This window comes from Leucoraja erinacea, unplaced genomic scaffold, assembly GCF_028641065.1.
Source record: "Leucoraja erinacea ecotype New England unplaced genomic scaffold, Leri_hhj_1 Leri_918S, whole genome shotgun sequence".
NCBI classification, from domain to species: domain Eukaryota; kingdom Metazoa; phylum Chordata; class Chondrichthyes; order Rajiformes; family Rajidae; genus Leucoraja; species Leucoraja erinaceus.
Window position 1 is genome coordinate 1 of NW_026576859.1, and position 64,263 is coordinate 64,263.

General features: G+C 46.4%; 1 protein-coding gene and 1 pseudogene across 1 annotated transcript; one reads left to right on the forward strand and one right to left on the reverse strand.

Moving 5' to 3' along the window:
- Positions 1 to 16,984: 16,984 nt before the first annotated feature.
- LOC129695034 (uncharacterized) lies at positions 16,985 to 21,977 on the reverse strand. Its single transcript, XM_055631795.1, has 2 exons — positions 21,644 to 21,977; positions 16,985 to 19,038 (listed from the first exon to the last, which is right to left on the reverse strand). The coding sequence occupies exon 2, from the start codon at positions 18,500 to 18,502 to the stop codon at positions 17,681 to 17,683; it is 822 nt and encodes a 273-aa protein (XP_055487770.1). The 5' UTR covers positions 18,503 to 19,038; positions 21,644 to 21,977; the 3' UTR covers positions 16,985 to 17,680.
- A 16,491-nt stretch (positions 21,978 to 38,468) lies between these two features.
- Positions 38,469 to 58,940, forward strand: LOC129695033 (NXPE family member 3-like; annotated as a pseudogene).
- The last annotated feature ends 5,323 nt before the right edge of the window (positions 58,941 to 64,263 follow it).

Below are 64,263 nucleotides of genomic sequence, written 5' to 3' on the forward strand. Positions count from 1 at the left end.
CTAATAAATATATTTTGTGTGAGTGATCATTTCAACAGACAGTCATTGTGTCAAGGGTTGAGACCAGCTGGAATTTGTTAAATGTGTTCAATAAAGTTTGCTCAGACATATCGAGACCCCTTTTCAGTCGAGGGCAAAGCTTCATTTAACTGTTATAGACACAGCCAGGCAGAGAGGACTTTGCTGAAATTCATTGGTGCAGGTTGTTTGTAGGCAGAAGATCGTCTGGAAAGTGGATGCTTTTAAAAGTGTGATGACAAGAGTTGAAGACATGCATGTTCCTGTCAGAGTGAAGGGCAACGCAGGTGAGAGGAAGGAAAAAGAGGGGATGGGGCATGTGTTGGCAGCAGGGATCAAGTGTATCCCTGGAGGAGTTTCGGGAACTGTGGAACATACTTAACATGGTAACCAGGGGAGCAAGAAGGGGCAAGAGAAGGGGGCACCTTGATCCTCATGGGCAGGTCAGGTGGAAGGGCCTGTTTCCATGGTGAATGACATGGTCTCAGCCACATTCAAACTGACTCTGATCTCATTGTTGATGTTGGCCTGTTGTATTCAGATGGAGAAGGCCAGTGGATTGACATACAGGTGAATGTGGAGGGGGACGTGAGCGATGATGAAGTGATGAAAGCTCTCCGTGAAAAGGTGAGAAAACAGTAAGAGGTAGAGGGAGGGGCTGATCCCCCCCCCTCACTGTCTACCTTCACTGAAGGGGAGCAGCTCCCTTCCCCTCCATATTCCCTTCCTCTCTCCCCTTGCCTCCTTCACTCTCCCCTCATCACCCCCTCTTCCCTCATCCCCCCTCCCCCCCTCCCCCCCTCTCTCACCCTCTCTCTCCCTCTCTCTCCTCCCTCCCCCTCTCTCTCCCCCCTCTCTCTCCCCCTCTCTCCCCCTCCTCCTCTCTCTCCCCCCCCCCTCCCCCCCCCTCTCTCCCTCCCCTCCCCCCCCCCCCCCCCCCTCTCTCTCCCCCCTCCTCTCCCCCCCTCTCCCCCTCCCTCTCTCCCCTCTCCCCCCCTCCCCCCTCTCCCCCCTCTCCCTCCCCCCCCCCTCTCTCTCTCTCCCCCCCCCCGCTCCCCCTCTCCTCCACTCGCCTCCCCCCCCCTCTCTCCCTCCATCCCCACTGTTGCAGTAACTCACCATTACTCTTCTCTGGGCTTCAGCTGAAGGAGATGTTTGATGACCCGGACCCTGTGATTCAGCGGGTGCCGTGAGGGAGGGAGAACGTGCGTTGGACTGATGGGGACCCAGCTGTCAACGCCCCGTCCTTCACAGCCTCGCCTCTCGCTCGCTCGCTCGCCTTGTCCACAGCGATTGCAGTTTTGCTGCATTGTTGTGGCATTGTTGCTGCACCACTGCTGCATTGTAGCCGCATTGTTGCTGCACCGCTGCTGCATTGTTGCTGCATTGTCGCGGCACTGTTGCTGCACCACTGCTGCATTGTTGCTGTATTGTAGCTGCATTGTTGCTGCACCACTGCTGCATTGTTGCTGCATTGTCCACAGCGATTGCGGTTTTGCTGCATTGTTGTGGCATTGTTGCTGCACCACTGCTGCATTGTAGCCGCATTGTTGCTTCACCACTGCTGCATTGTTGCTGCATTGTAGCTGCATTGTTTCTGCATTGTTGCTGCACCACTGCTGCGTCTGCCTCTGCAGCAGGGAGTGGGGACATTCGCTACTGCTGGGATTGGGTTTATTATTATCATGTGTACTAAGGTACAGTGAAAAGCTTTGTTTTGCATGTTATATATAAATATTATAATACTATATATAAATTTAATCAGTTCACCCTCAAGTACAACAAATAGTGCAAAGGGAAGATACCGAGTGCAGAGTATACTTCATAGGTTCCAGGAGCAGAATTAGGCCATTCAGCCCATCAAGTCTACTCCACCATTCAATCATGGCCGATTTATCTTTCTCTCAGCCCCATTCTCCTGCCATCTCCCCATAACCCCCGACACACTTACTAATCAAGAACCTGACAATCTCTGCCTCAATATGGCCTCCACAGCCAACTGCAGCAATGAATTCCAGATTCACCACCGTTTCATTAGAAGAATCTCTACCCATCTCCTTCCTAAAGGCAAGTTATTTTATTCTGAGGCTATGGCCTCTGGTCCTAGACTCTCCCACTAGTGGAAACATCCTCTCCAGTATTGTAGCAAGTTATTTTATTCTGAGGCTATGGCCTCTGGTCCTAGACTCTCCCACTAGTGGAAACATCCTCTCCAGTATTGTAGCACATGTTCCATAGACAGACAAAGTCCAATGTCCACAATGGGGTAGAGGTGAATCCAACAGTACCCTAGCTTATGGAAGGACCATTCAGAAGCCTGATACCGGTGGGGAAGATGCTGGTCCTGAGTGTGGTGGTGCGCTCTTCTGTTTAATCTGCTGGGTCGGGGAAGGGAGAAGGAATGACCCGGTGGGCCAGGTCTTTGTTCATGTTGGCTGCTTTTCCGAGGCAGCGTGAAGTGTAGATGGAGTCAATGCTGGGTAGGAAGTCTGGTCTGTGTGATGGACTGGGCAACATCCACAACTCTGCCATTTCTAGCAGTCTTGGGCCGAGCAGTTCCCAAACCAAGCTGTTATCCAACCCAACAGTTTGCTTTCCATGATACATCTGGAGATGTTTACAAGGGACACTGAAGAAGAAATAAGCAAAGTCTCCTGGGGTCAACTGGTTATGGGAAAGGAGTTTGGCTCTCGTTGGTTAGTGGGGAAAGGTATTTGGGGTAGTGAGGAAGGTGCCCTGGGCAAGGACAGGGAGCAGTGGAGGGGAGGGGTTATGGTGAGTGGGACAGGAGGGGTTGGTTACAGAGGGTGGGAGAGGAGCAGCAGAGTCTGTGGTGAGGATCAGGTTCTCTCACGGAACAACCCACCGAGAGATTACTCCAGACCACAAGCCTCACTCCCCTTTAACCTCACACACACTCTCTCCATCACACTCCATCCATTTCACACTCCCCATCTCACACTCCCTCGCACACCCTCCATCACTCACTCCCTATCTGACACATATCCTTCTCTCTGGGCTCTCCTCCTCAAACACCCTCCATCTCAGTGTCCCCATCACTCACACTCACTCTCTATCTCACACTCTCCATCTCACAACCATTCACACTCCAACTGATACTCACTCCATGTAACACAATCTCCATCTCATTCACTCTTATTTACGAATAAAGGGTAGGTCTTAAGAATAAAGGATCGGCCACTTAAAACGGAAGTGAGGAAAAACTTTTTCTCACAGAAAGTTGTGAGTCTGTGGAATTCTCTGCCTCAGAGGGCGGTGGAGGCTGGTTCTCCAGATACTTTCCAGAGAGAGCTAGATAGGGCTTTTAAAGATAGAGGAGTCAGGGGATATGGGGAGAAAGCAGGAACGGGGTACAGATTGGGGATGATCAGCCATGATCACATTGAATGGTGGTGCTGGCTCGAAGGGCCGAATGGCCTACTCCTGCACCTCACACACATCCTCCATCACACACACACACACACACACCCTCCATCCATACACACACACACACACACACACACACACACACACACACACACACACACACACACACACACACACACACACACACACACACACACACACACACACACACACACACACACACACACACACACACACACAGATGTCAGGAACTGTAATTCTACCCAATGATCATCCTCCATCTATACCCCTCTTCCCTCAGTCTCCATCATCTGTAACATCTCCCATCTCACCCACTCCTTCTCTTCCACACTTCTTCCCACAGACCCCTTTCCCAATGCCCTGCATTCTCTCACTCTCTCCTCCATCACAAACTCCAGACATTCTCCTCCTCTCTACTGCACTGCTTGTCTCCAGCCCTGCATTGGATCTCCTCACTCCCCCCTGTCACCTATCAGCTCATCACTCTCTTCCCTCCCTAACTCTCTCTCCCCAATCCACCCTCTCCTTTGATGTCGCACCATGTCGATAAATGTGGCATGGATGGGGTAGACAGGGTCATGGATGGGGTAGACAGGGCCATGGATGGGGTAGACAGGGCCATGGATGGGGTAGACAGGGCCATGGATGGGGTAGACACGGCCATGGATGGGGTAGACAGGGCCATGGATGGGGTAGACAGGGTCATGGATGGGGTAGACAGGGCCATGGATGGGGTAGACAGGGCCATGGATGGGGTAGACAGGGCCATGGATGGGGTAGACAGGGCCATGGATGGGGCAGACAGGGACATGGATGGGGTAGACAGGGCCATGGGGGGTAGACACGGCCATGGATGGGGGGTAGGACATGGATGGGTCATGGGGGGTACAGGGATGGGTAGACATGGATGGGGTAGACAGGGACTGGATGGGGTAGACAGGGCCATGGATGGGGTAGACAGGGTCATGGATGGGGTAGACAGAGACTGGATGGGGGTAGACAGGGTCATGGATGGGGTAGACAGGGCCATGGATGGGGTAGACAGGGCCATGGATGGGGTAGACAGGGCATGGATGGGGTAGACAGGGCCATGGATGGGGTAGACAGTGACTGGATGGGGTAGACAGTGACTGGATGGGGTAGACAGTCAGAACCATTATCCAGGGTGCAAATGACAGATACTAGATGGCATTGCTTTAATGATGGAGGGGCAACGTTTAAAGGAGATGCGTGGACACATTTTTGACACTGAGGTTGGGTGCCTGGAACCTGTTGCCAGGGCTGGGGATGGAGCCGGATATGGTGGTGACATTTAAGGGACTTCAGGTGGACATATGCTTATGCAGGGAATTGAGGGATGTGGAATATGTGCAGGAATATGTGGTATGGTGCTGGCCTCAGTGGAGAGTGTTGTGGAATCATCGTCAGTGTGGTGACACACAGTGACGCGGTGACACATAGCGCGGTGACACACAGTGACGTGGAGCCGTGCCGTGAGGAAGGAGAGATCATCTGATGAGCTTCGAGCGACGGACAGGGGCGGAGGAAAGCAGAGTCCGGAGCGGCAGTGAAGTGACAGCAGGAGTGGCAGCTCAGACTACAGGGGTTTAAAGGCTGGAATACTCAGACTATCTGCAACACGTTTTTGTACTTGAATATTATTTACTGTAAAAGCCGATGATTTGTATTGCTTGTGTTTAATGTGTGTGCTCAATAAACCTGCAACCGCTTGACTGCAATTTTCTGAGAGCGTGGACTTCCTTCATCATCTGAATAATACATGGGTGTTGGGTGCCAGAGGAGGGAGGTGAGGCGGCTACAATAACAACGTGCATAGATAGAACAATACGGCACTGGAACGAACAACTAGGGAATACATAGGGTGAATGCAGAAAATCTACCCGGATAAGGTCATCAGGAACTAGGGACAGAGGTTGATGGTGAGACGGGAAAGATCCAGAACGGGCAAGGCCACAGTGTGAGAGTTGCGGGCTCTGGGGCCAGGACCCGCCTTAGGAGGTGCGGGGCCCAATTGGGAACAATGTTGGTGAGCCCCAGGTTCCCAGCCAAGGTCTGTAGAATCATAGAAATACAAATAAACTCTATTATAGACTTTATATCTTTATGGTAGAATGGAAAGTAATCAAAATGTGCGCTTAAAATGTGCCTGCGAGTCAATGGACCAAACAGATCTAAGCTACATCTGTCTGTCTGTCTGTCTGTCTAGTGTGTTTATTTGTGGGTGTCAGATTTGGCCTTTGATTCCTTCGTCCGCCAAAGCCACACGCAAAACCTCCGAGATTTTTTCCATTTCGCTAGCGAATTTGCTTTTATATTCACTCATCCACTCCTCAAAACATTAGGACATTTTTATGTACACATTTTTTAATAAAGTTCCCCCCACCACGTGTTAAAATCTAAACGGGACTCACGAGCTGCTGACGTCACAATCCCACCTGCCTGCAAGTCCGCTCATGCCCCGGCTCCCGCTGCTGGACTCCAGCGCCGCCCCACTCACTCCAACCCCCCACTTCACCTCTCTCCCCCATCCTCTCCCCCTCCTCTCATCCCCCCATTCACTCCAACTCCGCCCTCTCCCCGTACTCGGGGTCTGAAGCGCCGAGGATGCGAGCCCATGGAGCCCAGAAATATTGAGAAACTTCTGCAGAACAAAGCTTCTCTAGCTCCATTCCGCTGTAGCTTCTTTGTTCTACAGATCCTCGTGCACTTAATGTACTCCTCATACTTTCCGCTGAACTCAGAGTGTAGCTCGCAAAACCCCTCACAGAGCGGTGACACACAGAGCGGTGACACACAGAGCGGTGACACACAGCGCGGTGAAACACAGTGACGCGGTGACACACAGAGCGGTGACACGGTGACACACAGAGCGGTGACACACAGAGCGGTGACACACAGTGACGCGGTGACACACAGTGACGCGGTGGCACAGAGCGGTGACACACAGAGCGGTGACACACAGTGACACGGTGACACTCAGTGACGCAGTGACACACAGAGCGGTGACACCCAGAGCGGTGACACACAGTGCGGTGACACACAGTGACGCGGTGACACACAGTGACGCGGTGGCACACAGAGCGGTGACACACAGAGCGGTGACACACAGAGAGCGGTGACACACAGTGACGCGGTGACACACAGTGATGCGGTGACACACAGAGCGGTGACACACAGTGACTCAGTGACACACAGTGCGGTGACACACAGAGCGGTGACACCCAGAGCGGTGACACACAGTGCGGTGACACACAGTGACGCGGTGACACACAGTGATGCGGTGGCACAGAGCGGTGACACACAGAGCGGTGACACACAGAGCGGTGACACACAGTGACGCGGTGACACACAGTGACGCGGTGACACACAGTGACGCGGTGACACACAGTGACGCGGTGACACACAGAGCGGTGACACACACAGTGACACACAGTGGTGACACACAGTGCGGTGACACACAGTGCGCGGTGTACACAGTGACAGTGACACACAGAGCGGTGACACACACAGAGCGGTGACACACAGAGCGGTGACACACAGAGCGGTGACACACAGCGGTGACACACAGTGAGCGGTGACACACAGAGCGGTGACACACAGAGCGGTGACACACAGTGATGCGGTGACACACAGGCGGTGACACACAGTGCGGTGACACACAGTGACGCGGTGACACACAGAGCGGTGACACACAGTGAGCGGTGACACACAGTGCGGTGACACACAGAGCGGTGACACACAGAGCGGTGACACACAGTGACGCGGTGACACACAGGAGCGGTGACACACAGAGCGGTGACACACAGTGACGGTGACACACAGAGCGGTGACACACAGTGATGCGGTGACACACAGAGCGGTGACACACAGTGCGGTGACACACAGTGACGCGGTGACACAGAGCGGTGACACACAGTGATGGTGGTGACACACAGCGGACACACAGTACGGTGACACACAGAGCGGTGACACACAGTGAGCGGTGACACACAGCGGTGACACACAGTGGTGACACACAGAGCGGTGACACACAGTGATGCGGTGACACACAGATGGTGACACACAGAGCGGTGACACAGTACGGTGACACACAGAGCGGTGACACACAGTGATGCGGTGACACACAGCGGTGTGACACACAGTGCGGTGACACACAGTGAGCGGTGACACACAGTGCGGTGACACACAGAGCGGTGACACACAGTGACGCGGTGACACACAGAGCGCGGTGACACACAGAGCGGTGACACACAGTGACGCGGTGACACAGAGCGGTGACACACAGTGGTGACACACAGTGAGCGGTGACACACAGTGCGAGCGGTGACACACACAGACGCGGTGACACACAGTGACGCGGTGACACACAGTGACGCGGTGACACATAGTGACGCGGTGACACACAGAGCGGTGACACACAGTGACGCGGTGACACACAGTGCGGTGACACACAGCGCGGTGACACACAGTACGGTGACACAGAGCGGTGACACACAGACGCGGTGACACACAGTGCGGTGACACACAGAGCGGTGACACACAGTACGCGGTGACACACAGAGCGGTGACACACAGAGCGGTGACACACAGAGCGGTGACACACAGAGCGGTGACACACAGAGCGGTGACACACAGAGCGGTGACACACAGTGACGCGGTGACACACAGAGCGGTGACACACAGTGACGGTGACACACAGTGACGCGGTGACACACAGTGATGCGGTGACACACAGTGCGGTGACACACAGTGATGCGGTGACACACAGAGCGGTGACACACAGAGCGGTGACACACAGTGATGCGGTGACACACAGAGCGGTGACACAGAGCGGTGACACACAGTGACGCGGTGACACACAGAGCGGTGACACACAGTGACGCGTGACACACACAGTGAGCGGTGACACACAGCGGGTGACACACAGTGACACACAGAGCGGTGACACACAGTGATGCGGTGACACACAGAGCGGTGACACACAGAGCGGTGACACACAGTGAGCGGTGACACACAGAGCGGTGACACACACAGTGCGGTGACACACAGTGACGCGGTGACACACAGTGAGCGGTGACACACACAGTGGTGACGGTGACACACAGTGAGCGGTGACACACAGTGACACACAGTGCGGTGACACACAGTGCGGGTGACACACAGTGCGGTGACACACAGTGCGGTGACACACAGAGCGGTGACACACAGTGCGTGACACACAGAGCGGTGACACAGTGACACACAGAGCGGTGACACACAGTGCGGTGACACACAGAGCGGTGACACACAGTGCGGTGACACACAGAGCGGTGACACACACAGTGACACACAGTGCGGTGACACACAGTGCGGTGACACACAGTGCGCGGTGACACAGTGCGGTGACACACAGGCGGTGACACACAGTGACGCGGTGACACACAGTGTGACACACAGTGACGCGGTGACACACAGAGCGGTGACACACAGGACGCGGTGACACACAGTGAGCGGTGACACACAGTGCGGTGCACACAGGGTGACACACAGTGCGCGGTGACGGTGACACACAGTGACACACAGTGCGGTGACACACAGTGCGGTGACACACAGTGCGGTGACACACAGGCGGGTGACACACAGAGCGGTGACACACAGTGAGAGCGGTGACACACAGAGCGGTGACACACAGTGAGCGGTGACACACAGTGCGGTGACGGTGACACACAGTGCGGTGCGGTGACACACAGTGCGGTGACACACAGTGCGGTGACACACAGTGACGCGGTGACACACAGTGCGGTGACACACAGAGCGGTGACACACAGTGACGCGGTGACACACAGTGCGGTGACACACAGACGCGGTGACACACAGTGCGGTGACACACAGTGCGGTGACACACAGTGCGGTGACACACAGTGCGGTGACACACAGTGCGGTGACACACAGTGCGGTGACACACAGTGCGCGGTGACACACAGACGGTGACACACAGAGCGGTGACACACAGAGCGTGACACACAGAGCGGTGACACACAGTGCGCGGTGACACACAGTGACGCGGTGACACACAGAGCGGTGACACACAGTGCGGTGACACACAGTGACGCGGTGACACACAGTGACGCGGTGACGGTGACACACAGTGAGCGGTGACACACAGTGACGCGGTGACACACAGAGCGGTGACACACAGAGCGGTGACACACAGTGACGCGGTGACACACAGTGACGGTGACACACAGTGCGGTGACACACAGTGCGGTGACACACAGTGCGGTGACACACAGTGACGCGGTGACACACGGTGACACACAGTGCGGTGACACACAGTGCGGTGACACACAGTGCGGCGGTGACACACAGAGCGGTGACACACAGTGACGGTGACACACAGTGCGGTGACACACAGAGCGGTGACACACACAGTGCGGTGACACACAGTGCGGTGACACACAGAGCGGTGACACACAGTGACGCGGTGACACACAGTGCGGGTGACACACAGTGACGGTGACACACAGTGCGGTGACACACAGTGCGGTGACACACAGACACACACAGAGCGGTGACACACAGAGCGGTGACACACAGTGCGGTGACACACAGAGCGGTGACACACAGTGCGGTGACACACAGTGATGCGGTGACACACAGTGCGGTGACACACAGTGCGGTGACACACAGTGCGGTGACACACAGAGCGGTGACACACAGTGACGCGGTGACACACAGTGCGGTGACACACAGTGACGCGGTGACACACAGTGCGGTGACACACAGTGCGGTGACACACAGTGCGGTGACACACAGAGGGTGGTGACACAGTGCAGTGACACACAGTGACGCGGTGACACACAGAGCGGTGACACACAGTGAGCGGTGACACACAGAGCGGTGACACACAGAGCCGTGACACACAGAGCGGTGACACACAGTGACGCGGGTGACACACAGTGACGCGGTGACACACAGAGCGGTGACACACACAGTGACACACAGTGACGCGGTGACACACAGAGCGGTGACACACAGAGCGGTGACACACAGTGACGCGGTGACACACAGACGCGGTGACACACAGAGCGGTGACACACAGAGCGGTGACACACAGAGACGCGGTGACACACAGTGACGTGGTGACACACAGAGCGGTGACACACAGTGACGCGGTGACACACAGAGCGGTGACACACAGAGCGGTGACACACAGAGCGGTGACACACAGTGATGCAGTGACACACAGTGACCCGGTGACACACAGAGCAGTGACACACAGAGCAGTGACACACAGAGCAGTGACACACAGTGACCCGGTGACACACAGAGCGGTGGCACACAGTGACGCGGTGACACACAGTGACGCTGTGACACACAGTGACGCAGTGACACACAGTGCGGTGACACACAGAGCGGTGACACACAGTGACGCGGTGACACACAGTGACGCGGTGACACATAGTGACGCTGTGACACATAGCGCGGTGACACACAGTGACGCAGTGGCACACAGTGACGCGGTGACACACAGTGACGCGGTGACACACAGAGCGGTGACACACAGTGACGCGGTGACACACAGTGACGCGGTGACACATAGTGCGGTGACACACAGAGCGGTGACACACAGTGACGCGGTGACACATAGCGCGGTGACACACACTGACGTGGAGCCGTGCCGTGAGGAAGGAGAGATCATCTGATGAGCTTCGAGCGACGGACAGGGGCGGAGGAAAGCAGAGTCCGGAGTGGCAGTGAAATGGCAGCAGGAGTGACAGCTCAGACTACAGGGGTTTAAAGGCTGGAATACTCAGACTATCTGCAACACGTTTTTGTACTTGAATATTATTTACTGTAAAAGCCGATGATTTATATTGCTTGTGTTTAATGTGTGTGCTCAATAAACCTGCAACCGCTGGACTGCAATGTTCTGAGAGCGTGGACTTCCTTCATCATCTGAATAATACATGGGTGTTGGGTGCCAGAGGAGGGAGGTGAGGCGGCTACAATAACAACGTGCATAGATAGAACAATACGGCACTGGAACGAACAACAAGGGAATACATAGGGTGAATGCAGAAAATCTACCCGGATAAGGTCATCAGGAACTAGGGACAGAGGTTGATGGTGAGACGGGAAAGATCCAGAACGGGCAAGGCCATAGTGTGAGAGGTACAGGCTCTGGGGCCAGGACCAGCCTTAGGAGGTGCGGGGCCCAATTGGGAACAATGTTGGTGAGCCCCAGAACATTGAGTTGTCTGCCAGTTGGCCAATCACGCGATGTGCTTCAGGCTAGCACACAACAGGGCTGAGAGGGCTTCACTGATGCCTGTTTTACTGGAGATTTCTGATTGTTTGGTGGATTAAATGTCGTGGAAACTTGCAGCCGGTAATTGAATTTAGTGAGAAAAGCATTGAAAAGGCTGAAGAATGTGCTGCTAAGTGAATGGAAGTGGAAGAAAGCCTTGAAAGCAAAGTCGATGCTGAGGTGCTGGAACACAAAGAAGACAGTCAGGAATCAACTCTAACTGAAAGATCTAAAGTCTGAATTGATGAAAATCTATCTGTATGAATTTTAAATCTTTTTATTTGAATTTTGAATTTAACAGCAATTTGCATACATACAATGATAACAGACAGTGATAGTCAGGACATAATTCTACATCAGTATGTAAACGACCCTCAAAACCCTTACCCTTACCCACCCACACCACCCGGGGACAAACAACACTCACATACGTACACATCCACACAAATACGATAAGATAAACAAAATGGAAAAAAAAAAGAGAGGGGGGGGGGCGGGGGGGAGGGGTTGAGGGGAGAGCAGCTGCAATAAGACAGAGCAGTGATAGAGGGCACTCAGTCCTCTTCCGAGTCCGGAAACAAGTTAAGAGAGTTAACAAGTTCCAGGAAAGGGTTCCATGTATCTAGGAATGTCTTGGTAGAGCCTTTGAGAGAGAACCTAAGTTTTTCAAGCTTTAAGTTGTAGAGCACCTCCTTGATCCAGCGGGCGTGTGTCAGGGGACAGGTAAGCCTCCAGTTAAGCAAGATCAGTTTCCGGGCTAACAAGGTTGTAAAAGCCAGGACCCGCTTCAACGCAACAGAGAGGTTGGTGTTGGGAGGAATACCAAAAATAGCTGACAGTGGGTTTGGAGGAATAGTCTGGCCATAGGCTCTGCTTAGCACGTCGAAAGCACTCCTCCAAAAGGTTGCTAGCTTAGGGCAAGACCAAAACATATCACTATGGTTGGCAGGGGATTGATTGCATCTGTTGCAGGTGTCTTTAACAGCGGGGTATATTCTAGATAATCTTGCGTTTGTGTAGTGGACTTTGTGAAGGACTTTGCATTGGATTAGGCCATGACGGGCACATATGGAGGAAGAATGGATCAAATCCAAAGCAGAGTCCCATTGCTGGTCTGTTAATTTCGTATTCAGCTCGCCCTCCCATACAGCTTTTAATGAGGTATGAGGTTTCAATGTAACCGACCCTAACAAGTTGTACATAAAAGAGATGCATTTCTTCCGGTTGGGATCTAGAGCTAGGATGGAATCGGTCAGGGTTTCAGGGGGACGATTTGGGAAATGGGGGAATATCTTCTTCACAAAATCCCTAATCTGGAAAAAACGAAAAAGGTAGGAGTTTGGGAGGCTATAGTTGGACGAGAGCTCCGCAAAAGACGAAAAGATGCCATCCTTGTATAGGTTTTTGATACTACTGATGCCATTACTATGCCAGGTTTTGAATGCGGAGTCTGTACTTGAAGGTTTAAAGATGTGATTTTTAAGCAGTAGGGTCAAGATGGAAGGGCCTTGTAAACCGAAGTTTTTCCTAAGTTGACTCCATATCTTGAGCGAGAGGGACGCAATTGGGCCTGCTCCCACAGATGTTATAGGAAGGGGGAGTTGGGAGCATAGGACATACCGCAACGGGAGAAGTGAACTGGCCTTTTCCATGTGTACCCAGGTCGGTAGGTGGTCGCAATCATCATTCATCCAGTACAGGATTTTTTGCAAGTTAGCAGCCCAGTAGTATCGCCTAAAGTCAGGAAGTGCCAAACCGCCGTCACTCTTAGGAGACTGCAGTACCGTCTTTCGGACAGAATGTTTGTGTAGAACATATCAAATATAGGTATTGTGATAAAAACGCCGAGGTAGCGAAATCCGTCCTCCGCCCATTTAAATGAGGTTAAAGAGCGAGGGAGCTGCTTAGCCGATGAGTTAATCGGTAACAGTTCAATTTTTTGGTAGTTAAGTTTATAACCAGAGTACACCAAACCGTTCTAAAATATTGGTAATCACAGGGAGAGAGCTGACTGGATTCGAGATGTGCAGGAGCAGGTCATCCGCATACAATGAGACTTTATGAATTGTGTCAAACCGTGTGATATCTTTAAAGCCCTTCTCTGAGCGTAACCAAACCGCCAAGGGTTCTATCGCGACAGCAAACAGAAGTGGTGATAACGGGCAATCCTGTCTGGTACCTCTCCGAAGGGAGAAGTGGGGCGACAGTGTGCCGTTTGTTTGTACTGAGGCCACCGGGGACGAGTATAATAGACTGACCCAAAGAATAAAACTGTTACCGAGGCCAAACCTGTCCATCACCTCATATAGGTACCTCCACTCGACCCTGTCGAAAGCTTTTTCGGCGTCGAGGGAGACCACTATCTACGGGGTCTCACTACTCAGTGAATGGATGATGTTAAGGAGACGCCTAGTATTGTGGGAAGACTGTCGGCCTGGTATGAACCCTGTTTGGTCTAACGAGATAATAGAGGGCATCACTAGTTGAAGACGGAGCGCAAGGGCTTTAGAGAGGATTTTGAGGTCCACATTCAAGAGTGAAATTGGTCTATAGCTACTACAAAGCCGGGGATCTTTCTCCTTTTTAAGAATTAGGGAGATAGGAGCCCACGACAAGGTGGGCGGTAGGCGACGATGTAAAAACACCTCATTGTACATATCTCTCAGGACTGGTGCGAGGAGAGCAGAGAAAGCTTTGTAATATTCTGCAGTGAAGCCGTCAGGGCCGGGTGACTTTCAGCTTTGCAGCGATGTGATGGCTGCTTGGACCTCAGCAACAGTTATGGGACCACCCAAGTCTCTCGTGGCTTCATCGTCAATTCGGGGAAACGTCATACTACTGAGCATGTCACCTGCAGTGGGAGGACAATCGGAAACGTATAGTTCAGCGTAGAATTTAGCAAATGCTTCATTAATTCTAAGAGGATCAGTATGAATCTACCCTAAGCTGGATCTAATGGCTGGAATTAGCCATGAAGTCGCCTCGGTTCTGGCCTGATGGGCCAAAAGCTTCCCAGCTTTATCCCCAGATTCAAAAAAGTGTTGCCTAGATTTAAGCAGTCGTAGCTTGGCTTTATTAGTAGACGTGAGGTCAAAGTCTGTTTGTAACCGAAGGCGTTCTCTATAAAGGTTAGGGTCTGGGTCAGATGCATATTTGTCATCAATGTCCTTTATTTTTCGTAACAGGTCTGCCGTTCGGGACGTCTCGGTTCTTTTCAGGTTGGAGACAAAAGAGATAAGTTGGCCCCTAATGTAGGCTTTTGAAGCTTCCCAGAGTATACCTCTTGCTATGTCCGGCGAGTCATTCAGCTCAAAATATAAGGTGATTTGGGAGTGCAGGAATTGCTTGTAGTGAGCCTCTGCTAGTAATGAGGAGTTGAACCTCCACTGTTTAAAGGGGTTAGTTTGTTTACGAAAGTGAAGATCGAGGGAGGTTGCAGCGTGATCTGATATCACGATACTATGGTACTCGCTGGATTTGATTTGGGAGAACAGTCTGTCATCTAAGAGGAAGAAGTCTATACGGGTATAGGGACGGTGCATGTGGGAAACAACTGAAAATAATTTAGTCGTGGGAAATGTATGTCTCCATGGGTCTGTGAGCCCAAGTTGTTTGGCGAAAGCATGCAGAGTCTTACCTGATTTAGTTAAAGTGGAGGCTTTGTTCGAAGATCTGTGCAGTATAAGGTCTTGGACCAGATTAAAATCTCCACCCACAATGACGTGGTAATTTTCAATATTTGGGAGAGATGTAAAAAATGTGGTTACAAATGAGCTGTCATCCCAGTTGGGACCGTAAATACTGGCCAATATGACAGGTGTGTCTTGCAGTTTGCCAGAAACCATGACAAAGCGGCCAGCAGGATCTTCCACAGTTTCTTGTGGTTCGAACATAACGTTCTTACGAATCAGGATAGCAGTACCCCTAGCCCTATCATTAAATTTTGAGTGAAATAAGTGGCTAATCCAGCCTCTCTTAAGCCGTGTTACCTCTCTGTTACGAAGTTGGGTCTCTTGAATAAAAAATATATCACCTTTGGGCTGTTGCAAGTGGGCCATGATCCTGTCAGTCTTGGTCAGACTTCCCACCCCCCTCACGTTCCACAAGACAAATCTAAGAGTGTCGTTTGTGTTGGCCATACTTAGCTATATCCAAGCGAGTGGGCAGAGCGCTGTAGTACTGCAAGTCGAAACGGAAGAGCGCATCGAAACCAGCTGCCGAGAGTGGGAATGTGGGGGGGGGGGGGGGGGAGAAGGAGTGATAAGAAAAAAACAAAGAAAAAAAAAGATACATACACACGTATACACACAACAAACAAGTGGGACACATATCACTTAACCATCTTTCAAACCTGAGTCCCCGGACCTGAGATCCCCAATGTCCCAACTGAACCTTGAGTGCCCATTGCTCCAAGATGCGTTGTCCTCGCATCCGCATGGAGATATCCGATCTTAACTCCCAATATTTCCACCTCCCAAAGCAACAAAATCGCTCAATGTCAGTAAAGTGACATAAAATGAAATGAGTGTAGTAATAATAATAATAACAATGATAATAATAATTTGAAAAATAGAAAATAGAAATAAAGTAAAATTAAAATAAATAAATAAATAAATACAAAGTTGAAAAAATTGCCATAATAGTTGCACTGCCAATGTCATTGCTAACACTAATGGTAATCTTTATTTATTCATCTATTTATTTATTCATCTATCTACTCATCTATCTATATCTATTTATTTATTTGTCTATTTATCTATTTATTTATTTATTTATTTGTTTGTTTGTTTATTTGTTCCGAACAAGTAAAGACATAAATAGGAATAAATAACAACAACAAAATCAAAATAGTCAAATAATTGGACATTCCAGGCAATATTTGCAAAGCAATGAAAAGCATAAAGCAAAATTTAAATGTCCAACACTTTTTCTTTACAAGCTCGAAAAGTAGTGAGAAGAATAACTTATTTAATCTCACCCCTTCTCCCTAAACCCTTCTTCCATATTTAATAATTAATTAATTAATAATATTAATACCCCAGACAATTTTTAGAGATGCATACAGACATATATATACATACAACTGATATACACATACAAGTAATATGTATGAAGTAACCAAAAACATAAATTAATAATAAATAAAATAATAAATAAACATTAACCCCTGTTTGTCACCCATCCACTTCATCCTTGTACCTTGTGAAAAAAAGTGTTTTGTATGTCATTTTGAACAGGGTTCATATTTGGTTAATGGTTGTAATGATGATAATAATAATAATAAGACAAAGCAAATTAACAAAATGGTGATACTGAATAAGCAAGCCAACATATAAGTGGAACAAGAATAGCTTCCTTTGGTATTACATAGTATATCTTAAAATCAACAAGGTATAAAGAAAGAGTTAGCATCAGAGAAGTTAGCGAGTTGCAAACTGGGCTCTTGGATTAAAGCGCATGGCAAAAGAACATCAATTAAGTATTGTTAAACAAAAACGCTGTAGGATCAGATTAGTATAACACAGCCTTGGCTGTAATGAGCTCTTATCAGCCCCAGCCAGTCCGCTAGGAAGCCTAGTGTAAACAAACTAGCCGAATGCTGGCAGCGTTAGCAGCCAGCTGCTAAAAACAAGAAGGCAGAGACCAGATCACAAACCACAAGGTGGGTCCCTTAAGCCCAATTTTATAGCATGTGCAGGTGAAGAACCTTTCAAGTATGATTACACATAAACATTATAAGGAAAAGTTGGTATAAGATAGTCACGAATCGTGGTGAATTCTTACCAGCCTCATACATTTCAAGACAGGGGTCTAGTATAATCAGCAAGGCCGAGCTCTAGCAATGGCTAGTTGCTAAGAGCAGTCAAGCTAAAGTTAGTCCATAGTGTAACCGTAGATTAACCGGACCCCTGTGCCACTCGGATATAGACGTACCGAGCGAAGTCAGTCGTCAGTGGGTCCCGGTCTGCGGTGACGGTAAGATGAGATGAAATTCTGAGCGTCCTCAGGAGATGTTAGTCGTCGCCTCTTTCCTTCCCCGGCCATGATGAACAGCTTGGCTGGATAATGAAGGGAGGGTTTGAGACTCAGGTTGTACAGCTCCTTCATATCGTCTCGGTACGCGGAGCGTTGTTCAACTATCTCGGGACAGTAGTCTTCGAAAATGTGGATCGGGATATCCTTGTACTTCAGCTTACCCCTCTGCCTCCGAGCCTCACGCACCACCAACTCACGGGTCTGGTATCTATGGAAGCAAATCACAACTGCTCTGGGTTTCTCACCAGGGCTTGGCTTGGCTGTTAGCGTACGGTGGGCTCGGTCTAGCTCCGGGGCTGATTCCAGTGTGTGTTCGCCAAGAGTCTCGAGCAGGAGTTGAAAGAAAAAAGCTGTTGTTTGGGGGGGTTCGATGTACTCGGGGAGGCCGACTATCCTTATGTTATTTCGGCGACTCCTGCCTTCCAGGCCGATAAGCTTAGACTTTAGCTTGCCGTTCTCTTCGGTCACCGTAGTTAGCATTGTCGCTATAGCTCGTATGTCTTGGCTGGTGGTATCAGCAAAAGGCTCTAATGACGAAAGACGGTGTTGGTGATCTAAAATTGTGGTCTGGATATTGTCCAGCTTCGTTTCCAGTTTGGTGAACGCTGCGTTGAATTCTGCCAGTAGTGATACCTTGTGCTCTGTTAACATGGCTGCTAGCGTGGCCATGCCGGTGCTGGTCATCGGGTCTTCCGTCTTTTGCTCCTCTTTCTTTCCTCTGCTTGGCATCTTTACGGCGTGGAGAGGTGCTGTCAATGGTGTTTAAATATTTATGGGTAATTATAAAACTTAGGCTGAGCTATAATAAAAGTTGGAGGTGAACAGGTCGGGAGCGTGGAAAAGTGCTACTACTCCAACATGTTGCCCCCAGCGGATCTCCGAACAGCTTCTTTAACGGTGATCACTGTGTTCCCGCGCATCTCGACAAACCAGGCAGATCAGCTTCTTGCCCGTTTCACAAAACAGCTTCAGTTCTTCCTGATGTTCCTCGCACTGAAGTTCACTTTCCTTCTCTGTCCGATTCAGGCTCAGTGTTCGAGCTTTCTCAGACAGTCTCGCCAAGGCCCGGTTCACCCTGAGGCTGTGGTCTGTAAACTCCTCTCTACAATCCGGGCAGAGGTTTATCCCATCCTTGTCCCAACTCTGTGTGATACAGGAGCGGCAGAAGTTGTGCCCACACTCCAGTATAACCGGATCGGTGAAGAAATCCAGGCAGATGAGACAAATTGCCTCCTCAGTTAAACTCTCGATGGCAGAACAGATAGCTGGAAAGAGAGCAGGAAAGATTTACAAGGATGTTGCCAGGACTCGAGGTCACGAGCGAAAGGGACACATCGAAGGCGGTGGGTGTATGAAACAAACTACTAGAGAAGGGAGATGAGCTCGGAACTATAACAGCATTATAGGAAAGGATACAGGGACATGGACCAAACACGGGCTGGTGGGACGTGGTAATCCGGCGTCTTGGTCCGCATGGGCAAGTTGGGCCGAAAGGCCTGTTTCCGTGCGGTGTGACTATATGACTCTGTGAGGAAGGGACAGGGCCGGCGCTAACGAGGCCTCGGGTGTGACTGACTTGCTCCTGTTGGGCAGTGGAACCCGCCACCCGTACCTCCGTTCACAGCCCGGGATCAGGATGGACCCAGTCCTCCCTCCGGCTTCATTCTAATCCCCGTCACTGCACCTGCCTCTCATACACCAGTCTTCAGCTCACACCTACCCTCGCCGACAATGGGTCTACCTAGGCACCATTTGTCATTTGCCCTGTTCCCTTCTCCCCTCTCCCATCAAGCAAATGATGTAGAAGTGTGAAAACGCACTCCCCCAGATTCAGGGACAGGTTCTTCCCAGCGGTTATCAGGCAACTGAATCATCCTATACAACTAGAGAGCAGCGCTGAACTAGTATCTTCCTCATTGGTGACCCTGGGTCGATCCTTCTTTCCGGCAACTGGATAGCACGCAACCAAACGCTTTTCACTGCATCTCGGTACACGGGACAATAAACTAATGTAAACTACACTTACAGACAGCTCGAATTGGTCCTCGCCTCGACCCGAAACTTAGGTGAGGCTCACACCAGGGTCTCTTCCATACCTCGCAACACTGCTCTCTCTCCCCATCCCCCCACTCGCAACAAGGGCAGAGTCCCCCTAGTCCTTACCTTTCACCCCACCAGCCGTCACATACAACAAGTAATCCTCCGTCAGTTTCGCCACCTCCAACGTGACCCCACCACTCGCCACATCTTCCCATCTCCCCTCATGTCTGCCTTCCGCAAAGACCGCTCCCTCCGTACCGGGCATGAACATTGAATTCTCCCAATTTTTTTTCACCCTTGCTGTGTCATCCCTTTCCTCAGTCCTCGGGCTGTTTCCTCCCTTCCTCTGCCCTCGTGCTTCTCCTCCTCCTTTTTCCTTTCTTCTCCCCGCCAATGCCCATCAGTCTGAAGAAGGGTTTCGGCCCGAAACATTGCCTATTTCTTTAGCTCCATAGATGCTGCTGCACCCGCTGAGTTTCTCCAGCATTTTTGTAGGCCTCTCTTCTACCCCGGTCCCGGGGCCGCGCTGCCCGAGTCTCCCCACGGCCAACCCCCAGGGACTCTCTGATTCTCTGCTTCTCCCCCCAGTCTCCGTCACCCTGGATGTGGAAACAGCGCATCCGCTGCTCGAGGTGTCTGAGGATCGGAAGAGGGTGAGGTGTACCCGGACCCGGAGGAGTCTCCCTGATACCGGGAAAAGGTTTACAGACAGTTTGTGTGTGCTGGGATTGGAGGGATTCACATCGGGGAGACATTACTGGGAGGTGGAGGTGGCGGGTAGTTGGTGGTGGAGTCTGGGAGTCGCCGCAGAATCTGTGGAGAGGAAGAGACCGGTCACATTGACCCCGGAGACTGGAGTCTGGAGGATCAGGCAGGGGTGGTTTGACGGGTTTGATGCAATCACCTCCCTCCATTCCATCTCCCTGCCCGTCCCATCCCCGGGGGGTGGGAGTTTATCTCAGTTACAAGTCTGGGACAGTTTCATTTTACGATGCGGACACTAAGTCCCATCTCCACACCTTCACTGGGAATAAATTAACGGAGAAACTTTATCCTTCCTTCTGGACTTGGGATGAAAACCAGTGGCTGAGAATCTGCTCCGGTTCCGCTCCGGGTGTGTAAAAGGGTCGGGTCCCGGAACCGGCGTCAGGAGTGGGGCTCGGGCTGTGGGGCAGAAACCCGGTGGACAACAGGTCGGCGCTGAACGGCTCCCATTTAATCCCCAAATTCCGCGTCGTGAAACCCCAGTGAGCGCGGAAATGAAACCAGGGGGAATGTAAATGTGGGAAGAGTGAGTTAAACAGCAACTGACATCAGAGCTGTCTGTCTGTCGATCCGTTCGTTTTAACGCGTAAACCGTGTCCGGCAATGGAACAGAAATTACTTTTGTGAACATATAAATATTGAAACAATCTCCCTTCTCACGGGTTCAGCAGCAGCCTCGGGTCCTGAGCTCCAGGCTCCCCCAGATCCTAAAGTTCGCCGGCTCAGATAATTCATAGCGTGTTTGCAGCATTTGCTCTCCACACAACAGACTCGTTTACTGTGGAACGGATCTTTGGAAGAATGGGTTCAAACCGAATTCCCAGTCCAGGTGGGAGCCTGTTGTGCTGAGGCTCTTCCTGTCTCTCTGTAGGATACGTAGATCATTCCTTGTTTCAGTTGCCGCCAGACCCCTCCCTCACCTCTCTCTCAGGTACATCATGCCTGTATCGGTGCTGCTTCCTGCTCTCATTCACCACTTTAACGCTTCATTTCCCTCACTGCCAGTTTCCAACCAGCTCCCACTTTCCTCTGCTCGAGCCCCGACTCCTCCCTTCGATTTCTCACCGTCTCTGTCTCCGTTTCAGAGAAAACCGCGAGTGACCAAAGTCCATTCCAAGCCCGCGGACGCCATCAGCTACTTTGTCCATCCACTACCCCTGTTTGCGCATCGGAAATGGATTATTCCATCCAAGATCGAGTGCGTACAGCAACAACCCGCTTACATTTACACAATGCCCTCGCATTTCTTTTAGGAGACCCCAAAGTGCTTTACTGGTCGAATTCTCTTTGAAGTGCAGCCAGGAATGTCAACTGAAATGCAGGAGTCAATTTGCTGACAGGTACATTCACAAACAGAGTTCAAAAGCAAGTTATACTGTCCAAAGTGATTTGTGTTTATTTCCATTGCAGAATTGGAAGCATCAAGCACATCATTCGAATAAACACAATCTTTCAATTCGGTTCTTGTGAATCTTACTGGTCGTGAAAAGTTTCCAATCCAAGCCCACGGACACCTTCGGCTACTTTGTCCACTCACGACTTTACAGCATTGGAACTGGAGTTTTTTCTTCCAAGCTCGAATTTGTGCAACGAACAACCTTCTTGCATTCATCTCATCTCACATAGGAGACTGCAAAGTACTTTACTGACAAAATAATTATGAAATGCAACCACTATTTTGCAATGTAGGAAATGTTGTGATATTCAAAATCGGAGTTTAAAAGCAAGCAATACATTTTGGGTATTATTTCCAACACCATATTAGAAACACCAAGGCAGATGAAAACCATTCTTCGATGAGATTCCTGTGCATGTTACATGTTGTGCAAATTATCCAAATTCAGTCAAGTGACATTGAATATCTCCATTGAATTTATCTATTAAATTGAATGGAATTAATGATACTGCAAGTACATTTCATCTCCAAGGTCCAATACGTTGACATTTTTACAACCCTGATCATCTTCCCCTGTTGCTTCCCTCCTTCTCCCTAATCCTCGAGGTCGGACTTTGAAGGCCGCCCTCTACCCTGACATAAGAAGCTCTGAGACTTGGTGTTGAAACAAAGAACTGCAGATGCTGGTTTATACCAGGAGTAACTCCGCGGGTCAGGAGGAACGTAATGGATCGGGTCGGGGCCCTTCAGACTAGTGGGGTGAGTGGGATGGGGGTGAAAGCTGGAGGTGAGGAAAGTCCAAGATCAATCAGAGCTGGCCGCAACTTTAGTTCAGTCTAATTTATTGTCACGTGTACCGAGGTCCAGTGAAAATCTATTGGTTGTGTGCTATCCAGTCAGCGGAAAGACAATACACGATTACAATTGAGCCATTTACATGATATAAAGTGGCTAACGTTTATTGCAAGGCAAAGCCAGTAAAATCCGATCAAGGATAGACCGAGGGTCACCAATGAGGAAGATAGAAAGGGAGGGAAACTTGGAATGCAAAGGTCCCCGGGTGTTGTACCTCTTGTGAACAGGTTCACCCACTTAGAAGCCGTCGAGACAGAAAATGTTATCACACTGAGCGGCGGACTGGCTTGCGAAGCAAAAAGTGCTGTTGAGCCAAAAGCAAAGAGGCCAACGTCAGGCAACGCCATTGTAGTTGGAGACTCCATCGTGAGAGGTATGGACAGGGGTTTCTGCGGCAACAGACGGGATGCGAGGATGGTGTGCTGCCTTCCCGGTGCCAGGATCCAGGATGTCACGGACAGAGTGCAGAAAATCCTCAAGGGTGAGGGTGAACATCCGGAAGTGGTAGTGCATGTCGGCACAAACGATGTCGGAAAAAAGGGGATGAATATTCTGCAGCGCGACTTTAGAGAGCTCATAAAAATGCAGAAATGCTGGACCTCCAGGGTTGTTATCACCGGTTTGCTTCCATTTCCTTGTGCTGGCAAGAGCAGGAACAGGGAGATACGGGACCTGAACGTGTGGCTGAGGAATTGGTGCAGGGGGCAAGGATTTAGTTTCTTAGATCACTGGGATCTGTTTTGGATAAAGGGGGAACTGTACAAAATGGGCGGATTGCATCTTAACAGGTGGAGGATCAGCATTCTGGCAGGCAGGTTTGCCACTGCTACACGGGTGGTTTTAAACTGAATAAGGGGGGTGGGGTGTCAAATGGGATAGTGGAGGACGGAGTTAAAGGGAAAGAGAGTAAAGGGATGGTTAATGATCCCAGAATTAACGGGAAAGGAAGCTGACAAAGGGATAGGAGAATATGGCCAAGTGTAATAGGGATCGATGTGAAAGGTAAGATGTGTAAGGAATTAAAAGTATTGTATTTGAATGCGCGAAGTATAAGAAGTAAAGTAGATGAGCTTGAGGCTCAGTCAGAGGTTTGTAGATATGACATTGTGGGGATTACTGAGACGTGGCTGCAGGAGGATCGGGCCTGGGAACTTAATATTCAGGGTTATACATCCTATAGAAAGGACAGGCAGGTGGGCAGAGGAGGGGGGGTAGCTCTGCTGGTGAGGGATGGAATTCAGTCCCTTGCGAGGGAAGACATAAGGACTGACGATGTAGAGTCACTGTGGATTGAGTTGAGGAATTGGAAAGGCAAGAAGACACTAATTGGTGTTATCTACAGACCCCCAAATAGTAGCCCGGGTGTAGGGTGTAATTTGCAGCAGGAGTTAAAACTGGCACGTAACAAAGATAATGCCACTGTGGTGATGGGGGATTTCAGTATGCAGGTAGACTGGGAAAATCAGGTTGGTTCAGGACGCTAAGAAAGTATTTGTAGAATGCCTCCGAGATGGATTCTTAGAGCAGCTTGTAATGGAGCCGACCAGAGACCCTTCTTCAGACTGAGAGTCAGAGGAAAGGGAAATGCGAAATATAGAGGGTACATAGCAACGAGAGAGGATGTTACCGAACTCTTGTCATAGAGAGAACTTCAATGTAGGCATACCTTGAGGAGATTTTTCAGTGAAGCAGACAATTTTGGATTGAGACTCTTCTTCAGAGTGAGAGTGTGGGGAAAGGGAAACTAGAGGTAGAAGGTACAAAGCATTATGATGGACACTATTAAAGGGCTGTCCCACTTGGGCGACCTAATCTGCGAGTTTAGAAGAGTGTCTTCGACCTTCAAACTCGCATCATGGTTGACATGTGGTCCTAGGAGGTCCTATTTGGTCACTGGAAATTACCTTCATGCTCGAGGGAATTTCCCGAATACTAGTGGTGTCAGCTAGTCGTGGAAACTTTTTCAGCATTTTGAAAGATTTACCGCGAGTAGAATTTGGTTCGGCATGGTTCTTTTTAACTCGTAGTGGAGTGGGATCGCTATTTAGTTACAGGCACTCGAGGGCAGCTGTTGGCAATCTCCTTCACTGTCAGAGCATTTTGATTGGCTCATTGGAGTTTTCAGGACCAAGGAAGACCAACCGGTAGGTAAAACGCCCACTAAACTTTATTAAACTTCTTAAAAGTGTCTCCACTCCTCCCCCCCCCCCCCCCCCTCTCCGCTTCTCCCTCCCTTCTATCCCCTTCTCTCCTGCTCTCCCCTTCTCTCTCCCCGTGTCCTCTTTTCTCCCCTTCTCTCCCCGCAGGAAGGTTGAAGACACTCTTTTTAACTGGCGGATTAGGTCGCCCAAGTGGGACAGCCTCTTTAGGCACAGTAGAGCAGTGGTAGACGCTGCCCTACAGCACCAGAGACCCATGTTCAATCGTGACTACTGGTGGTGTGTGTACGGAGTTTGTACAGTACGTTCTCCCTGTGACCGCGTGGGTTTTCTTCGGGTGCTCACATACACTGGTGAGGGCATTTGGAAGTTCCGTGGTTAAATGTTACATCTTTGGTAGTCACCCAGGAAAAACAAAATGCGCCTCAAATAATCATTCTAAATGAAACAGCGATTCACTTGCACTTCATTCAATCAGGTACAGTGCATTCGGTGTTCACAGTTTGGTGTCGTTTACACTGGAGAAATGAAACGCAGATCGAGTGGTCGTTTTGCTGGGCACTTGCACGCTGTCGGCAAGGATGACCTGAATTTCCTGTAGCCTGCCACATTTATTCTCAATTTCACCCCCATCACCACCTGTCTGTCTGCACCTCCTCTGTTGCAGCATTGTACTCATCAATGGAATGGGTACAGATCAACAGCAGAGAGGGTTAACAGCTTCAGGTTTCTTGGTATCCCTGTCACAAGCCACTTTACCAGGTCCCTTTACACTGATCTAGTGATCAAGAAAATGAATCAGCATGTTTCATTTCTTACAGTAGGTGCATGAGAAGATTTACCCAAGGATTCTCTCGAATTTTTACAGATGCGCTATCGAAAGTATATTGGTGGGATACACCTCTTCCTGGTATGGCAACTGCTCTGCTGTTGAGTGCCTGAACCTGCAGAGAGTGGTGAATGCAGCCCAGTCCACCAAAGGCTCATCATTCCTTCCATCCAGTTCATATACAGTGTGTTGCACCAGGAAAGCTGGAAGTACCTGGAAAATAAAAACACCTACGCCAGAATCTTGTACATTGACTTCAGCTCAGCCTTTAACACCATCATCCCACAGAGACTTGTGGAGAAACTAACCCTGCTGGGCCTCAACACCACCCTGTGTCACTGGATCTTGGACTTTCTGAGAGAGAGACCGCAATCAGTCCGTGTTGGCAAGAACACGTCGGGCTCGATCACGTTGAGCACCGGCTCCCCTCAAGGCTGTGTACTCAGCCCGGTGTTGTTCACATTGCTCACACATGACTGTGCTGCCAGATTCAGGGACAATAAGATCATAAAATTCGCGGAAGACACAACAGTGGTGGGACTCATCAGCGGAAATGACGAATCAATGTACAGGGAGGAAGTAAAACAACTAGTGGACTGGTGCGGCAAAAATAATCTAGCATTAAATGTCAACAAAACAAAGGAGGTGATTGTCGACTTCAGAAGGTCGCAGCCCAAACACACACCCCTCAACATCAGTGGCACCACAGTGGAGAGAGTGGAGAGCATAAAGTTCCTCGGTGTACAAATCAGACAGTCTCACCTGGTCCAGGAACATCACTGGGATTGTCAAACGGGCCCATCAGCGACTGCACTTCCTGAGGAAACTAAAACAGGCCTCACTCCCCACCCACATCCTCAGGACTTTCTGCAGGGGCACGGTGGAGTCTGTACTCACGTACTGCATGTAAACGTGGTACTCCAACTGTGACTGCTCAGACAGGAAGGCTCTGCAGAGGGTAGTGAGGGGAGCAGAGAGGATCATTGGCGTCTCCCTACCCTCGGTACAAGAACTGTTCCAGAGCCGCTGTCTGAAAAAAGCTCTGAGAATAGCTAAGGACAAACTGCACCCCCTCCACACACACCTGGATCTCCTGCCATCAGGCAAGAGATACCGTAGCATCAAAGCCCGGACTACCAGACTGCTAAACAGCTTCCTGCCACAGCCTGTGAGGCTGCTAAACAGTCACCCTGTACTCACAGTCACCTGATTCTGCGGCTTTGCACTGACATTTTAATAACTCTGGCACTTGGCACTCAAATCAGCTGCCCTGGACATTTTAATGACTGATTTTACTGTATTTTAATGTTCCTGTTTTACCTGCTTTTAACTATTTATACTGTTTCATCAGGGACTGGATTGTTTTTACTGTTATTATGTGTGAAATGTTTAAGTTTTATGTGTGATGCTCCGGTATTCCCTGGGAAACGTCTTCTCATTTTGCACTGTACAACTGTTGCTTTGCAAGATGACAATAAAGGTTGATTGATTGATTGATCCTCAAGAATGCCTACCACCCTGATGAACCGCTACTCCCCAGACCAAGAATACCTCACAGTGAAATGCCATTCCTACTACCTGCCATAGAAATGTATATTGACTATCCTGTTCGCAGTCTACATTCCACCCCATGCTGATGCTAAGCTTGCATTGGAGGAACTGCACGCCATCCCCATTAGTGTTGAAACAAAGTGCCCTGAGGCTTTGTTCATAATAGCTGAGGAATTCAATCTGGCCAAACCCAGGAGCTTGACTTCAAAATGCTATCAGCACACCTCCTGTCCAACCAGAGATGTAAACACCTTCAACAACTGCTGCAGAACCAGCAAAGACTCCATCCCCCAACCACACTTTGGTAAATCTGACTTTGACGTTGAAGGACCAAGTACAGGAAGTCATGCAGTGCCGGTCTGAAGAAACAAGTGAGATTCTAGGCGACTGCTTTGAGTTGATGGACTGATCCTTATTCAAGGAGTCTGTCGCTAACCAAAATGAGTGTGCCACACATGTCGCAAACTTCATCAACAAGTGTGCAGAGGAATGCATAACAAACACAATACGTATGTGCCCCAACCGGAAACTATAGATGAACCGCAAGGAACACGTTGAAATCCAATCTGTAATCAAACGGGTCAAACAATCCCAAAAGGTACAAGAAATCTATCCAGCAGTTTTGCAAAGACATTAAGGATGTCAAGAGGGAATTCCAGACCAAGCTGGCAATAACCCCAGGCAATAACACTCACCTGTAGATTGTGGCGAGGCTTACATGTTATAAAAGGCTACAAAGTGAAGTCAGATTGTATCGCTGGTAAATGGGCCCCTCCCCAATGTGCTCAATTCTAGGCCAGCTTTGATCAGAAGGTCAGTGGAAGAACGTCACGCACCCCATCACTCGGGTGTGGCTGAACCAATGATTACTGTGGCTGACATAAGATCGGCCTGAGAGTGATTCAGCAGAAAGCCACTGGCCTGGATGAAGTCTCCAGTCACGTTGTTTGGGCCTCCATGGACCAGCTGCCAGAAATATTTACAGACATCTTTAATCTTTCACTACTCCATTCTGAAATCCACACCTGCTTTTACAAGAGATGCAAATAATTTATTAGCCAAGTATGTAAGAACATACAAGAAATTTGATTTGTCATATAGTCATACCAAAAAAGCAGCAAGACACACAACTACATAAAAATTAACATAAACATCCACCACAGCGCACTGTGATGGAAGGCAACAACATAATAGCTTCTTCCCTCCTTTTTTCCGCGGTTCGGGCTGTCGAACCATCCGCAGCCGGTGATCGAAGCTCCCACGTCGGAGCGATCAAAGCTTTTAGACAACCACTATCATCGTGGGGCCAATGCAAAGCAAAGTAGTGTGCCTCAATAACTATCATCCAGTGGCTTTAACATCCACCATCATGAAGTGCTCAGAGATGTTGGTGGTAACGCACATTAACAACAGCCACCAGCCTTGATTCATTGCAGTTTGTTTACACAGCAGCAGAGCAGACTCCAGCTCGCTGGCCCAAAACTCATCTCTGGAACACTTGGACAACATAGACACATATGCCAAACTCCCATTTATCACCGATAGATTCACCTTCATCACCATAATCCCACCTAAACTGGTTACTGTGGCAGTTGTAAGATCAGCTTTCCTGAGAGTGATTCGGCAGAATGCCACTGGCCCGTGTCCTCATCTCCAAAATCTGGACCAAAGACACAGCATACTTCCCTGCTCCTGGATCCTCGACCTTCTGATCCATAGACCACAATAAGTGAGGATAGTCAACAACACGTACTCCACAATAATCATCAACACCGGTGCCCCTCAAGGATGTCATCTCAGTCCCTTACTGTACTCTCCATACACTCACAACTACTTTGGGGAAACTCTACTCTAATTCCAACTACAAGTTTGTAGATGACACCACTGTGGTGGGTTGTATCATGCACAATGAAGAGACAGAATACGGAAAGGAGATAACCATAACCATATAACCATCTAACAATTACAGCACGGAAACAGGCCATCTCGGCCCTACAAGTCCGTGCCGAACAAATTATTTTCCCCTTAGTCCCACCTGCCTGCACTCATACCATAACCCTCCATTCCCTTCTCATCCATATGCCTATCCAATTTATTTTTAAATGATACCAATGAACCTGCCTCCACCATTTCCACTGGAAGCTCATTCCACACCGCTACCACTCTCTGAGTAAAGAAGTTCCCCCTCATATTACCCCTAAATTTCTGTGCCTTAATTCTGAAGTCATGTCCTCTTGTTTGAATCTTCCCTATTCTCAAAGGGAAAAGCTTGTCCACATCAACTCTGTCTATCCCTCTCATCATTTTAAAGACCTCTATCAAGTCCCCCCTTAACCTTCTGCGCTCCAGAGAATAAAGACCTAACTTATTCAACCTATCTCTGTAACTTAGTTGTTGAAACCCAGGCAACATTCTAGTAAATCTCCTCTGTACTCTCTCTATTTTGTTGACATCCTTCCTATAATTGGGCGACCAAAATTGTACACCATACTCCAGATTTGGTCTCACCAATGCCTTTAACATTTTAACATTACGTCCCAGCTTCTATACTCTATGCTCTGATTTATAAAGGCTAGCATACCAAAAGCTTTCTTTACCACCCTATCTATATGAGATTCCACCTTCAAGGAACTATGCACGGTTATACCCAGATCCCTCTGTTCAACTGTATTCTTCAATTCCCTACCATTTACCATGTACATCCTATTTTGATTTGTCCTGCCAAGGTGTAGCACCTCACATTTATCAGCATTAAACTCCATCTGCCATCTTTCAGCCCATTTTTCCAAATGGCCTAAATCACTCTGTAGACTTTAGAAATCCTCTTCATTATCCACAACACCCCCTATCTTGGTATCATCTGCATACTTACTAATCCAATTTACCACACCTTCATCCAGATCATTGATGTACATGACAAACAACAAAGGACCCAACACAGATCCCTGAGGCACCCCACTAGTCACCTGCCTCCAACCCGATAAACAGCCATCCACCATTACCCTCTGGCTTCTCCCATTCAGCCACTGTTGAATCCATCTTGCTACTCCACCATTTATACCCAACAGTTGAACCTTCTAAACCAACCTTCCATGAGGAACCTTGTCAAAGGCCTTACTAAAGTCCATATAGACAACATCCACTGCTTTACCCTCGTCAATTTCCCTAGTAACCTCTTCAAAAGATAGAGAGCATAGTTAGAGGATGGAGGACAATATCCATCCCCTCAATGTCAGCGAGACAAAGAAAATATTTATCAACCACAGAAGGTGCGGTGAAGTAGATGCCCCAACCAGCATCAATGATGCCAAAGTGGAAATGGTTGAGAGCTTCAAGTTCCTTAGGGTAAATATTATCAAAAAGCTGTCGTGGACCAATGTCATTGAGGCGACAACCAATTAGGCACATTAACACCTCTGCTTCCTCAATAGACTGAGACAATTCAGCATTCTCCAATGACTCTTACAAACTTCCACAGATGCACCAATAAAATGTCAGAGGGTTGTGTCACAGCTTGGTTTGGAACAGCTCTGCCCAAGACCACAAAAAATTGCAAAGTGTTGTGGAAGAAGCTGAGACTATCACACAGACCAGTCTCCCCACCATTGACTCGACATTTCACTATACCTCAGGAAAGTAGCCAACATAAGCAAGCACCCTGGCCCCGCTCTTTGATTAGGCAGAGAAATAGAAGCTTGCAAGCGCGCACCATCAGACTCACAAATAGCTACTTCCCCACCTGTTATTAGGCTTCTGAACGGTCCATTCATAAGATAGATTACAGTTCCAATTCTCCAAACAACGCCAATCTGGACAATGCAATTTTCTCTGGAACATGTGTTGGATGAGATTGGAGAAGCCAATTTCTCTTTGCCCTACTTATTGTACTTGAGTTTAACTCGATTGTACTGATGTGTGTACTTTCTGATTTGATTGAATAGCATCTAAATAAAGCTTTTCACGTACCTCTGTCCAAGTGACAAACCTGAAATATTTGTGTTTCTTTTCTTCATTCTGGGAGAAGAGACAGGAGCTTGAAAGCCTATCGTGCAGATTTAAAAACAGCTTCATCCCCTGAACCAACGCAACCACCTATTTCACACTCCCTTCCAGAGGTGCTGACATATTTTTATTCTTAACACTACCTGATACAGTTATTCCACGATTGCACTTTGATTCTTTGCTCCACTTCAAAGAGTACAGCCATCCTTTCCCCAATCTGCTGCTTTGCATTTGTTGTTGTATTTATAGGTGTATCTATCATTGCCATATACTGTTTGACAGGAAGGCACTGCAACGGGTGGTGAAAATCATCAAGGACCCCTCTCACCCTAACCATGAACTGTTTGCCCTCCTCCCATCAGGGAGGCGGTACAGGAGCCTCAGGTCTCGCACAAGCAGGCTGAGGAAAAGCTTTTTCAATAACACCATTACACTGCTGAACTCAGAGTCCCATCGCTAGCTATCTTTAGACTCTCCCATTTGCATACAGTTATCTGCCTATGTACCAGTTTTAATTCATCCACAATCCACACATTGTTAACCAGTATTTTTAATTTTTATTGCATGCTTATTTTTGTATTTTTATTTTTACTTCTTCTATCTTGCACTATGACTATGTCCAGACGCTAAACTGCATTTCGTTTTACCTATACTCGTATCTGTGCAATGACAATAAAGTTGAATTGAATTGAATTTCTGTGTAAAATTCATCTGAACAAGGAAATGAATTGCAACCTATATATATAACCACAAACTAATCTGAATTTGACTAATTTATTTTCGTAACATAAAATGGCATAACCTCTGTACTCTCTTACATAACTAGATATCTTTTAGCTTTTAACGGTATCATTAAGTCTGGCGCTGATCCCAAATCACTTGAAAGAGTTTGTGGCCATCTTTAAGGGTGATCTATCCATTGTGCAGTCCCTTTCAAGATGTTCTTTGGGAAAGAGACTTTTATAATTGGTTTCTTATTTTTTTTCATTCCAATGAAGAGTCGTTGATCTGAAAAATCAATTTTGTTTCACTCTCTGATCTCCTTAAACTTTCTTTGGTTTAAAGAGATATTGAGAAAGCACCTTGACTGATGGTATAATTGTATGGTGTGGCAATGCAAACGCCGGAGGCTGCAGCGGGTGTTGGTCTCATCCCGATCTATCATGGGAACCACACACGTCACAATTGATAGCATCTATATGAATCATCTCAAGTATGGGCCATCTACCATCAAGTCCATGCCCACTTCTTAATGCTTCCGCCAGCTTCAGCTACTTTCCCACAAATGTCAAGTGTTTGAACTCTAATCCTGACTTGGCAGCGGAACATTTCGACCCACTTCTTGCAAAACCATGAATTCGTTTTGCTCAATGTGAACACTGATGTCCTGCTTTTTATATTTTTTTTATTATCACCTCCTGAGGAGGAATTCAGAAATGCTCTCATAGAAGTTCAAGACACAGTTTTACTCCGTGTTGTTCATGATGTCAATGGCCAAACTAAATAACTTTTACTGATACTTTAATTTTTATAAATATGAGAGTCAAGTTTATTTCGTCTGAAGAAGCGTCTGGTTACTTGTTGCACACGGAACAGGAGTGCGTGCCGAATGTGTAATGGGTGTGCCATTATATAAGGACATATATGCGGAAGGTCAGCGAACGTGGGAAGAGATCATTCAGTTTGACGCATTCATTCGTGCTAAATGTGACCAGGTAATACCAACAGCAATCTGTCTCCTGCAGATAATTTCAAAGCTTCTCGACATCAATGAAAATAAAATAATTGCGAATCACAGGTAATTCAACGCCGTCGCGAACTCGTTTATGTTATTATGTTTTAGAATCAAATGAACAGTTGGTGCCTGAGAAACCACCCTCGCGATAAAAGCAGATACAAGGAACCGCAGATGCTGGTTGACAAAGAAAAAGACAGGAAGTGCTGGAGTAACTCAGCAGGTCAGGCAGCATCTCTGGAGAACATGGATTGTGGTCAGGACCCTTCATCAGACTGAGTGTGGCGTGGAGGGGTTTTTGAGGGGTAGATATTAGTATCTTTGGTAGATATTGTTGGCCCTAGAAACAGTAATATCCGACCAACCACCACCACAACCTCTCCAACCACCACAATCAGTCTGAAGAAGGGACTCGACGACAAACTCCATCTTATCGATATTCTCCAGAGATACCGCCAGATAAAAGCTGCGGCTTTTAACTCTCGGAAGTAAACTGGTCGATGGAGGGCTGATTCATAGAACTATTATTTCATGTGTTTTTGACAAATTTATTTAAAGTACGGGGCAGATTATAGATTGACTCACGATGAATGACGTAACGCTAAATCAATATCACAGGTTGATCAATAAATCCGATGACGGGCGGAACATTGCGGAGGATGCGTGCGGGTGTTTTACCCGGGGTCTTCATGGGTTCAGCCGTTCAGGGACCAGAATATTCGATTATATTGACAATTGCAAAACTTGAGAGCTTCAACAGAAGTCATGAAATATACGCGACGGCCGGGGGGGTGACAATTTTCCTAACAGAACGCTGTACTTAACGTAGTGAAGCGACAATTACATACGAAACATAACTAACTTCATACCAATGATGTTCCTCCAGTCCTTTGATAACTATGTAAAATAGTAAGATTAACCGAGAACTTACCGTTTGAAGTTTGATCTTGAAGTGCCAGATGGGCATCAGCCTGGGGTGGGATGTAGACCGCGGTCAGGATGATGGAGGTGAATTCCCTCGGTAGGTAGACGGGATGGCATTTCACAGCCAGAAGTTCCAGGTGTGGAGAGAATGAGTTGGACAGGACTGCCACGTTTGAGCACCACACAGAGTTGACTATGAGGCAGATACCCCCTCCTCTCCCTTTCCCAGATGCCAGGGAACGGTCCATACGGTGGATGGAGAAACCTATCAGGCTGGACCGCTGAGTCTGGGGAGCTGGGGGTGAGCCATGTATCTGTGAAACAGAACACAGAGCATTCCCTCAGCTCCCTTTGGTAATGCAGTCTTGCCCTTAATTCCTCCACTTTATTTTCAAGGGACTGTACATTGGCCAGTAGGATAGTAGGGAGAGGGGATCGAAGTCCCCTGCGCTTCAGTCTGACCTGAAATCCTGCCCGTCGGCCACAATTTAGCAACGTTACAAAATTTTGAGATTTAAAAAATCAATTCTGCAATTTATCCCATCAGATAAAGCATAAAAATAAGTTTAATTTGACACCAAATTCACTTTCATATCTTCAGTATTAAAAAAGTTATGGCCATTTTCATACTCGGAAATTAGCATCTTGTTCCCTATTGCTTTTGCATTGACAACACAAAAGCTGTGATCGAGGACAGTCAAAAGCCCATACATTTCTTAAAAATTAAGAGAAATTCATGAAATTTTCAGTTATTATAGATTGAAGCATTCTGAAACAAATATAAAACATCTTACTTGGATGACCTGAAATATAATTAGTTAATTACCTTATTGTAGTTAATTACAAAATTGACCGTTGTGACGGAAATAGTGATAAGCACCCAGACTGCCTTGAAAATTCAAAAATGTGATATTCTCAAGATCAGAACTTTAATATATTATATAATGTATTATATGCTATAAGTCCGTAACAGATAGGTAAATAAATTACAATTTCTAGCAATAGACCAAGTCTTTATGGAGAAGATCAGTTGCTAGCTGGTACATTGACATCTCATAATCAGTAGCATCATCATACTCCTCAGATTGTAAACAATAAGCAACTCTGTACACCTTGTTTTTCCTCAACTTTTCAATTTTGGCATTGTAAACTACAAGTTTTTGCTCTTCAAACCACGCATGACATGCCTTTCTGCCCACTACTTTCCCATTAAGAATGTCCTGTAGATTCAATTTCTTAAGAAAAGGATATGTTTTTTAAATAGCCTAAGTATCCAAATAACAAACTAATCCCATTCACACAAGAATTCACAATATAACATGATTTTTAAATCTCACTGTCATAAATTCATATTCCAAATGGAATGAATTTGATGTTTAATTCCCATAAATTAATCTAGAAACATCCACTCAATATAATCAAAATTTTAATTTTTTTGCACAATACATGTGACTAAAACTGATATTTATTATAAAAATATTGACCATGGGTAGACAATAACACAAAATATAGACGATTTAGATGCTCTTATGACATGATTGTCCAAAAAAAAGAGCATTTAAATCATCTTGCGAGTGGGTTTTTCTGGAACGCGATCGATTGGATCGTTGCATTTGCGGTGAATTTGAACCCCATATCGGCAGGAAAAACAATGCCAGTTCATATGGGGCCAAGACACATTTTCGCAACATCAAATCATCCATCCCAAGAAGCAAGTTTATATGTAAAATAGACGACTTACCCGGAGTTTTGTCCCGTTCATGCGATCCGTCACGTTGTAAGTGGTGAGGGCGTTAGAAGTCACTTTTTATTTTAATCAAATCATTAAATTGTCTCGCGATTAACAAAGAAAAAACAAAACGGGAACGCAAGTCATAGAAACATAGAAACATAGAAATTAGGTGCAGGAGTAGGCCATTCGGCCCTTCGAGCCTGCACTGCCATTCAATATGATCATGGCTGATCATCCAACTCAGTATCCCGTACCTGCCTTCTCTCCATACCCCCTGATCCCCTTAGCCACAAGGGCCACATCTAACTCCCTCTTAAATATAGCCAATGAACTGGCCTCAACTACCCTCTGTGGCAGAGATTTCCAGAGATTCACCACTCTCTGTGTGAAAAAAGTTCTTCCCATCTCGGTTTTAAAGGATTTCCCCCTTATCCTTAAGCTGTGACCCCTTGTCCTGGACTTCCCCAACATCGGGAACAATCTTCCTGCATCTAGCCTGTCCAACCCCTTAAGAATTTTGTAAGTTTCTATAAGATCCCCTCTCAATCTTCTAAATTCTAGAGAGTATAGACCAAGTCTATCCAGTCTTTCTTCATAAGACAGTCCTGACATCCCAGGAATCAGTCTGGTGAAGTCCGATCGATTTTTCTTCATCAGCTAGCAGCCCAAGGAAGTCCGCCTCCGACAGACAGGAGAAGACATCATTTTAATCCCGCCCCCCCTCCCCAAGCGCAAAGTCCCGCACACGGCCAGTGGCAGAGCTGCAGCACTGCTGAAGGTAAGTTTTGTAACATTGCTGCACAATGGAAGCCTCTCCGTTGCTTACTGTACCTGCTGTTTCTGTGAAACTGCGCTGGAACGGGAATCCCCTTCTACAGAGCAGCTCCAGCTCCGTTGTGATCAGGTATTTCCACACAGTTGGCAGCTCCAGCTCGGTTGCCCCTGGGAGATCCTGCCTATCAGCTCCGGAGGTCTTCCCGCTGTTTCCACGTACGGTGCCTGTGATCCTCAGTTGGGTCGGGTGTTCTCCAGCGATCGAGGGATTGTTCTCAGTCGGGGGCTCCCGCAGCTGCAGGAGATCGTGATATCGCTAGTGCCTTCAAGTGCACAAGCAGCTTGTCCGTTACGGCACTGATTTCTGCCGTTTCTCTGATCCAGGTGAGTTGAGTGAAGTTATAAATAATTCTCTTCTGTTGAGCTGCTGGCAAAATGTCGCCACAGGCAAGCGCCATCATTTACGGGTACCTTTCAGAATAGCAGGCAGTGACTAGTGGGGTACCACAAGGCTTGGTGCTGGGATCGCAGCTATTTACAATATATATTAACGATTTGGATAACGGGATTAAAAGTAACATTAGCAAATTTGCAGATGACAAAAAGCTGGGTGGCAGTGTGAACTGTGAGGAGGATGCTATGAGGATGCAGGGTGACTTGGACAGGTTGGGTGAGTGGGCAGATGCATGGCAGATGCAGTTTAATGTGGATAAATGTGAGGTTATCCACTTTGGTGACAGGGAGGCAGATTATTATCTAAATGGTGTCAAGAAAAGGGGAAGTATAACGGGATCTGAGGGTCCTTCTTCATTACTTACTGGAAGTAAGCATGCAGGTACAGCAGGCAGAGAAGAAAACGAATGGCATGTTGGCCTTCAAAGAGGAGTTGAGTACAGGAGCAAAGAGGTCCTCCTGCAGTTGTACAGGGCCCTAGTGAGACCAGACCTGGAGTATTGAGTGCAGTTTTGCTCTCAAAACTTGAGGAAGGACATTCTTGCTATTGAGGGAGTGCAGCGTAGGTTCACAGGTTAATTCTCAGGATGGCAGGACTGTCATATGTTGATAGATTGGAACGGCTGGGCTTGTATACTCTGGAATTTAGGATGAGAGGGATTCATATTGAAACATATAAGATAATATGGGTTTGGACACATTAGATGCAGGAAACATGTTCCCAATGTTGGGGGAGTCCAGAACCAGGAGTCACAGTTTAAGAATAAGTAGTAAGCCATTTAGAACAGAGATGAGAAAAAACCTTTTCACACAGAGAGTTGTTAGTGTGTGGAATTCTCGGCCTCAGAAGCGGTGGAGGCTGGTTCTCCGGATGCTTTCAAGAGAGAGTTAGATAGAGCTCTTAGGGATAGCGAAATTAAGGGATATGGAGAGAAGGCAGGAACGGGGTACTGATTGTGGATGGTTAGCCATGGTCACATTGAATGGCGGTGCTGGCTGGAAGGGCCGAATGGCCTACTGCACCTATTGTCTATCTTTGTTTGTTTGTTTATGATTTGATCTATTGAGTACAGTGTTGCAAACCTGTTGTGCTGCTGCTGCCAGTAAGAATGTCATTGTTCCGTTCTAATACATATGACAAGAAAACACTTCAATCTTGAATAATAATATTCTAATCACGTTTTTAAAATTCTGTGATTGAAACTAAAATTTGAAATTTTTAGTCTTGATGATTATAAATGCTGTAAAACAATTTGAATTTTTTTTTAATTGAATTTGCTGTTTTCCATAGTTTGCGCAATTTTCAATTTCCGGAGCAAAGTCAGTGTGGATCAGATACCCAGCTCCGAAGAATCATTCCACACTACAGCAGGAAGTAAAAATGCCGAAGACTGAATGGATCCACAAGCTGATGCAGTATGGCTATCAGACTCATAGTTTCACCCCTTGAAGAAAGAACAGAGGGACAGTATTGATGAAAATGATTGAATGGCCAAAGATTCCCGATACCAGTGTGCCCTTTAGGAAAAGCAGCGACCCATTGCATACTTGCTTTATCGTTTTAAATCCTGAGAAGACTTTCCACGTTGGAGATCAATTGCAGGTGATGCTGCGAATGTTTGACTTTGACGGAAATCCAAAACAATATGGAGGTGACTATCTGCAAGCGCGGATTCACACCCCAGACGTAAAGGCTGGTTCAGCAGGGACAGTTATAGATAACCAAAATGGATTTTATTACATTAATTTTACTTTATCCTGGCCGGGAAAAGTCCAAGTGTCAGTTTCCCTCGTTCATCCCAGTGAAGGGGTCAAAGTACTAAAACGGCTGCGTGAAGAACGGCCAGATCGAATTTATATGAAAAGCACTTTCAAGGCTGGAGCAATTTCAAAGACTACTGTTTGCAGTCTGTTTTTAACTCCAACTAAACCACTATGTAACTTTACTGATCTCAGGACAGGAGAGCCTTGGTTCTGTTACAAACCAGAAAATCTTCCATGTTCTACTCGAATCAATCATGCTGGAGGTGGACGTTTGACAGATATTTTAATTGGAGAAGAGAGGCTGTTTATCCAAAGGTATTCCACCTACATTTTATCTTTTATATTTTGATATTTCCATTTAGTGTTTTCTGTTTTAATTTCAGATATCTAGCATCTGCAGCTTTTTGCTTTTAAGTTACAATTCATTTTGGTTCTTTATTTATGGAGTTCTTAGTGATTTAAAGTATTTAGAGTATTAACTTATTAATAAAAATTTAGGTAGTCCAGTTTCATCTCGTATCCCAAGTACACGTTGGTTGGTAGGTCGGTCAGTTGCTTATTATTAAGGCTGCCTTAAAACACATAAAGGGGGATAAATCCCTGGAGCCTGACCGAGTGTATCCTAGAACATTGTGGGATGGGAGGAAATAAATTGCAGGGGTTCGGGCAGAGATATTTAATTAATCGTTAACCATAGGTAAGGTATCGGAAGACAGAAGGGTGGCTAAAGCTGTGCCTTTATTTAAGAAGAGGATAGGCTAGGGAACTATAGCCTGGAGAGCCCAACATCAGTGGTGGGAAAGTTACTGAAGGGAATTCTGAGAGATTGGATCCACCAGCATTCGGAAAGTCATGGACTGATTTATGGATAGCCAGCATGGCTTTATGCATGGGAAATCGCATCTCCTAAATTTGATTGAGTGTTTTCAAGAGGTGGCTTTGAAGAGGACAGGTTAGTAGACATTGACTGCAGGGTATTTAGTGAGGTCTTTGATAAGCTCCCACATGGTAGGCTGGTCTTGAAGGTTAGATCACATAGGATCCAGGGTGAGCTGGCAAAATTGAACATAAAATTGGCTTGGTGGTAGAAGTCAGAGAGTGATAGTGGAGAGTTGTTGATCAAATTAGCGGCCTGTGACCAGCGGTATGCCACAGGGATTTGTTGTTTCTCAACTATATGATTTGGTTGAATGTGTAGGTGGCATGGTTACTAAGATTATGGATGAGACCAACATTTTTGGTATAGTGAAGTGAAGAAGGTTATCTAAGATTACAACAGGATCTGTATTAGCTTGGGCTGGGGACTGACAGATGGAATTTAAGTCGGACAAGTGCTAAATATCTCACCCTGGAAAAAGATTCTGATAATCTGGCCTATCATTATCTCTCATAAATTAACATAATCCTATATTTTTCTTGCGTATGGCGTGCACAGCCTAAAGTTGTAAGACAACTTGTTCTGTTTGATCTGTTTGTGCACGCTGGGTTGATTGCATTCGTTGCAATAGGGTGGACCACGTGAAGGTTGCAATCTCCCACCCCGACATAATTCTCTCAGGTAGCCCGTCAGCTTCTGACATTCCAGAGAAAACAATCCCAGTTTGTCCAACCTCTTCTTATAACCAATGGTCTTTATATTTAAATGATATTGTTTATTTTTATTTATGCTACCAATGTGATGATATTATAATGAATGCTTCATGGGTTCAGGGAAAATGTTTTTTTATTTTGTCTGTTTATCGTTTTTCTCTACTCTCTATTTGGAGGGTACTTTTTACATGCAGAGGTTCTGATCCATCCTGATAATATTGGTCTTATTACACATTTGTTACCTTGCACAACCATCTTGTAATTTGTCTTTAATTTTCTAAATGGTTCCTCAGTTGAACCCCCACTACCTTGGTCCACTCCTTGAAGTATTATAGGGAGGTATTTTATTTTCCAGCACAAAGCCAGCAAGCCTATCCATATTGAACTGGTTCCTTCTCCCTAGGTGTCTACAGAAATTAATATGCAGCCTGCATTTTCCCCACAATGGCACACAAGCCATGGATCTATCTGATGTGTTCACAAACAGAAGTAATCTCCATGGAGAGCAATGTCCAAACAAGGCCACATTGTTGCTCCAAAACGTTTCAGTCTTTCTCACCACAATGTTGCACCTTATCACCAACAGACATCCAGTTGGAATGCAGCAAATCTAGTCTTTGCAGGGATAGGTTTATACTGGCAAACCCTTTTGACCTTTAATCACAGCCTTACTTTATTAACTTTGTTGTTTGATCCCTCTGTCAAAGCAGGGAAGTTATACTGAGCACTGGTTGAGGCTGACTTGCAGAGTTTACGCTAACTCATCCAGCTTACCCTAACTAACTTCTCTGCAACTCCTTTTTGTTGTTAAGACATCTGCATTGTAATGATGAGATGATCACTTGACATGCCCATCCAAGGATGCTGACTGACTGAAACCTCTGCAATGTGGGGGCTCAATTGATGTGGTGACAAAGAAGGCACTGACACAACTCAATCTTTATCAATATTCATATCAGTTTTAAATTAGTTAAACTATTATAAAGATAGTTAGATCTAGCTCTTAGGGCTAAAGGAATCAAGAGATATGGGGAAAAAAAACAGCAAAGGGGTACTGATTTTAGATGAGCAGCCATGATCATATTGAATGGTAGTGCTGGCTCGAAGGACCGACAGGCATTTGACTAAACCATTCAACAAGAGCTTTGTAACTCTTAATTGCCTAATTTACTAATATACTTTTCCCATCTTGCTGCCCAATAATTGAAACAACCAAGACTTGGATTCCAGATGTAAGATTAACTAGTTGGGATTACTTCAATGGGTTGTAATCTTCTCCGAGTTAAGATGTCAGGGTTCGCCTTCTGTGTCAGTTGTCCTTGAGTAATATCACTCACTTCTGGTGTACTTGATGTTTTTTTTGATGTTTTCACATCAATCTTCTAGAAGGCTGGGGGTCCTCAAATCCCAAATGAGACAATTGGAAATTGGAGCTTGGATTTGATTGCTCCTGACAATATTCTCACATTGGTATCATAACTAAGTCTTCCTACATTGCTATTTCATCATTTTAAACTGTACATCTGGTTATTCCTTATTTGCCATAGTGATAAAGCCCTTTTTTCCTGAGTTTGATGCCTTCGTTACTATCGGATTTTCTTGCCTTAATACAACTAAATGGTCACTGTTGTGCTTTCACTTCATTTTGCCTCTGAGCCTGGAAACCCTGTGAGAATGATGAGAAGATAGACTGTTACTTGCTTCTGCTTTTCCTTCTATCATGAAGATCTGATTACAGTTTGTCCCACATAGTTTAATCGCCATCGATGGCCTTTTGCAACAGTTCCTGATTCTCTATTCTGTGTCAATATTCTTCCAGTTAAATTGTTGTTAATTATTTTAATCTTCTCGGTAAACTTTATAGATCATGAGGCGAGCATGTGTGAAGTAATCAAATGGAAAATGATAGTAAGATTAAACGAGAATTTACCAGTTTGAAGTTTGAACTTTATTTTATGAGGAGTTACGTTGAGGGATTATGTGAAGAACCCGCCAGCCCGCATGCGCATCAATCTTCAAAGCAGCGGTGTGAAATCACAGATGATAGTTGGTGAACTAAATATAGTAAGATTAGAGAACTAGCATACCAGCTGACCTTTATGATAAGGGTTGGGAGTGGAGGGCATGTAATCCCTCAACGTAACTCCTCATAAAATAAAGGTCAAACTTCAAACTGGGAAGTTCTCGTTTAATCTTACTATTTTACTTCAGGAGTCACGTGAGTGACTTCGTGAAGATTTCAAAGCTCTGTGATTTCATGCCGTGGAACAAGTCCATGCGTCACACACTGTAATAACTGACTGAGGAGGAGTAACTGTAAAATGCACTCAGACATAACAGTTATTTGAACATGCTGATGCTTTATTAACAAAAATAATAATGACCCCTTACAGTCGGGGCAAATTATAAGACAGAGTTTAGAATTGAGTCAGCAAATAACCCAGGCTTGTCTATGGGTTTATTATAATATGTTTGAAAAGTTCTTTCACTAGATCATCCTGCTGTCGCAAGGATGTGGTCCATGGGAACTTCCAAAAGTAGGATGACAGTGCACTTCTGGCAGTTAATGGCACTGTAGGACAGACCTTCATCAAAGTACATACCGGTCAAGATTTCTAATACATCAGTCATGCAAGGCGTATTTTACGTTATGTCAGTTCGTTCACAGAACGTCTCCCATTTTCTGATATAGGAGATATATTGTTTCTTGGTGGAATCTCTCCATGCCACTGTGATCATATCCACGGTTCGATCCGCTAGTCCAATTCCCAAAAACGGTCTCATCAGATTCTGCAAATGAACAAATTTGACCGGTCATGGCACGGGTGAATCTCACCTGTCACAGGATGAACCAACAAACTATAGTATTTGGGATTTGCCATGCAGGGTTCTGATACCATACCCAGAACCACAGGGAACCATGGTTGAGGAGGCCAGTTGGGTACTGCCAAAATACCCGAAACGGAGTCTTTTTGCATTTTTTGCAAGACCCGACTGATGAGGCAGAAGGGAGGAAATGCATAGAAAAACAGTCCTCCCCAATGCAGCGAGAATGCATACATCGCCACTGCCCCAGGATCTGGCTGCCAAGCAACATATGTTGGCAATTGGTGATTGAGCCTGGATGCAAACAGGTCGATATCCGGCTACAATGTCAGTAAACACTTTGTGGTCCAACATCCATTCGGTGTTGTCATTAAATAGTCGTGACCTGGTGTCCGCCAATGTGTTAAGTTTACTGGAAGGTAAGTAGCTGATACCCAAATATTTTTCTTGATGCTCCTGTGCCAAATAAGTTTAGCCAAATAATCACCGGATATCGACTTAATTCCACCCATGCGATTAATATAAGATACCGCAGTGGTGTTGTTGACCCTGAAGTTGAACATGCAAATGCTGCACTCTCCAATCACTATTGCTTCCGCTGTTCTGGATGTCATTCAGATCTATATCGTGAGACCAAAGCGGAGGTTGGGCGATCGTTTTCGCGCCGACACCTCCGCTCGGTCCGCCATAACCAGCTGACCTCGCCTGTGGCTCAGCACTTAACTCCTCCCCCCTCCCCACTACCGTCTCCGACCTCTCTGTCCTGGTCTCCTCCCATGGCCACAACGCGAGCACACCGGGGGCATGTGTGTGTTACCGACCTCATATATTCCGTTTGGGGAGTCCTGCATCCTGGGGCATGAACATCGAATTTCTCCCAATTTTGTTATTCCTCTTGCCTGTCTCCTCCTCCCTCAGCCCCTGCTGTCTCCGTCTCCTCCCATCCCCCAGCCCTTCGGGCTCCTCCTCCTTTTTCCCTTTGTTGTCCCCACCCACCCCCGCCCCCGATCAGTCTGAAGAAGGGTTTCGGCCCGAAACGTTGCCTATTTCCTTCGCTCCATAGATGCTGCTGCACCCGCTGAGTTTCTCCAGCTTTTTTGTGTAACCTTCGCTTCTCCAGCATCTGCAGTTCCCTCTTAAACACTTGATATGTCTATATAGTTTTACATCTACAACCCTGCCCTCATTAACATGCATAGTCAACTTCCTTCTTCAAAAATGAATCAAATTCATTTGTTTCCATGGAACATGAGACTGAGGGGCGATTTTATTTGAGATGGATTAAAATTATGAGGCCCTGGATGAGGAAATAGAAAGAGACTCTTTTTCTTAGCAAACCTAAAAATGTAAATGAGTTACTGGAACAATGACTGATATGAGAATTTTTGTCACCCTCATGTGCATGAAAAGCTATGACCTGCCAGGCTCAGACCTTGTTCTAGAAAACGAGTTTTGCTTGAATTGTGAATAATCTCTGATTATCCTCTACCTGATGTTTTAGTTGTTAGTTACAGAGTCTGATATTTTAAAAGAAAATCAATTGTTCCCAGTAAATAAAGTAATTTAACGTAGATCAATTGGATTTTAGATGGATTTGCTAAATTACAGGTTCCATACTATTCAGAAAGACATTTGAAGCTAATATTGTGGAAGCTACATTATTTGCAATGTGCTAGGTTGGATAAGTAGATTATTTGATGACTTTCATGGACTGTCCTTTGTATGCATTTTAATATTGACACAGTGACTTAATGAATGGTATTAACATTTGCAGTAAAGTCAACGTCAAGAAGCCCATATTACCCTGTGCCATGGGTTATATAATCGTAGAGTCGTCACCGTCAACCAAGTAAGATCATTTTCAATCATGTCTAAAAAAATTATAGTCTAGGTGTATGAGGACGTAAATCATCTAGAATAGTGAAGCAGTTTCCTCGCAGAATAAATATGGCAGACCTTACAACAAAATATAACATTATAGCACATGTATTTCTTTCTTTGAATTTGAAGAGAATTTTATGTTATAATTTATTCAGCAAAATGTAGTATTTTCCAGGGCTAGTATTGATTCAATATTATGCACCTGTCGGCACTTCTCAACCAATACAATCCATTTATTCTTATAGGAGATATGGTTGCCAATTGTATTTTTAATAATTTTAATAGATGGTTGAAAATATAATCTCAGATAAACTGCATTTTTCTGGGACTGAACCCTCTTTTCCTGGTGTGGACCATCAGCAGTGAGGCAGATCATCACCCAAATACATCTAGCTCATGCAGCTCTTCCATTGAGTTCACCGAGCCAGCTCTCAACAGCAACTGTACCAATAAATGAATGTGTTAACTTTTTGAACAGAAAAGGATATGGGCTTGAAGTACTAGTTGGTTAACCTGCTACTAATCACTTGGGTGATATGAAATTTTAAAGTAGCAATTCTGTACCTCCTGGCAGTTCATTCCAGATGTGAAAAATATCCTCTGATACCTTTCTTTCCGTTTGCTCTCTAACTTAGAATCCTCTAAGTTTGGAATAAATACAACTGGGTGTTCACTTTATTGCTGCCTCTCAATAATTTTGATATAATTTATCTGTAGTACTAACTCCATCTGCACCATTTTACCACGGTTCTACTATTTACTGTGCAAGTCCAACCCCTGGGTTGACAGACCAAAATCAATGTATCACACTGATCACAGTTAAATTCCAGTGGCCACCTCGTTAGCTCACCTCCCCAACTGAGCTATTCTGTTGTGTACTTCAATATTACCGTGAGAGTTTTGAGAGAGCATAGGGTAAGAAGGATCTCGGGCATCATTTTCACTCTTGAATGAGCTGCCAGATAAGGCTACAGAAGAAGATACAATTGCTACTTTAATAAGATAGAAATTGATAGGAACAGGCTACAGGCTAAATGTGGGACTAGCTCAGAATCCCAGAATGATCAACATGGACAAAGTAGTCCGAAGAATCTGTTTCCACGCTCTATAGCTCTGTGATTCAGTAGAATATGGAGAAAATGAGCTCTGTTGTGTAAGTATTACTCACTGTCCACCATATCAGCAATTGGGGTATAAATTTACTAACAATGTTAACTAACAGCAGTGGATCCACCTGACCCCCAGGCCATACACAACTGGTCACAGGCCTTCAATCAGAAAAACAACCTCCACAACTACCATTTCTATCTCCACTGACCTCCTTACCCCTCCTCCACACTGCTTCCTCTCCCAGTTTGACCTGGTCACCCCTACTGAAATCTCCAAACTCATCAGCTCTTCCAAACCCACTACTTGCTCCCTGGACCCTCTCCCCACTCCCCTGCTGAAGTCCTGCCTCCCCGTTCTCTGCCCCTCCCTCATTAATCTGTTCAACTCCTCATTGTCCCAAGGAATTGTCCCCTCTGCTTTCAAAACTGCTGCTGTCACACCAATCTTAAAGAAACCTGGTCTTGATCCCTCCTCTCTCATTAACTATCGCCCAATCTCAAACCTCCCCTTTCTTTCAAAAACCCTGGAGCGCATAGTTGTGTCGAAACTTCATTCCCACCTCCTCGCGTATAACCTATTCAAACCCCTCCAATCTGGATTTCGCCCCCTCCATAACACAGAAACTGCTCTCCTCAAAGTCCTCAACGACCTCCTCACCTCTGCTGACACTGGTTCCCTCAACATCTTCATCCTCCTCGATCTGAGTGCAGTCTTCGATACCGTGAACCATAACATCCTGCTTACCAGACTTAAAGACCTTGGCATTGAAGGTTCTGCACTCAGCTGGCTCCGTTCCTACCTTTCCAACCGATCCCACTTCATCTCTCTCCATCACCACACCTCCGCTACCGCCACTGTCACTCAAGTCAAGTCAAGTCAAGTTTATTTGTCACATACACATACGAGATGTGTGCATGAAATGAAAGTGTGGCAGTGCTCGCGGACAAAACAACCAAACAGCTTTATAAACACAATCATAACACACATATTCTTTTATATAATAAATAATGGAAGGAAAACGTTCTGTAGAGTTAGTCCCTGGTTAGATAGGCATTTACAGTCCGAATTGCCTCTGGGAAGAACTCCTTCTCACCTGCTCCCGTTCATCACCGCATGGCAACGGAGGCGTTTGCCTGACCATACGCATCTGAACAGTCCGTTCAGGGGTTGGAGAGTCTACACCATGTTTTCTTTGCTCATTGATTTTGCACCCTCCTGTTGTATAGTTTCCTGCAGGGGTGAGATGAAGTTTCCCATAGGGCTTTCCGGCCGAACCAACATACTCTCTGCAAGAGCCTTCCTTGCCTGGCATCAGAGAATTCCCGAACCATTATGGTAAAGTTTTTCCCTTACAAATATGCAATTTCCACCGCCCGCTGCGTAGAAGCCCTGGAGAGATCCTCGAGACACTTCTGCATTTTCCTCCATTGCCTTAGTGGTTACAAGGCGCCTGCCCTTTGCCTTCTTCCCAAGTGGCTGAGGCGTGGTGAAATGACCAGATGTCATAATCCCTCAGAGATGTTGCTCCAGATATTTAAAACAGTTCACACCAATCCACAGTATCCCCATTTATCCTCAATTGAGTTTACGTCCTCGTATGATGTGCCCTCCTCAAAAGCCATGATCATCTCCCTTCGTTTTTTATGATTCAAGAGTAGGCTGTTCTCCTTGCACCAGATTGCGAGATCAGCTCACGCTCCTCCCGTAAAGGGCTTCTCATCATTTGTCCCAGAATCATGCCCACCAGCCACACATTGTCATCATCTACCACCATATAACAATTACAACACCGGAAACAGGCCATCTCGGCCCTACAAGTCCATGCCGAACAAATTTTTTTCCCCTTAGTCCCACCTGCCTGCACTCATACCATAACCCTCCATTCCCTTCTCATCCATCTGCCTATCCAATTTATTTTTAAATGATACCAATGAACCTGCCTCCACCACTTCCACTGGAGCTGCATTCCACATCCGCCGCCACTCTCTGCGTGACAGAATTTACCCCCCCCCTCAAATGAGGAACCTAACTTTCTGTCCCGTAATTCCTGAAGTCATGTCCTTCTTGTGGTAATCTAATCCTATTCTCAAAGGGAAAGCTTGTCCACATCAACTCTGTCTATCCCTCTCATCATTTTAAAGAACCTCTATCAGGTCCCCCTTAACCTTCTGCGCTCCAAAGAATAAAGCCCTAACTTGTTCAAGCCTATCTCTGTAACTTAGGTTGTTGAAACCCAGGCAACATTCTAGTAAATCTCCTCTGTACTCTCTCTATTTTGTTGACAATCCTTCCTATAATTTGGCGACCAAATTTGTACACCATACTCCAATTTTGGTCTCACCAATGCCTTGTACAATTTTAACATTACATCCCAGCTTCTATACTCAATGCTCTGATTTATAAAGGCTAGCATACCAAAAGCTTTCTTTACCACCCTATCTATATGAGATTCCACCTTCAAGGAACTATGCACGGTTATACCCAGATCCCTCTGTTCAACTGTATTCTTCAATTCCCTACCATTTACCATGTACGTCCTATTTTGATTTGTCCTGCCCAGGTGTAGCACCTCACATTTATCAGCATTAAACTCCATCTGCCATCTTTCAGCCCAAATGGCCTAAATCACTCTGTAGACTTTGGAAATCCTCTTCATTATCCACAACACCCCCTATCTTGGTATCATCTGCATACTTACTAATCCAATTTACCACACTTCATCCAGATCATTGATGTACATGACAAACAACCAAAGGACCCAACACAGATCCCTGAGGCACCCCACTAGTCACCTGCCTCCAACCCGATAAACAGCCATCCACCATTACCCTCTGGCTTCTCCCCCATTCAGCCACTGTTGAATCCATCTTGCTATTCCTGCATTTATACCCAACAGTTGAACCTTCTTAACCAACCTTCCATGAGGACCCTTGTCAAAGGCCTTACTAAGTCCATATAGACAAAATCCACTGCTTTACCCTCGTTAATTTCCCTAATAAACTCCTCAAAAAATTCAAGAAAATTAGTCCAACATGACCTTCCAAGCAAAAATCCATGTTTACTTTTCCTAATCAAACCCCTGTTTATCTAGATGCTTATATATATTGTCTCTAAGTATCTTTTCCATTAATTTTCCCACCACTGAAGTCAAACTAACAGGTCTATAATTGCTAGGTTTACTCTTAGAACCCTTTTTAAACAATGGAACAACATGCGCAGTACGCCAATCCTCCTATCCCCGTTTCTAATGACATTTGAAATATTTCTGTCATAGCCCCGGCTATTTCTACACTAACTTCCCTCAATGTCCTAGGGAATATCCTGTCAGGACCTGGAGACTTATCCACTTTTATATTTTTCAAAGTGTCAGTACTTCTTTTACTTTGAACCTCATAGTATCCATAGCTACTCTACTAGTTTCCCTTACCTCACATAATTCAATATCCTTCTCCTTGGTGAATACCGAAGAAAAAAAATTGTTCAATATCTCCCCCATCTCTTTTGGCTCTGCAGATAGCTGTCCACTCTGTCTCTCCAATGGACCAATTTTATCCCTCCTTATCCTTTTGCTATTAATATAGCTGTAGAAACCCTTTGGATTGACTTTCACCTTACTTGCCAAAGCAACCTCATATCTTCTTTTAGCTTTTCTAATTTCTTTCTTAAGATTCTTTTTACATTCCTTATACTCCTCAAGCACCTCATTTACTTCATGCTGCCTATAATTATTGTAGATCTCCCTCTTTTTTCCGAACAAGATGTCCAATTTCCCTTGAAAACCAGGGCTCTTTCCAATTTTTACTGTTTCCTTTCAACCGAACAGGAACATAAAGATTCTGTACTCTTAAAATTTCCCCTTTAAATGTCCTCCATTTCTCTTCTACATCTTTCCCATAAAACAAAATGTCCCAGTTCACTCCTTTTAAATCATCTCGCATCGCATCAAAGTTAGCCTTTCTCCAATCAAAAAATCTCAATCCTAGGTCCAGTTCTGACCCTCTCCATAGTTATATTGAAACTAATGGTATTGTGATCACTGGACCCTAAGTGCTCCGCAACGCATACCTGTCCAGTCTCATTTCCTAACAGGAGGTCCAGCACTGCCCCTCCTCTAGTAGGTACCTCTATGTATTGCTGCAAAAAACTATCCTGCACACATTTTACAAAACTCCAACCCATCCAGCCCATTTACAGAATGTGTTTCCCAGTCTATGTGTGGAAAGTTGAAATCTCCCACAATCACTACCTTGTGCTTACTACTAATCTCTGCTATCTCCTTACATATTTGCTCTTCCAATTCTCGTTCCCCGTTTGGCGGTCTATAATACACCCCTATAAGTGTTGCTACACCTTTCCCACTTCTCAATTCCACCCAAATAGCCTCACTAGATGAGCCCTCCAATCTATCCTGCCAAAGCACTGCTGTAATATCTTCCCTGACTAGCAATGCAACACCTCCACCTCTTGCCCCTCCAATTCTATCACACCTGAAGCAACGAAATCCTGGAATATTTAGTTTCCAATCACAGCCCTCCTGCAACCACGTTTCACTGATCGCCACAACATCATACTTCCAGGTGTCTATCCAGACTCTAAGCTCATCCACCTTTCTTACAATGCTCCTAGCATTAAAATATGCACATTTAAGAAAACCCCCCGCCTCTTATTCTCTGTTTATTTCCTTTTTTTCCTTTCCTCCTGCTTGTGTCCGAGTGCCTTCCCATTTCTTTGCTTCCTTGCCTCCCATTCCGATGTTACGTTCCCCCGTCTCCCATCTTGACTACCTGGGCCTGGCGGTGAGAACGTCAAGGCGTTCCCCAAGACTCTGTTTTCTCGGCCCCCCCCTCTTCATCACTACATCCTCCCCCCCTTGGTCATATACTCCGTCACCTCAAACTGGACTTTTCCATTTCTATGCTGATGACAACCCCAGAGCTAACAAAAGCACCAAGTCCCCCCATCACCCCCCTCTCTCCCCTATCAACTCCCTGCCTTTCAGCCATCAAATCTTGATGGCACTCAACTTCCATTAAATTGACACAGTACCAAGACAGAAGAGTCTCCTCAGTGGCTCCACATCAACACTTACCACATTAAACCAACCCACTCGCATCTATTGACGGCACCACTGTCTCCCCATCTCCTCCTGCCCCCAACCTGGGCTGATCTTTGCCTCAAACCTCTCCCATTGAGCCTCACATCCGCCCATGTTTGTCAAAACAGCATTTTTTTCACCTCTGCAACATTGCCAACTATCATACCCTCTCTCACGACCCCCCCCCTCCCCTGCCTGGCTTGAAAGACTCATCCAGGCCTTCATCTCCTCCCGACTGGGGACTACGGGAACTCTTTCGCTTGTGTGCATTAATCTCCAGCAACATCACTACCGGACTTTGCCACCTGGTCCAGAAACGCAGCCGCCCGGCTCATGACCCACACTGCCAATCCCTTGCACCACATCACTCCAGTCCTCAAAGAAACTTCACTGGCTTCCCATTTCCCACCGGATCATCTACCAAATCCTGGTCCTCACCTACAAAGCCCTCAACCACTTTCCGCCCGCTCCCATAATCTCACTGACCTCCTCTCCCCCCTACCACAACCCTCACGGTCCCTCAAATCCATTTCATCCGGTCTCCTCTCCATTCTGAAATCCAACCGCTGCACTTTTTGGAGACAAGCCTTCTTCCAGGTCAGCTCCCAGCTCTGAAACCTCCCTCCCACAATTGATCCGAACTTCTGAGTCCCTCACCATCTTCCAGTCCCGCCTCACGACCCATCTCTTCATCCTCTGCATACCCTTAGTCCCATGTCCCACTCCCTTTCACATCTCTTTCTTACTGCTCTAATTTTGTTTGAGTTCGAGCGACTCAACATGTAAAGCCACTTTGAAGTCCCTTGAAAAGCGCTATACAAATAAAATGTAGGGTATTATTATTACCCCCTATGTCATCCAAACCAATTTTGAAGCAAGGTCTAGCCTACCTTGGAATCCATATGACTCGGATCTTTGCAAACTAAACTTACCAATGTGTGATCTGTTGAAAGGCCTTTTGCTGAAGTCCAGAAGATTAACAGTCACTTGCCCTGACATCATCAGTCGTTCTGTTGACATAGATCAAAAACCTGACAGATTCATGAGAACAACGATTTCCCGCAAACCAAAGACCTTGCTGACGTATTCTCACGCAAGGTTCTGTCCCAACTAGAATCCCGGGTCCACCACACTCTGCCCACCACTGGCCGTTGGCTGCACGGCCTGCAGCTCAGTTCCTCTGATTCTGTCCGATGCCTGGCTCAAATACCCGTCTTTGCAACAGTGTGGCCACCCACGCCTGGTTTCAGAAACTCATTTCTGGCTATGCATCGGAACAAAGGGGCTGGTGCCAACTAATGGACATACAGATTGTTCACAGTACTGCTCAGGACTTCCCAGTGTCGGTGACTATCTTGTCCCATTAAAATTAGACCTAACCACTATAAAATGGTATTGAATAACCAAGGGCAAAATTTTCTCTTTGTCCCCTTATTTTCCGCCACAGTTCTTGACGAATGCTATCCGGGGAAAACCAATGTCTACACCGTCTGGCTTTTATTTAAGAATCGGCGTGATGTCACTGATTTCCGCGCTAACCTTGCAAAAATTCATAGCTCAACACTCCTGCCAAAGTTACCGAGTGCCTTCGTAGGAAAAAAGTGGCATCTGGGGGTGAGAGGCCTGCTCTTGCGTCAGTGGTTAGACTACTTTGATCTGCATAATGGGGCAGGTTAGTATGATCCTATCACTCCAGATACAGAGGGGGCTGGCGTGGGTGCCGATCCGGCTGTATATCCGCTGTGCAAACGAAATTTCACAAGTTTTTTTATATCGTACACAACTGAAATAAGAAAAGTAGTTAAGTCAATGGAAATTATAGTAATGTCGCAAAAATGTCTGAGTAGCCTCTAAATGGGTGCTAAAAGAGGGTGTGTGTCACATGAAATGAACAAAAGTATTTGTAGAGAATCAGCTTATCTGGGAAATAGTGTGAACAGGGCGGAGATGGGTGGTAGAAGTTATTTATGAGGTGACATGCCCAAGAGCCTGACGCAAATTGTGTAGAACGTTATATGACCTCAGGAGCAGTTCGTCCCTGGTCAGTAGACAATAGACACAGAGGTGCTGGAGTAGGCCATTTGGCCCTCAGTAGTCAGTACACCGTGCCAGTCAATGTGATCATGGCTGATCATCCCCAATCAGTACCCTGTTCCTGCCTTCACCCCAGTATCCCTGACTCACCTGCTTTAAGCGCCCTAATCAAGCGCTCTCATTGAAAGTATCCAGAGAACCTGCCTCCACCACCAGCTGAGGCAGAAAAAGGCCACAGACAAAGTGTTTGCTCATCTGCCGGGTCTAGAATGCTTCACTAAAAGAGTATACGGTGGGCCCTTGTTTCAGGACTCCCCCAACATCGGGAAACCAGGTTCCTGCCTCTAGTGTGGCCAAACCCTGAATAATCTGACGTGGGTTTCAAGAAGAGTGCAGAGGCACTGTGTTCACCATACTGATGCCTGGGTGGTCAGGCCTGTCTGATGAATGAAGACGGGAGAGCTTGGTTTAGACTCGCTAGAATTTCGAAGAGGGTGAGAGGGGATCTTATGAAACTTACAAAATTCTTCGGTGTTGGCCAGGCCATATGCAGGAGAGTGTTTCCCGAGGTTCAGGGAGTGTCCAGGACAGCGGTCAAGCACACTGTATTACGGGGAATATCCTTTGTAAAACCGTGATGAGAAGAACTTTCTTTACGCAGAGATAGTTGAATCTCTGTGAACTCTCTGCCACCGAGGGTAGTTGAGGCCAGTTCATTGGCTATATTTAAGAGGGAGTTAGATGTGGCCCTTGTGGCTAAGGGGATCAGAGGGTATGGAGAGAAGGCAGGTACGGGATACTGAGTTGGATGATCAGCCATGATCATATTGAATGGCGGTGCAGGCTCGACGGGCCGAATGGCCTCTCTCCGGCACCTAATGTTCGATGTTTTCCGATGTTTTTCTAAGATCTCCCCTCATCCTCTGCCACCAGAAGGTAGTTGAGGCCCATTCATTGGCTATATTATAAGAAGGGAGTTAGATGTGGCCCTTGTGGCTAAAAGGATCAGGGGGGATGAGAGAAGGCAGGTATGGGATACTGAGTTGGCTGATCCAGCCATGATCAATATTGAATGGCGGTGGTGCAGGCTCGAAGGGTCAATGGACTACTCCTGCACCCATTTGCTATGTTTCTATGTAACTCAGTGGGCCAGGCAGCATCTCTGGTGAAAAAGGGTGAGTGACCTACCGAGTGGGGAACCTTCTTCAGACTGAGAGTAGGGGTAGGTGTTATGAAGACCTGGAGCCATGAAAAGACCAGGACCAATCAGGGCTGGCCACAGATGACCCTCAGACAGGGCGGTACCTTAGTAGGCCCATTGTTGGCTCAGGGAAGGTGTGATCTCAAGATAGGAAGCAATGGGGAGACTGGGGAAAAATGGTTAAATGACTAGGTTGAGGAAGCAGGGGAGAGGGGAGTGGAGTGAAAGTATAAAGTATACTTACAATTAGCAAATCAGATTCAGATCAGATCAGATCAGATTCACCTTTAATTGTCATTGTCAGTGTACAGTACAGAGACAACAAAATGCAGTTAGCATCTCCCTGGAAGAGCGACATAGATTTATTTATTGAAATCATATTTCTATTTACATGTATACAGACTAGTGTATTTTCCTGTGGGAGGAATGTCCGGGGGGGGGGGGGGGGGGGGGGGTGGGGGGGGGGGGGGTGAAATAATACGGGGGGTGGAGAGGGGTGAAGGGTGGTGGGGGGGGGGGGGGGGGGGGGGGGGGGGGGGGGGGGGGGGGGGGTAGCGCCTCCCTGGATGGTAGGATGGTAAACAGTCCATGGTTGGGGTGAGAGCAGTCCTTGGCGATGCTGAGCACCCTCCGCAGACAGCGCTTGCGTTGGACAGACTCAATGGAGGGGAGCGAGGAACCGGTGATGCGTTGGGCAATTTTCACCACCCTCTGCAATGCCTTCCGGTCGGAGACAGAGCAGTTGCCATACCATACTGTGATGCAGTTGGTAAGGATGCTCTCGATGGTGCTGCGGTAGAAGTTCACCAGGATCTGAGGAGACGGATGGACCTTCTTCGGTCTCCTCAGGAAGAAGAGACGCTGGTGAGCCTTCTTGACCAGAGTTTGAGGTATTGTGGGTCCCAGAGAGGTCATCGGAGATGTTGACTCCCAGGAACCTGAAGCTGGAAACACGTCCCCACCTCCGTCCCCCTTGATAGTGGATGGGGGTGGGCGTGCGTGCCGACCCCTAGACTTCCTGATGTAAGCTTCATATCATACCATTGGGATTGTAAGCTACCCAAGGTGAACTATGAGGTGCTGATCCTTCCAATTGTGCGTGTGGCCCCTCACTCTGGCAATGGAGGAGGTTGCCCAGGACGGAAAGGTCGTGTTGTGTTTTGTTGCGTGTGGAATGGGAAGTTGGTGTTTGAAATGGTTTTTGTTTTTTGGGTTGTTTTGTTGTGTTGAAATCAGGATATCCTGTTGGTCTCAGTGTGTAAGTATTCAGCAAAATAAGTCTATGTTTCGTCAAGTATAACAAGCATGTTACAGTCGCCAAGTCTCTCACAGTTGCTTTCACTGAGTGTACATGGGCGCCCACATTTGGAACACCAGATTTTAGAAGAAGGACATGTGAACCTCCTTCTCAGATGAAAGGACTGTCGGGGGTCCCTGGACAAAGCCAAGGTTGGAGGTGCAAGGACATTTTGGGAGATATATAATTGGCTATAGGCAGGTCGTGATCAAGCAAATCCCTCAGTGAGTATAAGAAGCGCAAGAGCATACTGAAGATCAATCAGAAAGGCAAACAAGAGAAACCTGATCTGGCAGTCAAGATAAAGGCAAATCCAAGATATTCTACAGGTGTATTAAGAGGTAAAAAGGAGGCTAGAGAGAGAATAGGTCCCACGTTAGGTATTAACATGGCCATTTTTTGTGTAGTGCCACAAGAGTTGAGGTAGGTATTAAATAAAAATGTCTAATCAGTTTATTTACTGAGGAGACAGTCATGGAAGCTAAATAATTGGGACATAGATGTTGATGTCTTGGACCATATATGATTTATCAAAGAGAAAGTATTGATTTTTTTTAAAGCACTGAAAGGTGGATAATTCCCAATAGCCTGACCAAGTGCATCCTCTATGGAGCCTAGGTGGAAGATAGATGCCTCTGATGCAATGGCAGTGTTAGATGGGGAACATAAGATGGTTGCATCACTTTTTAGTTTGGTACTTCAAGCGCTCAAGAAACCAAGGAGGATGCAGCAGTAAGTGGTGGACAATTGTTTAGCCCATTACAGATACTGTTCTCCCCACCAATCCACTGGGAAAACTATCTCCCTTTGTTTCAACCTTTACCTTGGGTGGCAGGTAATTGACAGCTCCCCCCCCCCCCCCACCCCCCCCCCCCCCCCCCCCCCCCCCCCCCCCCCCCCCCCCCCCCCCCCCCCCCCCCCTTTGGTGTGATGTTAGTTTTGATTGAAGTGCCCATCCTAGTTGTTCTTCAAATAGTTAACATTACCAATATTGTGACTCAACATTTAAGTGTTCAGGGTATTTTTCCTGTTTTTTAGGTATTAGAAGGTTTGACCTTGGAAATAGAGAAGAAAGACTGGCCCTCTGTGTGCCTTCGACACATGCAAAAACACCATCCTGCTGGAATATTTTGCTCATGGCCCCGCCAATCTATTTCGTCCCCTTTTCAAGCAGCGGCATGTGTTCTACATTTCAAATAAACTGAATGAAATTGAAGGAGGGAAAAAACACAGTTAACTCATACCATTTGTATCTGTGCCCATTCTCATTTCTGCATTTTCCCAGTGGAAAGTGTACATCCAGAAGGCTGCAGCATATTCGCAGAGGGTCGGTTTCTCACAGCTGCTCAGCAGAATCCAGATACGGTGGTCGTTATAAAGACTGTTAATGTACGGGCCCCCTTATCAAAGATGTAATGTCTTAACGTACACAGTGACTGGTACTCTTTTCAACTTGATTTAGTGGTTGAGAAGGATGTTTGCCGGCATCAACGTAGCATTTGTGGATGCAGGGAAAATGCCCAATAGCCCACTACGCTGCCCCATACCAGTCCACACCCTCAACAAATCATAATAAAGAATGAAATAGATGTTGGTTTCTTTCATACGTGTGCCCTTCCAATAAGTGGGTAACGACATCTGCTTACCATGCATCACCACAATTACATTGCAAATCATAGATCTACCCGTCTAAAACCTGAATGTAAGTTTTAAATATTTTGAACATTTTGATTTTCTATGTTTTGAATTCATCTTTTGTCACTGTATCTTTTGATTCGATTCTATTATTTTAATTAGTTATAATTCTTAACTAGTTACCTGATATTAATAATGTTAGCTTTGATATTAAATCTTTGTTTGTGTGGAAGAAATTAATTTGGTGGGAAATTAAAGGAAAACCAGACTAAGTGGGCCCCGTTGGGGTCACAGTTACACTGGAACCTGGTCCCCAACGCAAAACCATTCCCCAACGGGGGGTGGGGGGTGGGGTGTGTGGGGGGTGCAGGGGACTGGAGGTGTGGGGGAGTGGATGTGTGTGGGAGAGAGGGGGTAACTGGGGAGGGGAGGCGGGTTGTGGGGGAGGCGGGGTGTGGGGAGGGGATGTGGGGGAGGGGGTTTGTGGGGGAGGAGGCTGTTGCGGGTGCTGTGGGGGAGGGGGGCTGTGTGGGTAGGGGCATGGGGGGATGGGGGGTAGGGGGTTGTGGGGTTTGTGGGTGTATTTGTGGGGGTAGAGAGTGTGTGGGGCTGAAGAGGCGGTTGTATATGGATAGGCGGGGTGTGTGGGGGGATAGGAGGGTGGGGGTATATATGGGGGTGTGTGTGTGTGTAGGTGGGGGGTGTGTGGGGAAGGGGGGTGTGGGGGAAGGAGGGGGGAAGCAGTCCCACATGATCTAAGACCTTTATCCCACCCAAGCCATTCATTCCTATCCTCACTCGGGCAGAAGATCACAGAAGGTTGAACGCGCACACACCGCCATTCTCAGGAACAGCTTCTTCTCCTTTGGTATCGGGAAAAACCTTTCCATAGGCTGGGGAAACTGTCTAATTCCCCTCTACCTCATTGCGAACATTGGACCTTGGCGCTCTGGAACGGGTGCACTACAATGCTGAAAACTATATTCTGCACTCTGGATTTTTCCCTTCACTTTACCTATTGTACTTGAGTTTGGTTTGATGGTATTGACATGTAATATTATCTGATTTAATTGGACAGCATGCAAAATAAAGCTTTGCATTGTACATTGGTACATGTGACAATAATGAACCTGGCCTAACCTGATTGCATACTTTGCAATTCTGTAACAGTACAGTATGTGAAGGAACATGGATGATGGCCATTTAGTAACAGTCAAGGTCTTGGTCACTGGGTCCTGTTGAAATGTTGTTCCTACTGTGTGTACTGCTTAATGACTGCACTCTACCCCAGTGCCATAAAGATGTTTCTCAAATTCTCCCGGAGGCCCTCTGAGCTTTCTTCTGGTAGTTCCGGGGCAAAATGACACACATCTGTCTCATTGAAATCACCTCATACCATGTGTATCTCCAGTCATACCCAGGCGTAACCCTGAAGGTTCTTTTCATCGCCATTTATTTCAGATGTCGAATTAAATTGTATCTCATCAGGAGAAGGATTGGCACGGATGCCAACCAATGAAGCATTTAACATGGTGGTTTATAAGTGGCAGCTGCATCCCTGGCAGAGCAGGATACAAAGTGGGGTTAAAGAGGATTGGGGAGTTGTTTTTATTGAGTTTAGAAGAACCATCAAGGCAGAATTGTCCAATAGCAAACAGTATCGTGAGGCTTGCTGGGTGGAGCTGAGAAATAAGAAGAGAATGATCACCTTTGCTGGAAGTTGTACTTTCGACACCCAAATAGTCAACAGGAAGTAGATGGAAAAATGTGCTCAGAGAGAGATGGGCATGGTTAGTAGAAGTACGTTGGCAGATGACCCTAAGCAGGTGGTCTTAGAGTACTTGAAAGAAATCCATACTGGTCCGTGTGTGGTATATGCACATCTCTAACCAGAGTCATGATTCTGGATTGCATGGAACAGTGACACCTGTGCATTAACTTGGGAGTTGGCAGCTATTCCACTCACCTGGCTATGTTGTGTGAACTGGAAGATACATGGGAGGTCACAAACCATTTTGCTTGTACGCGCAACATGTGCGAAATGTTCTTGGAAACAAAAAATGACACTGGGATCCTGGGAGGAGATTGCAAGCTCGAGTCTATATGGCCAAAATGTGATCATTGAAAAACAAGACTATTCACAATCAGTAAGACTGGAGAATGTATCTCTTACTGTGGGAAAAAAAAAAATCTATTAATACCACAGACTAGGGGCAAGGCCTTTTTATAAGAATCTTGGCAAAACATTATGTCAGTGACATTTATTCAATACCTTCAGAGATTTTTCATGGGTTTCCACAGTCGGACATTCACGGAGCAAAACTACAGAAATGGTTAGTGACTGTAAGGTCATTGCTGAAACTCGGGTTAAAGGGTGCAACTATCATGGTTGTTTTTCCTTTTCATTGGGCGCTGAGGAATCAGTTAAGGTTATGAGTTGTTTGCGAGTTTCGGAATTCGGGGGGAGATACAAGTGGTGGAAACAGGGCCCTTGCAGCCCACTTAGGGTCCCCCCCAAATTGCTCCATACAATAATGTTTTAAAAAATGCAATCGGTATTCTGAGAACAGAAGATCATTCTTAAGAGAATCAGATTCATAGATTCACCTAACCCAGGGACAATGGGGGACCAACCTTTACCTGCAGGGGACTGCAGGAGTGGGGCTCCGGTGGTTGTGTAATGGCTCCGAACGGGGGGGGTACCGCCTGCAGTCCGTCCTTTCCACCCTTTTTATTAATTATTCTTTTTAGTCCGGAGTGTTTACTACAATAATGTTTGATTGGAGGTCTTCTTTTATGGGGTGGGTGATGGGGCAGGGGAAGGGGGAATACTTTTCCGTTGTGTCCCTACCTGGTCGGAGAGGGCGGTGTTCCCTCACGAGCTGCGCTTCAGCGGCCCTTCGCCCCTTACCTCGCGGCCTACCATCAGACTGTTGCGTTGGGGGCGTTAATCCCTGTCGGGATCGGCCGGGACTACCGAGCTGTCATCGGGCGTGCAGCGCTGGTACGAGAACCAAAAGAGCACACGACTTACGGGATGATTCCTTACCGTTCACCAGGGTGGTGGCTAAACTGGGCTCGCGTTAGAGCCTCGTTACTCGGGCCTACCAACATCGATTATCTACTGTGCTTGGGGGGAGGGGGGGAAAAAAAAAAAATACGTAAAAGGCGTCCTGGAGAGCGGGGGATCGCAAGTCGTCGCTGGATTTCAGACACTCTGGCGAGGCCTGGGATTCGATGTCAACCAGAGTGGGTTGGAGGCGTCCAACCAAAGCGCCACCGGTCTGACGACCCTTCGGAGTGACCGCGTTCCTCCGGGTAAGAAGGAAGAATCGCCTCGGGGGGGGAAGGGAGTGCGGGAACAAAGACATGAAGGTCCGAAGACGCCTGACGTCGGGCATCTGATTTTTCAACTTTTCCAACGATGGAGCCGGGGACCTTCGACATCATATTCACTAGAGAGCGGAGAAGTAGGCCCTGCAAAAAAACATGGCGGAGTGGACGTGCTGAGGCCACTAAATAGGCCACCATCAACCCGGGGGGGATCTTTGTCATCAGAAGAGGATAGGGACTGAACTTTCCTGATGCCTTTTCCCACGATTGGAAATATATTGAAATTATTCTGTGAAAGTGGGGGTGACGTTTGTGTTGAAGTTATACAATATGTTTGTGTCTTATTTTCTTAATTTTTAATTTTCTATGGATAGTAACGGAAGTTATTAATTTTTTTTTTCGATTTCAGCCACTTTGGTATTCAACGCGAGTTGATTTAAACATGCCTATATAAATAAATTTATCTTTACCTTACCTTACCCGAATATTTACACTATTGCACAGGCTTTAATGATCTCCCTGGAGCTTGCTCATACATTTAGAAAATAGAAAGAAACATAGAAAATAGAGTGCAGGTGTAGGGCCATTCGGACCCCTTCGATATGATCTATGGCTGATCATCCAACTCAGTATCCTGTTCCTGTCTTCTCTCCATTACCCCCTGATCCCTTTAGCCACAAGGACCACATCTAACTCCCTCTTAAATATAGCCAATGACATCTGGCCTCAACCTCACCTTCTGCGTCAGAGAATTCCAGAGATTCACCACTCTCTGTGTGAAAAAAGTTTTCCTCATCTCGGTCCTAAAAGCTTTCCCCCTTATCCTTAAACTATGACCCCTTGTTCTGGACTTCCCCAACATCGGGAACAATCTTCCTGCATCTAGCCCTGTCCAACCCCTTAAGAATTTTGTAAGTTTCTATAAGATCCCCCCTCAATCTTCTAAATCCTAGCGGAGTACAAACCGAGTCTATCCAGGTCTTTCTTCATATGAAAGTCCTGACATCCCAGTAATTATGCATGTCTTCAGAAAAGATGTTTTTTAAAATGACTTGATTTAGCATTACGTGTTTTTGTCGTACACTGCTTCCTTAAGGACCTATATTTTTCCCAATCAGCAGGGTCCTTTGTTTCCCTGAAAGTCTTCCAGACTTTATCCCACTCATTAAAAAGGTTGATCAAATCAGCACTAATCCATGGTAAATGTTTTTGCCTTGACTTTTATTTCTCTCCAGGGGGCATGCTTATCGATAACTCTTGTGACTTCAATGTATAAATAATTCCAGGCATCCTCGACAGTTGGTATGTTGAAACCTGTCCCAGTTTATTGCAATCAGGTCATGCATATAATTATCATCATTAAATTTTCTACATTGTCTAACACGAATATGTTTAGGAGGGAGACGGGAAGGTTTAATCTTCCACACACAGAAAATAGCAGAATGATCGCTAAAGCAATCTGACAAAACACCAGATGTTAAGATCCGGTCAGGATGGGTAACAAGAATCCAATCTAATAGTGATGTAGAATTTCCATGAACTCTGGTAGGTTCGTTGATTAACTGGGTCAGGTTTATACTTTTAAGCAAGTTTTTGTCGTTAGAAGAGGAGCGATCAAGCCAGTTTTTTATTGAAGTCACCAAGAAGCACTAATTCACATGGGTGTTCAATAGAGTTGAGAGTGGAAATTAGGGACTTAGTTGAGTCAGGGATGAACAGGGGGAGATCGATAGATAGTGCCGATAATTAGATGTTTATTCATGAAGTTTTAAACCTAATGAAAAGGCTTTCAAAGAGGAATGAGGTTACTTTAGGGATTGGCAGGTTCAGATATAAAGCTAGTTGACACATAACAAGTCACACCTCCCTCTATCGTAGTCATACGCTATATTCTGCTCTATATAATACAAAATTATCAATATGAATATCATTGTCACAAATTTCACTATGTAACCACGTTTCTGAAAATGTTATTATGCCAGGTTTATTCTGTGCAATCCAAACTCTATTAAATCTATCTTTGGAAGAAGACCTCCTAATGTCAAAATGGATGATTTTTAGACCTTTAGCTGTATCAATTGTTGATCAATTGGGTGTAGATAAGGTTGGGGGGTGGAGGGGCCAGGGAAATAGCATGAGAAAGGGGACGAGAGAGCCACAGACACAGATTGACACAAACACACACACACAGAAGACAGGACAGACAAAGCACACAAGATCCAGGCTGCGTCATTGAGAGAGAGAGAGAGAGAGAAATTTTTTTGTAAAAAGAGAGCAGACACATACCTCAGTCTGCATAGCTCATATTTATGCAATAGATCAAAGTATGAGGATCGAGGACCATTTATGTTTAAAGAGATGGGGCATTATGAGGCCCAAAATAACAAACTCATATTATCTCATATGGTTAATAAAAAATAAAAATAAAAAAAGAAAAAATCTAGATTAACCTTCATATGCCTTTAATTGTCAATTTATCAAATTTCAATATTCAAATAATTGGTAATTGGTTATAATCAATTGTTTATAGGGACCAATCCTTTACCATTCAAACAACCTTTACATTTCGTATAGAAAAATAAAACTCAAATCTTAGTGTTACAACGTTTTACGGCAATTGCGACACTTTTTACGGCAACAGTAGTAAAGCAGCATCAATCATAACAACTCTCCTGCCAGCTACAACTTTGCAAATAAGACAGAAAAATCAATGCTGGTCCAGCGGTGAAATAATTACAAGAGGAGCCGCCAGCATAATTTTTATCAAAAATCAAAAGTTGAGTAGGAAAATTATAGAAAAATACAACCAAAACAGCTAAACACAAAGTTCATCGGACAGACAACATTATTGTGCTAACGCTATCACCAGCCACTGGCCACCAACATTAGGCTGTTATATCACAGTCCATGGAGGAGTTAATGGAGGAGAGCTCACCAAGAAATGTCTCAACTTCATCAGGAGTGCGAAAGAACTGTTCTTGCCAGCGTGGACAACTCTCAGTGTGCAGGGAAAGATCAATGCGTATTTGATGTCACGGTCGCGTAGCTTCTTCTTAGCCGCATCATCATACTCCCGGCGTCTCTGGACAAGACCAGCGCTGAAGTCTGGGTAGATATGAACCTGAACTGCGTTGTACTCAAGGGGCACATTTTTCTCCCGGGAGAGCTTCATTATCCTCAGCTTATCCTGGAAATAGTGGAACTTCACCAGGATCGGCCTCGGACCCTTGGCTCTGGAGTTATCCTTGCGACCGGTACGGTGACAGCGCTCAATCACGAGAGGAGTGGGGAAATTCGTTACACCGAGAAGCGGCGGTATCAGACGGCCCATGAATCCGGTGATATCTTTGGACTCGACCCTCTCGGGGATGCCGACGAAACGTAAGTTGGAACGTCTGCTTCTGTTCTCAGCGTCATCTGCCCAAATTTTCAGGTCAGCGTTTTCCTTTTTCAAATTTGGATTTTACACGTCCAACCCAGGTCTATTATATTATCCTCCGTGGAGCTAA

Coding starts and splice junctions, on each gene's coding strand:
- LOC129695034 (XM_055631795.1), bottom strand. CDS start 18,502: ATGCCAAGCAGAGGAAAGAAAGAGGAGCAAAAGACGGAAGACCCGATG.